The sequence below is a fragment of the Sciurus carolinensis genome, chromosome 11 (genome assembly GCF_902686445.1).
Source record: "Sciurus carolinensis chromosome 11, mSciCar1.2, whole genome shotgun sequence".
In the NCBI taxonomy this organism is placed as follows: domain Eukaryota; kingdom Metazoa; phylum Chordata; class Mammalia; order Rodentia; family Sciuridae; genus Sciurus; species Sciurus carolinensis.
The window spans coordinates 68,753,911-68,814,858 of NC_062223.1; the positions used below are offsets into that span (position 1 = coordinate 68,753,911).

Genomic DNA, 60,948 nt, shown 5'->3' on the forward strand with positions numbered 1-60,948 from the left:
TCCTTCAGGTCGGAGCTCTCTGCTGGCTCGGGGACTTGTGGCTGGCTCTGTGTAGAAAGGCTCTCACTGGGCCGTCTGCTCCTTGAAGCTAGCCTTGAAAGGCGCCTCCCACCAGAGGGAGCCGGGGTGCTTGGGGAAGTCCCTGGCTGCCCTGTCCTGGTCCCTGAAGCTGCCTGTGGGCCAGAGCTCGCCTCTGGCTCTGGGACTTGGAGTTGGTTCTGTGCAGAAAGCGATAACTCTCTCTTTGTCTTCAATATGTGAGGGCTTGTTTATGTCTAGGTGGGCTTGGCTGAGTTGAATCTGACTTGTGATCTCTGACCTTCTTATGCCTGAATTTTTGTACTCTTCTCTAGGTTTAGGGAGTTTTCTGTTATTATTGCTTTAAATAAGCTTTTGACCCCCTTGGCATTCTCCCTCTTGAAACTCATTGGACCAAATATTCTCTGTTTTGATGGTGTTCCAAAGTTCCTGTGACCTTTCTTCATTCCTCTTCATTCTTTTTTTCTTTTTTTCTCCTCCAACCTTATACTTTACAATAACCTGTCTTTGATCTCACTGCTTCTTCCTTCACTTTGATGTGTTCTGCTATTGATGCCTTCTATCACCTTGATCATTTTGTCTTCCGTTCTTTTCAGTTGAATGGTTTCTGTTTCTTTTTCATTACTTGAGTCTCTTTGTTGAATTTCTAAATGTGAAATGTATATATCCTTCCTAGAATAAATCCAACCATAAATTGGTGTATTATTCTCATAAATAGCTAATCAAGTTTGCTAATATTCTGGAATATTTATCATCTAGTTTCAGAAAAAAATTGGACTATGGTTCCTCTTGCAATAATCCTTGCTGAGTTTTAGTATCAACACATCCTAAGTGTTATTACTAAGTTGAAGTGCACACTTTTTTGTGCCAATGACTTTATAGAGCATTGGAATTATTACTTTGGTGAATGTCTTTAGTATTTAATAAAACTATTCATAAGGTATATCTGCCTGTGCTTTTCCTTTGGAGGGAGTCTTTTATACACTAATTACATTTATTTAGTGGTTAAATGATTCCCAGGTTTTCTTTTTCTGTTTGTGTTAGTTTTGGTTAGATTTATGATCTTGGAATTCTTTGTATAAATTGCCAAGAATTTTTACATAGAATTATTTACAAAGAATTTTTTATTACTACTAATATCTGCAAAATATTTTGTGATATTCTCTTTTATTTTTATATTGATTATTTCTACTTTCTCTTTTACTTTTACATGATAAGACAGACAAGAAGCAATATAAGAAAATAAATATATTTGGCTCTGCTATTTTCTTCCATTGTGAATTGATTTTCAGTTGGATTAATTTTAGCTTTTAATTTTGAAATTCTTTGCCTTCTACACCATGGTCTTTATAATCTTCTCTGCCTTACTGAAATAAATGCAAATCATTAATTTTTTAGCATTTTTCTATTAAGTGAATTTGAATTTAAAAACTACATATCTTCATCAAAAGATTTTATATGTAGAATTTTTTTTATTCAATTGATTCCTAATATCTCTTGTGATTCTCTTCTTTGATCAATGGACTATTTAATATATATTAATTTGTTTACCAGCAAATCGTGTTTTCTAGTTGTATTTTGTCTTTACTGCACTACCTTTAAAAAGGATAGTTTATATAATTGGCAACTATGAAAACAAATTTAGGTGCGCCTTTTCTCAATTCTAGGTCAATTTTCAAAAATATGCTTTGTTTAATTTAAGCTTTGCTGTGGGTTGTTGTGCTCTAAATATATTCTACATATGTCTAATGTTGTCTATTGTGGTTTATATATTCATCTTATACTACTTTAAAATAGGTGTTTTGAAAAATCAAATCATTACCTTTTTATTTGATTTTCCTGAGAGGTGAGTTTTAACTATTAATTTTTTTCCTATCAAAAGGATTAATATATGCCAATAACATTGATATAATTAGGAGAAAATTTATTTATAAAACCCATCAACATCCAAAACACCCATAATTTTTCAAACCAATATTTTATATGTAGTCTCATTAATTAATAGATATATAGTTTTGGCAAGGGATTTGAGAACTTGACCAAAGGGGGAAAAAAAACTAAAGAACTGTGAAGATTGAAGTAGTACCTTTTATAATATCTGAAAATGTCTCATAATTTCTCTGAGAATTATGTACTTGGCATACAGAGCAAGTGGTGCATTTCTCAAGTAATAACTGTGACCCATAACAGAATCCTAAACATCAAAATTGGACTGCATTTAGGATTCCCGATGACATGCACTGTATCCTTTAGGGTAAAGGGTCAAAAAAATATTTTGACTTATCTAAGACCAAATTTGATCTTAGCTGAATTTTCTATTTTCCCTATATCTTAAGAAGCTAAAATATCAACTGGTTGCAGACAACCATTATTTATAACAATAATAATTTTTTAAATATAAAATGCATTAGACTGGGAGGACATGAAATATGTTCTTTTTTATGCCATATGCCTCCATGAGTTTGATGGTTTTTATAACTATAAGCAACCCTTGCAGAGATTCTGAAACTACATCTGACATTGTTATAAGATAGATTGGTTCCAGTTGGGTCATGCGGTCATAGGATACTCCTGCTGTCATTTGGTGGTCCTATCTAGACACCATTTACCACAGGGGAACCCCTGGTATAAATTTGCTGACACAGTGAAAAGTTCAGTTCCAAAGTTCTGTATGGTTATTCTTCATACTATTTAGTAATTATTTTTGGTTTTCTGTGATTGTATTTATTCAAATAGTGTTTACCTTTATAATCAAAGTAATATTATGGTCTATGTTGATTCATCCCATATCCTAAATCTTAGTGATTTTGTTTCTCTTATCTGTTGCTTCACTGGCTCCCATTTGGCATCTTGTTTTCTTTTTTGCTGGACATCATTTTTCTCTGTGTTTGGGTTGTTTATTTGCTTATTTGCTTTACCTAAGATACCACTTGTTCCTGATCATCTTATATCCAAGTTTTGAGAGTCCTTAGACCTGTGTGGCCTGCAAATGTATTTCCCTTTATCCTGAGGTGTTTTAGTCAGTTTTTTGCTGCTGTGACAACTAAATGATCTGACCAGTACAATTATAGAGGCAGAAAGGTTTATTTTAGGGCTCATACTTTCAGAGGTCTTAGTCCATAGAAGGTCAGCTCCATTTCTTGGGGGTTGAAGTGAGGCAGAATATCGTGGTGGAAGAGTGTGGGAGAGGAAAGCAGCTCACATCATCAGGAAGCAGAGAGAGAGACTCCACTCTCCAGATACAAAATATATATATCTTAAAGCCACGCCACCTCCAGCCACACCCTACCACTTCAGTTACAACTCAGTTAATCCCTCTCAAAGGATTAACTCATTGATTGGGTTAAGACTCTCACAACCCCATCATTTCTCTTTCAAACATGGTCTCACATGTGAGTTTTTTGGGGATATCACATCTAAACCATAAATGAGGATTTATGTAAGTGTACCAATCAAGCTTCTTAGAGGGACATGCCCCTCTCATTCCAAAAGAACATGTACTCTACCATTCTGGTTGGTTACACTTTCTTCTGATTTGTCAAAATCTCTCATTACAAAAAAAATTTTTTTTTAGTGTAAGAGCTATTTCCCTGGGTTCTCACACTTCATGGTGATGGAATTCCATATTATCCTACAATCTGGAATTTGATATTTAAGATATATTTAAACATTGTATCATTTATTTTATTTGTGTTCACTATGTTATTGACTAAAATGACCAACCCTGCAACTGTTGGATCAGAAGTCTTACGGTAAATTTATGTGTGAGTAGGATATTTGACTCTCACAACTGTGCATAGGTGGTACTGTATCCAATGTAAACTGTCCTGTCTGTGAACATTACTCACAATGGGTGCTATACTCCCAATGGGACCTGCACTGACTTCTCCTACTCCCGATGCATCAGCTTGCCTTCCCTGACTTTTTTTTTTCTGCGTAGCTCTCTTCTCCTTCTCATAGTCTACATCGCTTACTTTTTAGTTTCATTGTCTGAATCCTATACTAGAAGATAAATCCCATGGAGCTGACATCTTCCAAAGTTTGTCACACATCCTCAACAGACAAGGGTAGTGCCTGATAATCACTCAATATGATTTTTGAATGTGCAAAAGAACAAGTGAAACAATGAAAAGATTAATGTCCTTGGTTCTATCAGAAAAAAGATGAAATTTGTGTCTGAAATATTAAAGAAGAGGTAAGAAAGGGAAAGAAATGTGATAGTTCTCAGCATATAAAGGTTAATAAGATCTCTCCAGAGGATACTCATAATTTCAAGGTAAGGACAACCAAGACTGCTTGAGCATTCTGAGCAGAGTGTGGGTCTGACCGTGAAGTCACTCTAAAAGTTTGCTCTTCATAGCATCACTTACATGCTAGAAGCTGGATTTTCTTGAAAATTGTTTTTGTTTCACTCGTCTTTAGGAACTTAGGAACATTTCTCATTCCAGCAGAGGAACTTACCTGCTTGAACCTGACAGAGAAGTTCACAAATTAATCAGGGGTCACTCATCGTGTTTTTCTCTGGAGACTTCATAATTAGGTGAGAAAGGCCAGGAACAGAGATCAGAATTTTATGGGTCCACAAAGTCCATTCCACCATAGATAGCCTTTCTCCAAAAACAGTTCCAGCAATTTCACTCTCTGATTGCACTTTGTCATTTCTCTTACAGTGTTCTCAATCCATATATAGTTATCATCCATATCTAGAATAAACTGATATTTTGAATGGACAGAACCAAAAGAACTGAGGCATGTTAGGTTTCTATTACTATAAATAATAGCTCAGATAATCAATGTATAAAGAAAAAAATATAGAAGAACTGCAATAGGGATCAAGGCTTTACTACAAGGACCTTTAGGGGACACTTAAGATGCAAACAATAGCAAGGTATATTGACCTTATGAAAGAACAACTTTTGAAAAAATTGTGAATACAACTTTAAAGGGGTTTTCAGCAGATTTTATGTGAACCAACTTGTGTTCTTAATCATAAATTTTATTTAGTTTTATTAAAGTAAGTCAGTATGAGCCTCAGACTTACTATGTCATCTGAAAATTGAACTCTTATGTTTACTGAAAAGTTCCACACTGGCTAATGACATATGGACAGATGTATTTCAACCACAGGTGTTCTTCTTCCTTTTTTTATTATATATATGAAATATTATTACATAAAGTCTGACAAAATAGCAGATATCACCAAGAAAATATTTTCCTACCAAGTGCTTTCTTCAGAGTCCCCTTAATCTCCTGGTTCCTCAGACTATAAATGAGAGGATTCAGCATGGGGATCACCACCGTGTAGAACACAGACACCACTTTGTTGTGGTCAGTGGAGAAACTGGACTTGGGCATCACATAGATGAAGGTGATGGTTCCATAGTAGAGAGTGACGGCAGTGAGGTGGGAGGTGCAGGTGGAGAAGGCCTTGTGGCGCCCCTTGGGGGAGCGCATCCTCAGCACTGTGGTGAGGATGGAGACGTAGGAGACGGCGATGACACACACTGTGACCACAATGATGGAGCCAGCAGAAAATGAGGAAACAAATGCAAGGACATCGACATCAGAACAGGAGAGTTCAACTAAAGGAGCAAAATCACAGAAAAAATGGTTGACTCCATTTGGTCCACAGAAGAGCAAAGAAAAGAAAGAAAGGGCAAAGATGGAACCATTGAGGAAACCACCTGTATAAGCCACGGCAAGTAACTGGAGACAGACTTGTGTGGACATCTTTGTTGAGTAAAGCAGTGGACTGCAGATTGCCACAAAGCGATCATACGCCATGACAGCCAGAAGGAAGCACTCAACTGTCCCAAAGAAAACAACTGAGCCAAGCTGGATGTCACATCCAACATAGGAGATGGTGTTTCTCTCCACCAGGAAGTTTACAAGCATATTGGGTGTGACGGAAGATGAAAAGCCTATGTCAGCAAAAGCTAAATGACTCAGAAAAAAGTACATGGGATGATGGAGCTGAGAAGAGGCTCTGATAAGGATGATGGTGCCGAGATTGCCAGAGAGGGTCACCAGGTAGATGCAGAGGACGGTCACAAAGAGGAAGACTCGGAGGACTGGATCATCTGTTAAGCCCAATAGAATGAACTCTGTCACTGCAGTGAGGTTCCTATTGACCAGGGGATCCATGGGACAGTGACTGCTGAAAAATGAACCCATGGTAAAGACATGGCATGAGAGCACTTGTAAATATGATGGTCTCATTTTCATGAAGGCAGATGGAATGTCACTATAAATAACATTATTCACTATTTATGTGCAATGATGAGTCTGACTGTAATGTTAAAATTGTTTTTAGCAGAAACTCCAGAAAAATTCTTTAATTTTGTGTCGTTTTACTTTGTATATTAGATATGTAGTTCCCCATTATATATCCAAACTGACTTTAAAACCAAATAATAAAATTACAAGACAGATGAGAATAACAAAAATGAATACGGAGTATAATGTGAAAAAAGTATACATAGGGTTTTGCAAGAAAGACCTGAATAATAGTTAACATTTATCACATACTTCCTAAATGATAAGAATAGAGCTAAGAATTACATATATATATATATATATATATATATATATATATTATATTTTCCATAGAATAACATTAATCACTTTCACTATTATGGAGAAGTTAACCAAATCTGAAAGCAGATATGTAACTTGTACAAGGTTACATATCGACTGGAATGTATGATTTTAATATAAATAATATAAAACCCTGGAAGTCTGATTGTCCATTCCTTTAGTGGTTGTGAAATAATGAAGTTAAATAATAGCTACCATGAATTCTAATGAACACAGCAATGAATGAAACAGAGGTTTCCTTAAAAGTTCTGACAGCTGATCTGAAAAAGAGTCACCTAGGTTGTTATGTACTTCATAGTGTCTATCAATTAAATATTAAGTTTTTATTAAAAAATAAGAAACAAAATTATTCTTCATAGTATAACAGGAATTCTAAATTAGTGTGATGAGTGAGGTTACTTACTATAAATTTATTGCTTATTGTCACATATTATTTTTTAACAAGCAAAATCAATGAAATATCAATGTAATTACCATGACAAAACATAGTTGATACTCAGTACATAATTAAAATAGACCCATTTGAATAAATCAAATCACTTCTTAGTGTAATAATGATTTCTAAGTGGTATTTTATAGCATGAAATAATATTATTTTCAAAATATTATATAGCTGAATCATGTATAGACTAAAAGCTATAGGCTAAAGAAGAACTAAAAAATGTATAAATTAAAGAAGAAGCATAACTGATCTAGGGACCAGGTTGATCATCTTCAAATTTTCCTTGTATATACACAAAGGTTTTTAAAGCTTTCCTTCAATCTAAAGCATTTAGATGCCTAAATAAAATGTTTTCCCACAATTTTTTTTCTTTACTTTTTAAAATCTTCAATTTAATTCTATAAATAGCAATAAATGTCCAAGGCATCTGAAAGCCAGCATTTTGACAAAGTGCCAGGTTTGGATAGCACTAAAAGACCATATGAATTATTTCTACCTAATGGGTAGATAACAAGCAATACTGGTAGCTGGGATTTTGAGTGTTTATTCATATGAAACTAATGATGAAAACAGCAAATCACCCAATATTGCCCACTAGCTGATTGCTTGATTATACCTGGCAGGTATACTATGACTTATATATGAAATGTTCTCAAATTGTAAATGAGAACCAATAAGTCAGATTCATTAACAGAAGCCAAAGACTTACCTTCTGAAATGAGAGCTCATTCATCTTTCATTAACAAATCAAAGTCATAGTGTTAATATTACTATTTTTATTTTATTTTCTCTTTGGGGGATAAATCTCTGAAGACACTACAGATTCAAATGTGAATTCAAAAGCATCGTGGAGCATCATTATGTTCTATAGTGAATATTGAGCAGCTCAATTCACACACAAAAACAACTGTCTTTCAAGATTCTTTCAATTCTCAAGTGGTCAATTTATTCTTTTGTTTCTATCTAGGTGTTCATGCATAGTTCTATAACCTTTTTTTAATAACTACTACAGAGTGTAATATAGCAAAGTAACTTACAAATGTTGATTCCATGTTTATTTTGATATTTCTGATTAAGAAATAGTATTATTAAACTCCAGGTATAAAATGCTTACCATAGTCTTAGTTATTCAATGTTTTATTGATAAGTATTTCGTATTCATGCTATATGAATATAAAGCATATAATATTAACTAAGAACTTTGGAGGAATATGGGTAGAACTTTACGTTGTAAAGTTTTTTTTATTTGTTCTTTTTAATTATACATGACAGTAGAATCTATTTTGATACATATATATATATATATATATATATATATATATATATACACACACACAAACATGGAATCTATCTTATTCTAATTTGGATCCCAGTCTTGTGGATATACATGATGTTGAGATTCACTGTGGTATATTCATGCGTGTACATGGGAAAGTTAGGTTAGATTCATTCCACTGAATTTTAAAGAACAAAATTTAAGGCTGCTATGTTAGATATTAAAGAAAAAGTAATTTAAAAATGCCTTGAAAGTAGTATAAAGAATTAGAATTAAAAAGAAGTTTGGATGACTTCCAGATGAGAAATAGTCTCAAAGTGTAGCATCTTGAATCATGCCTTAGGGTGTGGGTGGCTCATGTTGGAACACAGGAATCTTCAACCTCAAGACTCATTCTTACCCTAGTTCTCTGGGTAATCCTAATTTGAGATCTCTTATCTAAACCCTCAAAAATCTCTATTTTTATGGTTTTATTTTTTATGGTTTATTTATTTTATGGTTTACCACCTTTAAGATAATCAGAACCAATATTCATTCAGGGTTCACAATCTGTTAATAAATATACTAAACATTTTACACATATTTAATCCTCACATCAATTTAATGAGGTAGGAGCTTTGATCATCTTCATTTTTCATATGAAAGAACTGAGACTAAGGAATTCAAACAACTTTTTCTGTGAGGTTCCAACTACACTCAATTTCCTCCTTCTATTTTTATCCAGGAAAGTGTTCACTTCAACGCTTCACTTATTCTCTGAAGCCTAAGATTTTCTGGGAGGTCATTAGCAGTCTGCTCTGTCAATACAAAGACTTTCCACATGTGGAAGCAGTTAAAGTCCCTAAGCACAATTCCAAACAATGGAGACTGGAATGCAGTTCATATCATTCCCTTAACTTTAAGTTAGGGTAATTCTGGAAGTCCATTGTTGGAATTCTCACTTGTTCAAGTTGCAGTTGCTCCAGAATTGATCTCTAAAATACAACTGGGGAGATGAATATTAAGGTGATAATGTGAATCTCTTTCTTGCAGCAATGGATAAAGAAATGGTAAATACCTGGTTTAATGTGAAAATCTACTATATTCCTTTTTATTCCTTTAAGATACATAAAACTCACCAAATAAAAAGGTGTTTAATGTTGTCTTGTGGTGTTTTTATAGAGAGATGTAAGACACTCAACAACTATAACACAAAGGTAGTTTGGGGAAAAAGCATATAAGGTCAGAATCCTGATATTTTGTGTAAACTACTACATTATTAACTTTAGACAAAAAGCAAAAAATTACAAGCTTATATTGTAATCTTGAGAGCAATAATTTTAAAAGTAGTGCAAAAACACATGGCTAAAGTGTCAATAAAAAATTAAAATAGAATTTAAAAAATTAAAATAATCCAAAAGAGAGTAACAAATTAGGAGAGAAAAATTAAAACCTGAAAAACAATATCTATGAGTAATTTTCAACCAATATCATTCTTAATGATTAAATATTTTCATCTGTATTTGGGGAGAAAAGTAATGAGGTTCACCCTAATCACACTTTTATTCAACATTATCCTGGAGGACCCAGATATTAAGGTAAGCTAAACCTCAATAAGTGGGGAGAGGGAAGAATAGATATTCAGTAGATTAGACAATGGAGAATGAAGGGAAGGGAGGGGGCAGGAAAAAGAAAGACAGTGGAATGAATAAAAAATAATTTTCCTATGTACATATATAAATACACCATAGTGAATTCCACCACCATATACATTCTCAAGAATGGGGTCCTACTTAGAATAAGGTATATTCCATGCTCATATCATTATATCAAAATGAATTCTACTGTCATGTATGACTAAAAAAGAAAAAAAAAACCTATTTAAAAGATGGAACTGAACATAGTGTCACAAACCTGTAATCCCAGCTATTCAGGAGGCTGAGGCAGGAAGATTGCAAGCTCAAGACCAGACTCAGAAACATAGCAAGACCATGTCTCAAAAAAGGGAGGAGGGCCTTTCTATGTACTTCAGTGGGATAATACCCCTGGGTTCAATCCCAGTACCAGAAACAAACAAAGGCTAAAAAGATGAAACAGGAAGAAGTAAAACTCCCCAGTCATATGTAACTATTTATACAGGAAAAGAAAACATACTGGAACTAATTTAGTAAGATAGCAAGAAAAAATCATAATATATACACAAATAATTATATTTTTATATTTTAGCAACTTTTAAAACAAAAAATACATTTAAACTGTAACAAAACCATAACTATTTAGGAATAAATTTATAAACATCTATGCAAAATCTCTTTACTAAAATTTTTAAGGAGAAATTAAAACAGACATAATTAAATGGAAAGAGATATACCATGTTCATGGATTGGAAAGCTCAATAAGATATCAGTTCTCCAAAAATTGATCTATAGTTTTGATGTAAAGTGGGACAATATTCTACAAGACCTTTTTATAAAATGTTATCCTATATAGATATGAAATTTAATCAGAATAAAGTTAATCAGAATAGTAAGAGCAAAATTTTTTTTTACTGGGGATCAAACCCAAAGTTGCTTCACAACTGAGCTACAGATTCAGTTCTTTTCATTTTTAATTTTGAGATAGGGTCTCACTATAGGGTCTCAGGCTGAATTTTGAATCTGTGATCCTCCTGCCTCAACCTCTCAAGTTACTTTTATTGGGTTCACTTTTTACTAGGCAGGTGTGCACCACCACACCTGCCTAATAAAATAATTTTAAAAGACAAAGAATAAGTTTAAGGAATTTGCATTGCATGATTTCAAGACTCACCATAAACACACAATAATCACTACAGTATAAAATGTATGTTAGTTTTTTGTTGCTGTGACAAAAGTACCTGACAAAAACAACTTAGAGATGCAAAGGTTTATTTTGGTTCATGATTTCAGAGATTCAGTCCATGGCGAGCTAATTCTATTGTCCTGGGCCCAAGTGAGGTAAGACATCATTAAGGCATTTCTGCTCATGGTAGCCAGAAAGCAGAAAGAGAGAAAGGAAGATGAACCTTTATGGGACATGTTCCCTATAAACCACCTCCTCCATCTATGCCCTACCCACATTTATCTCTGAATATTTCTGCATTAACACAGGAGCATTGGGGGAACACCTCATATCCAAATCATAACATTCTACCCCTGGGCCCCCCAAAACTCATGTATATCTCATAATTCAAAATTCATTTACTCCATCTGCAAGAGTCTCCATAGTCTTAAGAGTTCCATCATTGCACAAAAGTTCAAGTCCAAAATCTCCTCTAAAACTCCAGGCAAACTCTTGGATGTGAGTCCCAGTAAAAATCAAAAGCAAGTTAAGATATGCAATATATAAAGGCACAAACTATACATTCCCAATTTCTAAAGGGAAGAATGGGGCAAAAAGGGATGGATGAGACTGAAATTCAGCTGGGCAAACATTTGGTCCTATAACTTCAGGCATAACATTGAGGGCATGTGAGATGTAATCTCCAAAGGGCCTCAGACTGTCCTGTCCTTATGGTCTTGTAGGTTGCAGCCCACATAGCCTCCCTTTTGACCTGGCTCTCCCTAAGCCAGCAGCATTCCTCAGATGTTTCATGTTACCGGCATCTTCTAATCTCAGGGATCTCAACTGCAACTTCACCTGCTTCTCAGCTTCATTAATCCTATCTCAGGGACTTCCAGCTCTGCTACACTCTTCCTGAACTCCCAGGCATTCATCTGAAATCTCAGTGGAAGACTCTGTGATCCCCTAACTCCACTATGCTGCATTCCTGCAAAAGCAGCACCATGTGGATAATGCCAAGGTCTTCTGCTAGCTTGGGCAGTAGCTGGGCCCCCTGTAACCATGGTTACAGCAGGCTCTGAGTGCCTGGATGCCTAAGCATGGTAAAATGAATCCTGGCAAAATGGTTTTCTAGGTACTTCTATGCAAGCAGAGTGCCCCCAATTCTCTTAAACAGGTTTTTAAAATTTTACACCCTTGAGTATGCCAGGGGTGTGCTCTTGCTAATTTATGAGATGCCTTCAAGACATCTTTCCTATTGTTTGTGTGCAAAGTACTTAATTTCTCTTTAGAGGCAGTAATCTCTTCAAAAACCACAACTTCTTTGGCTCCAATTTTACAGGCACTTCTCTGGTCAAACTTCAAATTTTAAAAATCTTCATTTTTTGCTTTCTGCTCCCAAACCTCACAGTTAACCGGCTAAAGATTGACAGCAATATTCATGCTGCAGCCTGAATCTGCTATTTTGAAATTTTCTCTGTCAGATTACTTAGTCCATCATCTTTAAATTCAGCTTCACACAAAGTCATAGGCAATAGGCCAAATGTAGACAATTTTTTTTTGCCAGAATATAATCCAATGACCTCTGATTCAATTCCCAGTAGAATACGCATTCCCCTCTGAAACCTCATAAGCACAGTTTTTACTATATACATTCTTATTGGCATTTGGATCTTCTGATCATCCACTAGCAATGTTATGTTCTGCTTACAACATTCTAAGGCTTCTCCATCCTGCAACTCCAAACTCCTTCCACAAACCAGTTCCAAAAGCTCATAAACCACATGGTTAGGTGAGTCCTAGCTAGCAATGATCCTACTTCTCCATACCAATTCCTTTGTTAGTCAACTTCTCATCACTATGACCAAAATACCTGACAAAAGAACTTTAGAGGAAGAAAATTTTATTTTGGATTATGGTTTCAGAGATCTTTACCCATGATCTGCTAATTCCATTGCTCTGGGCCCAAGGAGAGTCAGAACATCATGGTGAAAAGACCTGGTAAAGGAGCACTGCTCCACTCACTCATGGCAGCTAGGAAGAAGAAAAGGGAAGGGGCTGCAGGGAAGATGACCCCTCCAGAGCATGAACATTCTTGCGTCAATGCAGGATCTTTTGGGGGACACCTTATATCCAAACCATAACAAAGTTTAGACATACAGAAAAAAGGAACAGAAAGGACAATCCAAAAATTGTCTCTACACACATATATACATATAGAACCACTGATTTTGGACAAACCTTAAGAATTGAGTAGGAAAAAAGTTTTCAGCATATATTACTTGAACACCTTCATATCCATATGGAAAAAAATGAACAACCCTGAACTTATATCAAACAGAAAATTAAACCAAATTGTTTTACAGACATAAGTATAAAAGACAAAATTGTACATTTCTAAAAGTAAATATATGAGAAAATATTTGTAACTTTAGAGCATGCTAATGTTTTTGGAAGGAAGGAAATAAAAATGGCATGTAATCTTCTCTTAAAGCTTTGCTTTTTTGAAACAAAACTCCGGACTGAAAATGAAAAATGTTTTCAATACATGTATATGACAATTAGCTCATATATAGAATGTGGAAAGAACTAGAACTGTTAGGACTAAGTATTAAGATGACACAGAGCCTAAATTTTTAAATTGGGGAAACAGGTACTTTATAAGGACATATGTGAACAGGAACTCATAAGGAGATACACACATGACCAACGACACATGAGAAGATGCTTATTACAAGTCCTCAGATAAATATAAATTGATGTGAAAAGAGATATCAATATTACAATGATTAAAATTTTAAAAAAATACCAAATGTGGGATTTTGAGTAACTAAAATCTCAACATGACACCTGTGAATATAAAACTATACAGCCACTTTGGAAAACTGTTCTGCGTTTTCTTAAAAATGTAAACACTTACCAACTGGAAACCCAGCATGCCTGCTTCTTTGTACTCACCTATGACAAGGGAAGACATGCACACACTATTTAAAAGTTCATACTACCAGATTTATTAACAGAGGCCCCAAACTGGAAACAACCTCCAAGTGATCAACACGTAAATGATAAAATCATGACATATCCATTTAATGGGACCCTCCTACTGAGCAATAAAAAGAATCAAATTAATGATGCACATGATATGAATGAATCTCAAAATAATTATGCTAGTACAAGGAGTCAGACACAATAAAGCATGTGATTTTTAAGTTATAAAACTGTAGAAAAAGCAAATTAATCTATGTTGTCTTGAAGGAAATCTGCAGGCACCGGGAGCCAGGGCAGAGGGAAGCAAAGACTGCACATAAACATGATGAATATCGAGAGGGTAATGGAAATTTCTTTTAATAGAAGTTATTGAAATGAAAGATAAGGAGCATTACTATCAGAAAGGATTTTATTTCTCTTTTTTTTTTTTTTTTTTTTTTTTTTTTTGGGTGCTGGGGATCGAACCCAGGGCCTTGTGCTTGCAAGGCAAGCACTCTACCGACTGAGCTATCTCCCCAGCCCCTTTACTTCTCTTTCTAGAACATCTTCATCCTTTTACTGAATTACTTTTGCACTTCATGAAAGAAGGGACTAAAAACCAAACAAATCGTCTCTACTCTCACTTGACTCCCACTTTCTTCCCTCCACTTTTCCTATTCAGCAACTTCTTTTTAAAAATATCTGTTCCTTGTTAGAAGCTATTCAAAATAGTTTAAGTTGTTTGAAGTTACTATTGACTACTCTGCTTAAGAGGATAGTTGAATTACTTTTTCCTCTTTTAATTTTTTGGCATATTTAGTTGAAGCTAAAACATGGTTCCCTCTTTTTCTCTTAGAAGGTAAATTCCACCAGAGCAGACATCACTGCCTGTTTGACCCTCATACTTCCAGTAGCCAAGACTGTGCCTGGAATATGAGATGCACTCAATCTAAATTAACGAATGAGATAATGCATTAGACAACTAATGTTCTAGGTTACTATCTCCAGGAATATAGTCAGTGTTATTTTAGCACGTCACCTACTCACTTTTTTTTTTTTAATAATTGAGAGGAGGGGTTCTTAGGTTCCCTTTCTAGGAGGAAATGATACTGCTATTGCTATTACTCTTCCTGGAGTTGACTGACATTGCATTTGGAAGAGTAGAGGAAGAAGATAGAGCAAACAGGTAGACTGAATATTCAGGATAGGTACAGAGCAGCTGCAACATGCAGCCCTATCTGCCTTTGGCACATTGCATCACAGACCATAGAAAATAAAGAATGTGAACTTAGACTTCATGAAATGTCCTCTCCATAGAGACAAAAGGAAAAAAAAATGCCAATACTTAGTAATGAGAGCCACTTAGCAAGAAGCAGAACTCCAGCACTACAAGGAACAAATGCACATATCCCATAGACAGAAATTCAGTCTGTGTGAATATATGACTGACAGGGATGGCTGTTACAGCTGTTTCCTCAAAGAGAAGGAACAGGGTCCAGCAATTTTAACTTGATGTTTATTCTCCATTGTTTTTTAAATTTTAAGTGTGCATAATTAAGTACATCAAGTTCTTATTCCCGTGTGCATTGGCATTCTGTCTTGAACAAGTTTTCCAAAACAGAGCATTAGCAATTGTCACACAAATGATTTAATGAAGGAGCTATCTCAGGGGAAACCTATAAGGATGATAGAGAAGCAGGATAAGGCTTGAGAAGACCCTAGATGAAGATACAGAGTAGCTGAAATACAGCATCAGTCCGAGCCCACAGGTAACAGTGGATCACAAATGACACCTCAGAGTGGTCCAACTTTGCAAAAAATAGGACATTTTTGTTGTTATTGTTTTAAATCTATGTATAATTTAATTGATGGCCATGAGTCACCCTGGGTATACCGGCATGTGCTCCCAGATTTTGTCAGTCTATTATATTCCTTTATGCCAAGAGCAATTCTTGAGTATGGCTATGAATGTTAGAGTTGACTCTCAAAGAAGATTGAAGATGTGCTCTCTGCATTTGTACAAAGGGTCCAGGAAAGGTAAAAACAGATCAATCTGGTTTCAAAAAGTTCTAATTCATTGTTATGTGCAGCAACCTTGTCTTCTATACCACATCTATTAGCATTGAGGCTTTGGAACCCAGTAGAGGCCAAAAAGAGTGCCCCTCCTAATAGACTTCCTTCTTACTGACTGTGCTTTTGGCCTCTGTTATTAAATACTGTGCAAGTAAGGGGCTTTGGGGGTAAGATGGCAGTTGTGCTAAGCCTTGAAGAATGGGCAAGGTTTTGGATGGGTTAAGTCCAAAACAGAGCTTTGCAGACAGAAAGACTATAAGACAGAACAAGGATGTGCAGAATTTAAACAAGAGATAGTATGTCAATGGAATAGTAATTGGTCACAAAAAAGATGAAATGCTTTCAATAGCAACAACATGGATAGAACTGGAGATCATTAATTGAAATAAGCCAGACACAGAAAGATAAGTACTGTATGATCTTGCTCAACCATAAAATATCAAAATGTCATCCCATAAAAGTTGAGAATGAAGTGGTGGTTATGAGAGACTGGAAAGAGTAGGGGAAAGGAAAGAATGGGAATGACTGGTCAATGGATACTAATTTATAGTCAAATAGTAAGTAATTTTGCTGTGCTACTACATGATATGGGGGCTATGGATAACAATTATGTACTGTATATTTTAAAAAGCTAGAAGAAAGGACTTTGGGTGTTTCCCCATGTAAAAATGATGAATGTTTGAGCGGATGCCTATGTTTAAGCTGATATAAACAATATCAAGGTGTATAGGTTTTAGTCGGCTTTTTCACTGCTGTGACTAAAAGACCTAAAAAGAACAATTTTAGAGGAGGAAAAATTTATTTGGGGGCTTGCAGCTTCAGAGGTCTCAGTCCGACGACAGCTCCATTCCTCAGGGCTCAAAGTGAGGCAGAACATCATAGTAGAAAAGTGTGACAGAGAAGAGCAGCTCAGGATATCATCAGGAAGCAGAGACAGAGAGAGACTCCACTCACCAGGTACAGAATATATACCCAAAAGCACTCCCCCAGTAACCTACCTCTTCCAGCCACACCCTACCTGCCTTCAGTTACCTCTCAGTTAATCCCTATCACGACTCATAACCCAATCATTTCACTTCTAAGTCTTCTTGTATTGTCTCACACATGAGCTTTTCAGGAACATCTCATATCCAAATCAAACAATATATGTATCGAAAAATCACATGGTACCTCATAAGTGCGTATTAGTTTAAAAATAAAATTAATTTTAAAAATTTAAAGAAAAAAATTTAAAAAGAGTGTTGACTAGTTGGCCTTAAGATCTGAGTTTATGAGAACAAGTATTGGGAATAAGATTTGGCAGTCTATTGGTGAAAGACAGAACTGATGGTAAATAATTTGAGGGACAAGATGATGAGAAAGACAATTAGGAACCATTTGCAGATATCACTGCAATAACTGGGTATTTGGATAAAAGTGCATATTCATTTTAAGCAAAGTCTTCTATAACAGAGTCCCCTATGAGAAAGCAATAACAAGGATCACACTGTGTGTTCATTTTCTTCCCACCCACCTTTGCTTTGCTAGGGAATATTTTCATGACACTTTATTCCTTTTGCCCTGTGAATAGAGTAGAAGAAAACTGAAGGACTTGGTGAATTTTCAGAATTAGAAAATGAATGATATTATGTAAGAAGTGAATATACCCAATGAAATCACTTGTATTCAAATATTTTTTTTTTGTACTGGGGATTGAATCCAGGAGTATTTTACCACTGAGTTACATCTCTAATATTTTATTTTTTAGTTTGAGACAGGCTTTTCCTAAGTTGTTGAGGACCTCACTAAGTTTCTGAGGCTGGCCTCAAACTTGCAATCCTTCCACATCAGTCTCTCTTGTCATAGGTGTGTACCGCACACCCAGTTCAAGTATCTATTTTTAACAAGTTGATCTGCAATCATTTCCACTGTTATTCAGAAGAATAAGAACACACATATCCAAAAGTCCCTATCAGGCATATAAAAAACACTTTTGTGGACATGACATAGGATGATAGATCCACAGACACAAGACTTCTATTACCTAACAGAGTCTCAAGAGAATCATCTCAGGGCTCTGTTAGGTAATAGAAGTCTTGTGTGCAGACACTTCACAGAAGAAGATATACAGGTGATCAATAAATACATGAAAAAGTGCTCATCATCTCTAGTAATTAGAGAAATGCAAATTAAAACCACCCTAAGATTTCATCAAACTCCAATTAGAATGGCTATTATCAAGAACACAACAATAATATGTGTTGGCGTGGATGTGGGGGAAAAGGTACACTTTTACAGTGCTGCTGGAGTTGCAAATTGGTGCAACCACTCTGGAAAGCAGTATGGAGATTCCTCAGAAAACTTGGAATGAACCCACCATTTGGCCCAGCTATCCCACTCCTTGGTTTAAGGACTTAAAATCAGCTTACTATAGTAACACAGCCACATCAATTTTTATAACTGCTCAATTCACAATAGCCAGATTGTGGAACCAACCTAGATGCCCCTCAATTGATGAATGAAGAAACTGTGGTATACACACACACACACACACACACACACACACAATGGAATATTACTCAATCAAAGAACAATAAAATTATGGCATTTGCAGGCAAATGGATGAAATTGGAGAATATCATGCTAAGTGAGATAAGCCAATCTCAAAAAACCAAAGGATAAATGATCTCGCGGATAAGCAGATGATGACACATAATGGGGGGTCAGAGGGGGCAAGAATGGAGGAAGGAGGGACTCTATAGAGGGGAAAGAGGGGTGGGAGGGGTGGAGGGAAGGAAAAATAACAGAATGAATCAAACACCATTACCCTATGTATGATTACACAAATGGTATGCCTCTACTTCATGTACAACCAGAGAAACAAGTTGTACCCCATTTGTTCACAATAAAAAAATTTTTTTAATTAAAAAGAAATTTAAAAAAAGAAAAAAAATTCTGTGGTGAGTGTAGGTGGAGATCAATTTTTTTGATGAAGTTCTTTTAGCAATACTCTTATGTCCCCTAGTAGAAGAGCACTCAGGTTGATCAAGTTTCGTTTGATGCTACAGCGAACAGGGAACAGGGGGAGTATTTAGAATGTTAAACTAGTTTCTTTCACCTAGGCTGGAAGCAACCCTTGCTGGAATTTTCAGAAGTTTTATTAATCTTGTTTGTTCACCATTCACAAATTCAATTAACCTAGAATGGGGGAAGCATCTGCACATGTATTCCCAGTGCTGACAGGACCCATACGATCCATTTGGAGAACAGATAACTGTTTTTAGTATTAGCCAAAATAAAAGAAATGTTGAATCTATTAAGGAATGTATGGGGAAGGAATTACTAAATTCTCTTAAGTAATTATCAAAGAAGGATTTCTGGAGGTTATGGTTCTCCATTTTTTTTTTCCTACAGCCACTACGGTAATAATAGTAAAAAAACAACATCCACTAAGCTTACGAAGTAAGATTGGGGATACAAAACTTTTAAAACAAGTCTCTGCCCTGCCTAGTATAAAGATCAAGCTCACTCTCCAATTTTTTTTTCTTTTTTCTTTTTTTATAGATCTCATCACAATAAAATAAGTTGGGAATCTAGAAGAGGAAATGACTACCATAGGGAGGGAGGTTTATGAAGACTTCCTGGGGTAAGTGAGATTTGAATGGTTGAGACAGATTTTTTTTTTTTTTTTTTTTTTTTGGTGGTGATGGGGATTGAACCCATGCTCCTGTGCTTGCAAGGCAAGCACTCTACCAACTGAGCTATACCCCCAGTCCCTGAGACAGATTTTTATCAGACGGAAAAGGACAGCTCACACATTGTAAGTAAGAGAAACAACACATACAAAATAGAAGAAAGACTTACTATACTAGGGAAACCATAGAATGTTCTCATACAGGAAAGGCTGGCAGCAGGAAATGAGGATGGACAGAAGAGACCTTGAATCCCTGCTAGATTACTTTCACTTGGGGAGACTTAAAATCAACTAGCCATGCAAATGGTTCTCCAGACTCTCAACACCCTGCAGTAAGTATGCTCTGAAGGTGCACCTACTGCCCACATCACCTTGGCAAGTCAACCATCTCCCTAAGCCATAGTTTCCTCATTTTCAACAAGGTAATTTTAATAGCAGTTATCTCTTAGGGTAGCTATGAGCATAATAGATGATAGAACTGAAACATTCATATAAATTAGAAGTTACTAGTATTATCCATCATGTAAGCAAATGGGGTGCAAAAGATATTTGTAATGATGAGATAGAATATGACGATAGATTTGATATAGAAAAGCTCCTAGTAGGTGAAGTTTAAGAGTGAGACAGGAAAGAGAAGCTGTGTGAAAATCTGAATGAGTGATAGAAAGCATGTGCCCAACCCAAATGACACCCTAGAACAAAGGTATACTTCATACAAGCAATGAAACTTCAAAATATAGAATGCATAAAAACTGATAGAATTAAAGGAAATAGTATGAAAAGCAATGATTAACTTTTCACAAAATTTCATAACTGACAAAATAATTAAAAATTCAATTAGGATATAGAAGATTTGAAAATTCCAGTTTAATTTAATCCCATTCAAGTGTATGTAACATATAGCTTCACTATTTCCAAAGATTATGATATTCCTGACAAGAGAGGCTAAATCTTCCATATCAAGTGACCCGGGCTATCAACAGTACCATCAATTGTTTTGCCATTGAGCACATGATGCTCTCCAAGATGTTAATTTTTATGATCACATTTAAAACATATATATTACTTAACCACAGGAGTAAAAGAACCTCTTTAGTCAAAGACTCTCCAGATAATAAGCAGAGGAGAGAAAAATTGTGTTTCCCAGATATCCTAACCCTAAAATATACACATTAAAAAAAAATGAGCCCAGCAGATTTTTGTGAAAATGATATGCTTTATTTTGTCACTCTAGAAATTTATATATTAAAGTTGGCATTAATGAACACACTGGTACTGGATATTTAAGACAAGTCTTCACATAAAATAAGGCCAAGGGGCAACATACACTCGGATCACCGATGTTCTCAAAATCATTACTTCACAATTTCTCAATTCGCACTGAATTTCTTTCAAAATGAGGAATGTGTTTTTACCATCAATTTCCTCATGGCCTCTTTCACCTCCTTGTTCCTCAGACTGTAGATCAGGGGGTTCAACATGGGGATCACCACCGTATAGAACACGGACACTACTTTAACACGGTGGGGTGAATGGCTCGACGTGGGTATGACATACACAAATGTAACTGTCCCATAAAACAGAGTGACGGCCGTGAGGTGGGACGTGCACGTAGAGAAGGCCCTGTACCTTCCCTGCGTAGAGCGCATCCTTAGGACGGCATGGAGGATGTACAGGTATGAGACCGCAATGGCCAAGAGTGTGATGACAATGATCGACCCAGCGGAGATGGCAGGAGATATTTCAGCAATGTAAACATGGGTACAAGAAAGCTTCACTAGTGGTGGGAGGTCACAGAAGAAATGGTCAATTATATTCGGTCCACAGAAAGTCAGGCTCAGTAAACAACTGGAAAAGGATGAAGCATTTATGCATCCACCCAGATAGGAAGCCACCAATAAGGTGATGCAGACGGTGGGAGACATGTGGGTGGAGTACAGCAGGGGCGAGCAGATGGCCACATAGCGGTCATAGGCCATGGCGGCCAGCAGGAAGCACTCAGCTGTCCCAAAAACAACGTCAGAGCCTAGCTGGGCTATGCAGCCAGAAACAGGAATGGTGGTTCTCTCTCTCAGGAAACTGACTATCATGACAGGTGTGACTGACGTGGAGTACCCGATGTCCACAAAGGCCAAATGACTGAGGAAGAGGTACATTGGGGTGTGAAGCTGAGGGCTTCTTTGAATTAACATGATTATGCTTGTATTGCCCAATATAGTAATAATGTAGATTCCTAGGAAAACCACAAAGAGGATGGAGCAAAGTATAGGATCTTCTGTTAACCCCAAAATGACAAACTCGGTCACCATCGTATAGTTTCCAGCCTCCATTCTTTTTGGACTAGGATCTTCTAAAATAAAACACCAGCAGATATTAGAGTAACTTAATCTCGTAATTGATATATTTACCTCAATATTTAGCCTATTAAAAATAAAAATGCAGACTCGCTTTTGTCTAAAGCTTACACTTCACAAAATGTTTTCAAACATGTTACATTATGTATGATATGAAAATATTAATCTTCATTTATCTTAAGGCCACAGATACAAAGAAACCAAGGATTCAGATCAAAACACAGTTCACACTCATGGCTACAACATTTAATCAATTCAGGCTGTTGAGTGAATGCTTTCAAACGTTGAATGTTGAATGATGTTTTGAAAACCTGAATGGGTAAAGTGGTTGACCTTAATGTCAGTGTTTGGTAATATTCAGCTTGCCTCTGTTCTCAGACACACTGGAGAACATACTTCCCAGGCATCTTGCAGTCAGGGGGGTGTGAAGTGTATGTACCAAAGGGCTGTGAGAGGAAGTATGTGTGTGTTCAGGACCAAATTAACTTATCTGTGGGGAACTCTTCCTTTTCCACAGTGAAATATTTTACATGATACAGCTACAATATAGTGGTACTTCCCACTAGCCTGAGCTTCGAGTAAATCCAGGGAACAAAGAATATACTGAAAATATACTGGAAGTGTAAAATAGATCTATACTATATTAATCTTGGAAACTTTGAAATAGCCCAACATCACCTAATCTGTTTAATAAAATTACAGATTAGCTGTGAATAGAAACTCCACATAGAGTTTAATCCTGAGAGAAACGTGAGAAAAAGTCCACTTTGGGTCATTACTTGAACTTTAGGAACTGTATCAAACTAACCAAAGAATATATTTCATAATCTTATATAAATAAGGTATGTAATGGAATGGGTTAACAAAATGTCAAATGTTAGTATTCTGTCATGTGATTGCAAACAGGGCAATACATAAACAAAAAGGATAGCAAGAAGTAATTTAACAAAAAACCAGTGAATAGCTTTAACTAGGAGAAAGCAAAAAATAAATAAATTTTATTTTATTTAAGCAATATTGTTAACATTAACTATCCAGAAACATTTTCAACAAAATTCTTGTACAAACTGCTTACTTAGGTTTTAAAAAATGCTCAACATCTCTAATCATTAGGAAAATGCAAATTAAAACCAACTGAAATATCCCCTCACACATACTGAAATGACTAATATCAAAAAGATGAATGATAACAAATGCTGGCAAGAATGTGGAGAAAACAGAACCCTAGTACACTTGGCGGGAAGTTAAATTAGTGCAGCTATTTTGGAAAATAGTATGGAGGTTTCTCAAAATCCTAAAAGTAGAATTACCATATGATTTAGTAATTGCACTTCTGCATGTATATCCAAAGGAACTGAAATTGGTATGCCAGAATGATAACTTCCATGTTCATTTAAGAATTATGCACAATAACCAGGATATGAAGGCAACCTAAGAGCCCATCAATGGGTGAATGAGTAAGGAAAATGTGATGTATATACACAATGAAATATTATGATGCTGCCTTAAAAAGTAGGGGCATATTATCATTCGTAATAACATGGACAAACCTACAAGATCTTATGCTAAGTGAAATAAGTAGACATAAAGATGTACACAGCATCATCTCAGGTATAGGTGGATTGTAAAAAAGACCATCTCATAGAAACAGAGAGCAGAATGGTGTTGACCAGAAGATGGGGACAGACAGGAAGATAGAGAAAGGTGAGATGTTGGTTAAAAAAACACAAAGTTTTAGATAGAAGGAATGTATTTTAGTGACATACAGCGTGATGACTGTAATTAACAATAATGCAGTGCATATTTCAAAATTGCCAAAATAATAGATTTTAAACATTCTCACTAAAAAAAGAAAAATGACAAGGAGGCGAGGTGATGAACACACGAAGCAATTTAATTTAATATTTTATAATGTATACACACTTCAGAACATCAAGCTGTACCCCCTGAATATTTACAATTACTATTTATCAATTAATGAATTATTTTTTAAAGTTCAAAAGCAGGAGAGCAAACTTTCATGTCATAAAAGAAATCCTCACTGATCAAAAATAATATAAGGGGCAAAATAAGCTAAAACAGAACTGTCACTGTCTAGAGACATATGCCAAGTTCTGTAACCAAGGATTTGTGCTTTAATAGCTACAAAGGCATGGAAGGTAAGGGCCTGGGACAATGCAAGGTGAAGAGTTGAAAATGAGACTCCCACGTTCTCTCCCAACATATTTACTCTAAATTCAAGAATCCCCACTTTCAACCTTAGCATACGGTTTTTAAAATGTCCTCATTTTAGTTAAGGGAATTGAGAAGGAAAATTTTCTGTTTCAGCCTAGTCCCTGGGAAAGAGGGAGGAAAAAAAAAAAAACCTAAGGATCTCCTCTCCTAAGAATCTATTATATTGGTCTATCCTGATGGAAGCCTGGGGTTTGAATTTACACTTCTTATTTAGTCATAAATCCCAAGCTTTGAATTTATAATAAGTAGTCATACCCTGACAATAATATGCTGGATTACTGTGACATATTAAAAATATGATTTATTAAAGATATATTTCTGATGATTAAAGATGACTGCAAATTTTGTTCTACTGCCATTGAGGGAAGAGTCTAATTCCTTATGAACTTGGATTTAAGGGAGACTTAGTGACTTGCCTGAGATGCAGAGGTGATGTTCTGAGACTTCTGAGACTAGTTCATAAGTACTCACAGCTTTTGGAATGTTCATCCTTGGGACCATTTTTCTGGGAATGCATAAGCATACCTGGGTAGTGGATCCTATAGCCACAGCAATCCCAGCATGCCACATGAAATCATAGCCAAACCATATAAAGGACCCCTGCGTAACTTTCTGGGCCATAAAATTATGAAGAAGAAAATAAAATAATGGTTCTTTTAAACTATATTTTGATATAGTTTATTAGTAACTGATAACCAAGTATCTCCTAAAAGAGAAAATGTCAATTCTACCTGGAAAGACCTACCTTCACTACAAATCCCAAAGGATCTCACACTAATAAAGCCACACCAAAGGTGTATGCATAGTCCCACAAGAAGACATAGACTGTCATGAGTGAGCACAAATAAGAAATTAATAATTACACTGTAAGATTCCCCATGGTGGAATTATCTAAAACAGGATACAAAATTCTTACATTTAAAGTAATAAAACATGATGTTAAAAATCAGAGAAAGGATCAAGATACTATATTTTTAAAAAGCAAATATTATAAAGAATGACAATGACAATTACTAGAAATGAAAAATACTGACATTTGATTAAAACTCAAGAAATAGTTTAGCAGAACATTAAGCACAACTTAAAGAAAGAACTGTAATCTTGAAATAGGTGTAAAGATTTTGTTAAGAAAACAGTCGGGGCTGGAGTTGTGGCTCAGTGGTAGAGTACTTTCCTAGCACATGTAAGGCACTGAGTTCAAACTTCAGCACCACATAAAAAATAAATAAATAAAATGAAGGCATTTTGTCCACCTACAACTAAAAAGTATTTAAAAAGAAACAGAAGGGCAAGATAATTGAATAAATGAAAGAGACATTAAGGTAGAAGATGAAATGAGAGTCCATTTTTCACATTCAAAGTAATTTCCAGGAAAAAAAAATTAGAAAGAATAGGGGAAAAGCAATTTTTTTATATAGATAATGATGGAGAATTATTGAGAATAATGAAAAATATAAATCTTTATATATAGCAGGCACAAATAAGAATATGCTTACAGTAAAACTGAAAAATAACAAACATTAGGAAAAAATTCTTAAGTTAGCCAAAAATAATAGATATTTTCTTATGAAGACATGGCAATTAGACTAACAGAAGACTCTCCATCAGTAGTACTAGGAACCAGAAAACACTGAATAAGTTCAAAGACTTGAGAGAACATTATGACCTAATTATAACCAGCAAGATAAGTTGAAGCAAAACTACAGTTACCCAGAGACATTTTCCAATCTGTAATACAATATCTATAGGTAGTGTAAAGAGAAAAAGGACAAAGAAAAAATTGCAGTAATTACCACATTGATTCAGATTTCATTGAGTTATGCATTTTATGTTTATTTATATTTATTCACACACTTGCCACGATACTTACACGCTATTCCTTCCTGTGTGTGAAGACCTTCTTTCTGATTCATTTTCCTTCTACCTTTATTGATTTAGGAATTCTTCCAATGATGTTCTATTTTGGGTAGTTATTTGTATTAAGGAATTTTTATTAAAGAATTTTTAACTCCTAATAATAATAAATGAACAAAGCCTTGAAAAAACAGCTCACTTAAGGGCCTAAATTAAAATCACTGACAACACCGGTGGGGCTGTGGAGGAACAGGAACTCTCCGTCATTGCAGACGGGAGCACAGATTGGTACAGCCACTTCAGAAGATGGTTTGGCAGTTCCTTATAACACTAAATGTACCTTTACCATGAAATCCAGCAATTGCACTCCTTGGTATTTACCCAAAGGAACTGAAGGCTTATGCCACTCAAAAATGTATACCCAAGAGTTTATAGAAGCTTTATTCATAACTGTCAAAACTTAGAAGCAATAAAGACGTCTTTCAGTTGCATGAGTGGATGAATAAACTGTGTTCATCTGGAGAAACCTGAAATTCAAAACCACAAAGACAAAGAAAGATCCCCAAAAAAGTCCAGCTCTTTCTAGACAAAAGATTGGAAGCGGGGCAGCCTAGCAAGACAGAACTATTGTACAATAATGGATTCTACTTCACAGCTAAATGTGGAAAAATGGAGCCCCTCTCCCACCCCAGCATCAAAGGATGAGTGGGGAAGGAATAGCTATCAGTGCTTTTCTTACTAATCTTACTAATCTCAATGCAGAAAGGGTTAAGCCAATGTGATTTAATCCATTTTTCATACAAACTAAATATAATAATGTAAGAATGCTACATCTCTGGCTTCATTAACTAGTTCCAGGATTGTGTCAGAGGTTAAAAGACATGAAACTGAAATAAATAATATTTTCATAAGAAAATAAATACATGAAAGACCTAAAGGAATTTGAAATGTGATGAGTGCTAGTATGATGTGAGAGGCATCACATATAGTGCTATAATGAAAATAAGATTTCTAGGACTAAATTTCAGGTCTATCACTTACCATCTAAGTGATCTTGAGCCTCAACCCTTTTGAGTTTCAACTTCTTTTAAAAAATAATAATATTAATCTTATATGTTTGTGTTAAAGGAGAGATAATGTACGCTAAAACACCTAGCAATGAGCAGCAATCAATTAGTAATTCATAACCAAAAAACTCTTTCAAATATGTGACTACTAGCTTTCACTGTAAATGCAAAGGACATTTATATATCAATAACAAAGTAAATGTTACCTGCTGGTCAAATGTTATGATGAGGACAGACATCTGGAGTCATTTCTACATAGTAGGGCTTATTTATGTAGGACTTTAGACTATTTGGAACACTTGGTCATCAGTACCTCAGTGTCAGACATGCAGTTTTTTTTAGCATCCTATTGAAAATCCAGTGGGAGAAAATCCAAGGAGACTGAGAAAATTAGGTGTGTTTATGTATTCATACACCATGATGCTGGTAGATTTTCATTAAGATCTCAGGGGCTTCATTTATTCTCTTATTATTAGCCTACAGGCATTATAAGTGCAAATATCTAATTAGTTTTGAAACTTGATTTGGATAAACATAATTAGCATGAGCTATTCTGTGATCATCAGTGCCATTTCTGAGAAGCAGTCATAACCAGGTGCCTGTTGTCAAGCATTGTCATGAGGTTTATATTTAGTTTCACCTTATGGAACTACAGGAAGAGCTGTATGCTTTCCTTTGTGTGAAAGTGACCCACATTTTAATTGTTTTGACCTTTCTCACTATATATGTATATTTTTTGAAGATGAGTGTGCAATGTATATATGTAATATCTTCAAAATCCTGGACTCTGGAGATAGTGATCCAGTTGAAGATACTTCCTTTCCTGCCCCATTATTATCTCTATCCCAATGCTTTTAGTAGGTAAGCCAAAAATCTTTCTCATTTTTCTAATTTCCATGTGATTTTTAATAAAGGATGTTATTGTCCTAATATATTTTTCAAAAATAATTTTAGGTAATTCCATGTATGTATTAATCTCATTCATTCTTTGTAATGATTCATATGATTTCAAAGTATTTATTATTCATTTAATTATACACCTTCTAATGTTTCAGGGTAACACTATTTCTCTTTGATGTACACCAAGAAGGCAAATACTCCATCAAAAGATTGGCACAAGTTAAATTCTAATAGATACTGCCAATTTCCCCTTAAAGTCATTATTTTAGGATTGATGTTTTATGTTAATAAACTATAAGGTCAAACTTTTTGTTATTTTTTGGGCCAGTTTCTGAAAGTCTTGCATTATGATTATGGACTTTTTTTTCATTTCACCATCTTACGGTTAGTTTTGTTTCAAATACTTCAACACTGTATTGTTGGGTATATAAATGTTTATGACTGCTATAAGTTCCTGTGAATTATACCTTTTATTTTTATAAAACCTTTAAAACTATTTTTGTCAATATCTTCCCATCAGCAATATTTTAGAATACACATTTCCTTGTTTATCAAACTCGTTCAGTTTTGCAATGAATCCAACATCTATTGTGGTGGTATCTAATTTTGAATTTTATTTTTATTATGTTTTTCATCTGTTATTGTTGCTTCAGTTGTTACTTTCCTATCATTATTTACTTTAGTTAGATTGGAATACATTTTCTTTGTACTACTTTCAATCTAATAACAGAATTTATGTGCCTCATTTCTACTTTTCCTGTAGTTATGACTCTAAGTTTTTGCATTCTAGGCAAGCTTTCTACCACTAGCTACATCCCTGACCCTACAAACTCTTAATGTTTTAACACAATTTTTACTTTTTTCTATCAAAGTCTAGAATTAATTTGTTCTTAAAACCTAACTTGGAATTTGACAAGAATCTGAGTTGTCTTTTCCTCCATCTCTTCCTACTTTTACCACTCTCCCCTCGCTTGTTAAACCATCAAGAAGTTTAGCAATGAAGTATAATTTTATTTTTTTGTGGTGCTGGAGATTGAACCCAGGGCCTTGTGCATGTGAGGCAAGCTCTCTACCAACTGAGCTATATCTCCAGCCCTGAAGTATAATTTTTGCCCAATAATTATCTAGACTAACAAATGACTTTTATTTGTTCCTTTCCTTGCTCCTATCTCTCATGTTTCATGTGTCCCCATATACTCTCTCTTTGTCCAGAAAGGTGAATTGTAAAATTTCCGAGTCCTTCCATGATATAAAAATGGATTTTCCTCCATCTTGAATCATATATTATTTGGGTACAGAATTCCATATGCATGATTATTTCCTACCTCACAACTTTGAAGAGTTGCTTCTTTATCTTCCAACAGCTTTTAATGAAAAGTCTGGTGTTAGTATTTGCCTCCTCTATTGAAAATTGTTGTAATTTGTGGAAATTTAGAATAGTCTCTATAGTCCTTATTTTTAAAATTTCATTACATGACTTTGGAAGTAGTTGTTTCTTGTCATACTTAATACTTACAGAGACATTTCTATGTTTATAATTATTTCATTAGACATTGTTTTTCTATTCCCACTTTACTAGTCTCTCTCTTTGGAACTTTTACTAGATACATGTTGGACTTCTCAATCTGTTCCTTGTCTTTTACATTTAATTTTTTTACCTTTCTCTTTGGCCCTTTGTACTGTATTAGGCACTGTCAGTGCAGCTTCCCAGCTCAATAACAGAGAAGTCCCTGGGTACATTTTGATGTTTAACCCATCAATTGAGGGTTTGCATTTTTAAAAAAAATTCAGGAATGAAAGTTTTATTCGTAGTACCTGATGTTTATTTTTATTCTTTATTTTTTGAATTTTGACATTTTAATTTCTTTTGAATATATCACTTTTTCAAGCGAGGAAACAGAATCAAACTAAGGATGTAGTCCTCCAGAGATCCACGCCATTCTTGAGATCTTCTGCAGAATGACACTAGTACAAGGTGCGAGCAAGAGTGTTATAAGCTCTAAATAGTAACCACTTATCTTCAATTTTCATTAAGGAACAGTCAAAAGTCAAGCCTTTAAAAGCATGATATACAGAATATCTTGGTCTACAATGGATACAATCACCCAAATTATGTGCAGGCCAACCTATGGGGAAACTAAATCAGAGTTGGCCAAGGATTGGTTATCAAAGATGAAACCCAGGAGGGTTTTCAAGATGGCGGACTAGAGGGCGGCTGCATTTCATGTTGCTCCAGGACGCAGGATTCAAAAGAGGAGATAGTGAGAGACTTGGGACCAACTCAAAGCCACCGGGTGAGTCTCTCCCGTTGGGGAGGCGTCCCGATGGGGCGATAGCCCCGGAACGCAGGGAACTTTGTGAAGTAGAGTTGCTCAGCGAGACACCCCTCCCCCCCCGCTGGAGCGGTAAACACGGACAACTGGGATCATCGTAGAGGAGGCGGCTCAGCACAGCACTTGGACTCGGAGCAACCACGGGGACTCTGGGCGGCTGCCTGAGGAGGAGCTGTGTGGCGAGCTGTTTGGACTCAGAGCAACTGCTTCTGAACACCGGGGGGTTTCCCGGAGGAAGAGGAGAAGCACGGCGGGTCGCTTGGTCTAGGAGTGACTGCATCAGTGCATCAGAGCCACAGGCGATTGCCAGAGGAGGAGGCGAGTGGTGAGTTGTTTGGACTCAAAGCGACTGCTCCTGAACACCGGTGGCCTGCCTGGAGGAGGAGCGCGGTGGGTTGCTTGGTCTCCAAGCGACCGCTCCTGAACACCCGGGGGGCTACCCCAAGGAGGAAGAGGAACAGGGCGGGTCACTTGGACTCGGAGTGACTGCCTAGGGCTACAGGCGGTTGGCAGGAGGAGACGCGAAGTGAGTTGCTTGGACTCCTAGTGACCGCTTCGGAACACCGGGCGGCTGTCCAGAGGAAGAGGTGTGTGGCGGGTCTCTGGGTCTCCGAGCTATTGTACAGGGCTCCAGGTGGCAGCTCAGAGGAGGGGCCGCATAGCCAGGCGATTAGGTGCAGAGCAGGGCCCCAGGACAGGTTTCTTGGTGGAAGAGCCGCACAGAGACACGCCTAGGGGCGGAGCGAAGTTTCCAGGACTGCGGGCAGATTCTCTGAGGAGAGGCAGCCTAAGGAGACTCGTCTGCGAAGGGTGAGGCTCTCAGGCCCAGGAGGTAGGTCCGGGCCCCTGGGAATGTTGCAGAGGAAGACAGCCCAGCCCAGGCGGTAGTTGTAGATTGAGGGGAACCTCTAGGAGGGGAACTGACCAGTGAGACGTCCCCACCGGGTGAGTCTTCCCTGCCGGGTGAGGTTTTCCGACAAGGACAGTAAAACCAGAGACACAGGCACAAACAGGCCTTGCCTCAACCTGCAGCCTAGTTCCCCTTTGGATGACCATTGGTCAACAAGTAGAGGCACCTCTGCCCACTAGCAGGGACTATACCCCACCTGAAGACCACCACCCCTAGAGAGGCAGCTTCTTCGTGGAGCACCGCATTATCAACTTCCTCCAAGACTTCAGGCTACTGAAGGATAAGAGGGGATATACTAGCAATCTTCAGGGACATTATAAGTCAATAGAGGAAATCTGCAATATCTTAATGACCCAGTGATTCCTGAACAATATGAGAAAAAAAGGGAAGAAAATGCCCCAAACAAATCTAGATGTTACATCAATAAAATCCAACAACAGCATGGCAGAAGAAATGACAGAAAGGGAGTTCAGAATGTACATAATTAAAATGCTCAGGGAAGCAAACGATGAGATGAAAGAGCAAATGCAGGCATTGAATGATCTCACCAATCGACAGTTAAAAGAGCAAATACAGGAAGCAAAAGATCATTTCAATACAGAGTTAGAGATATTGAAAAAAAAAAAAAACAGAAATCCTTGAAATGAAGGAAAAAATAAACCAAATTAAGAACTCCATAGAAAGCATAACCAAGAGGATAGAACACCTGGAAGACAGAACCTCAGATATTGAAGACAAAATATTTAACCTCAAAAACAAAGTTGAACAAACAGAGAAGATGGTGAGAAATCATGAACAGAATCTGCAAGAACTATGGGATATCATGAAAAGGCCAAATTTGAGAATTATTGGGATTGAGGAAGGCTTAGAGAAACAAACCAAAGGAATGAACAATCTATTCAATGAAATAATATCAGAAAATTTCCCAAATCTGAAGAATGAAATGGAAAATCAAGTTCAAGAGGCTTATAGGACTCCAAATACACAAAATTACAACAGACCCACACCAAGGCACATTATAATGAATATACCTAACATACAAAATAAAGACAGAATTTTAAAGACTGTGAGAGAAAAGAACCAAATTACATTCAGGGGGAAACCAATACGGATATCAGCAGATTTTTCAATCCAGACCCTAAAACCTAGAAGGGCCTGGAACAACATTTTTCAAGCTCTGAAAGAAAATGGATGCCAACCAAGAATCTTATACCCAGCAAAACTTACCTTCAAATTTGATGATGAAATAAAACTCTTCCATGATAAACAAAAGCGAAAAGGATTTACAAAAAGAAAGCCGGCATTACAGAACATTCTCAGCAAAATATTCTATGAAGAAGAGATAAAAAATAAAGAAGCAAATCAGCAAAGGGAGGAATTATCCTAAAGGAACTGTCAAATAAAGTAGGAACCAAGGTGTGTCAAAAAAATATATAAATAAATGAATAAATAAAATTTTTAAAATGAACCAAATGACTGGGAATACAAATCATATGTCAATAATAACCCTGAATGTTAATGGCCTGAATTAATCAATCAAAAGACATAGACTGGCAGATTGGATTAAAAAGAAAGATCCAACAATATGCTGCCTGCAAGAGACTCACCTCATAGAAAGAGATACCCATAGACTAAAGGTGAAAGGATGGGGAAAAATATACCATGCACATGGACTCAGCAAAAAAGCTGGAGTATTCATCCTCATTTCAGTTAATGTGGACTTCAAGTCAAAGTTAGTCAGAAGGGATAAAGAAGGACATTTCATACTGCTTAAGGGAAGCATAAATCAGCAAGATATAACAATCATAAACATCTATGCCCCAAACAGTGGCTCATCCATGTATGTTAAACAAATCCTTCTCAATTTTAGAAATCAAATAGACCATAACACAATAATACTAGGTGATTTTAACACACCTCTCTCACCACTGGACAGATATTCCAAACAAAAATTGAACAAAGAAACCATAGATCTCAATAACACAATCAATAATTTAGATTTAACAGACATTTATAGAATATACCATCCAACCAAGAGCGAATACACTTTCTTCTCAGCAACACAGGGATCCTTCTCTAAAATAGACCATATATTATGCCACAAAGCTAATGTTAGCAAATACAAGAAGATAGAGACACTACCTTGTATTCTATCAGATCATAATGGATTGAAGTTAGAAATAAATGACAGAATAAAAAACAGAAACTACTCCAACACCTGGAGATTAAACAATATGCTATTATATGATGAATGGATAACAGAAGATATTAGGAAGGAAATAAAAAAATTCTTAGAGGTAAATGAGAACAAAGAAATATCATATCAAAATCTCTGGGACACTATGAAAGCAATACTTAGAGGAAAATTTATTTCATGGAGCGCATTCAATAAAAGAAGTAAAACTCAACAAATAAACAACCTAACACTACAGCTCAAAGTCCTACAAAAAGAAGAACAGACCAACACCAAAAGTAGTAGAAGACAGGAAATAGCTAAACTCAGAGCTGAAATCAACGAAATTGAAACAAAAGAAACAATACAAAAAAATTGACAAAATAAATAGTTGGTTCTTCGATAAAATAAACAAAATTGATAAATCTTTAGCCACACTAACAAAGAGAAGATGAGAGAAAACTCAAATCACTAAAATTCAGAATGAACAAGGAAATATCACAACAGACACGACTGAAATACAAAACAAAATTAGAAGCTATTTCGAAAATCTTACTCCAACAAAACAGAAAACCTCGAAGACATCAACAAATTTCTAGAGACATATGAATTGCCTAAGGTGAAAACGAGGAGGACATACACAATTTAAATAGACCAATTTCAAGTAATGAAATAAAAGAAGTCATCAAAAGCCTACCAACAAAGAAAAGTCCACGACCCGATGGGTTCTCAGCCGAGTTCTACAAAACCTTTAAAGAAGAGCTCATTCCAATACTTCTCAAAGTATTCCATAAAATAGAAGAGGAGGGAACCCTCCCAAACTCATTCTATGAAGCCAATATTACCCTGATACCTAAACCAGACAGAGAGACATCGAGGAAAGAAAATTTCAGACCAATATCCTTAGTGAACATCGACGCAAAAATTCTCAAAAAAATTTTAGCAAATCGCATACAAATATATATTAAAAAGATAGTGCACCATGATCAAGTGGGTTTTATCCCAGGGCTGCAAGGTTGGTTTAACATCAGGAAATCAATAAATGTAATTCACCACATCAATAGATTTAAAGTCAAGAATCACATGATTATTTCAATAGATGCAGAAAAAGCATTTGATAAAATACAGCATCCCTTCATGCTCAAAACACTAGAAAAAATAGGGATAGTGGGAACATTCCTTAACATTGTAAAGGCCATCTATGCTAAGCCCATGGCTAATGTCATTCTAAATGGTGAATAACTGAAAACATTCCCCCTAAAAACTGGAACAAGGCAGGGATGCCCTCTTTCACCACTTCTTTTCAATATCGTCCTTGAAACTCTAGCCAGAGCAATTAGACAGACCAAAGAAATTAAAGGGATATGAATAGGAAAAGAAGAACTCAAACTATCCCTATTTGCTGATGGTATGATTATATACTTAGAGGAACCAGGAAATTCCACCAGAAAACTTTTAGATCTCATAAGTGAATTCAGTAAAGTAGCAGGATATAAGATCAATGCACATAAATCTAAGGCATTTTTATACATAAGTGATGAATCTTCAGAAAGAGAAATTAGGAAAACTACCCCATTCACAATAGCATCGAAAAAAATAAAATACTTGGAAATCAATCTCACAAAAGAGGTGAAAGACCTCTACAATGAGAACTACAGAACACTAAAGAAAGAAATTAAAGAAAACCTTAGAAGATGGAAAGATCTCCCATGTTCATGGATAGGCAGAATTAATATTGTCAAAATGGCCATACTACCAAAAGTGCTATACAGATTCAATGCAATTCCAATTAAAATCCCAATGATGTACCTTGCAGAAATAGAGCAAGCAATTATGAAATTCATCTGGAAGAATAAAAAACCCAGAATAGCTAAAGCAATCCTTGGCAGGAAGAGTGAAGCAGGGGGTATCGCAATACCAGATCTTCAACTCTACTACAAAGCAATAGTAACAAAAACGGCATGGTATTGGTACCAAAATAGAAAGGTGGATCAATGGTACAGAATAGAGGACACGGACACAAACCCAAATAAATACAATTTTCTCATACTAGACAAAGGGGCCAAAAATATGCAATGGAGAAAAGATAGCCTCTTCAACAAATGGTGCTGGGAGAATTGGAAATCCATATGCAACAGAATGAAACTAAACCCATATCTCTCACCATGCACGAAACTAAACTCAAAATGGATTAAGGATCTCGGAATCAGACTAGAGACCTTGCATCTTATAGAAGAAAAAGTAGGTCCAGAGCTTCAACATGTCGGCTTAGGACCAGACTTCCTCAACAGGACTCCCATAGCACAAGAAATAAAAGCAAGAATTAATAACTGGGATAGATTCAAACTAAAAAGCTTTCTCTCAGCAAAGGAAACTATCAGCAATGTGAAGAAAGAGCCTACAGAGTGGAAGAAAATCTTTGCCAATCATACTTCAGATAGAGCGCTAATCTCCAGAATATATAAAGAACTCAAAAAACTCTACACCAAGAATGCAAATAATCCAATTGACAAATGGGCTAAGGAAATGAATAGACACTTCACAGAAGAAGATCTACAAGCAATCAACAAACTTATGGAAAAATGTTCAACATCTCTAGTAATAAGAGAAATGCAAATCAAAACCACCCTAAGATTCCATCTCACCCTAATTAGAATGGCGATTATCAAGAATACAAGCAACAACAGTTGTTGGCGAGGATGTGGGGAGAAAGGTACACTCTTACATTGCTGGTGGGGCTGCAAATTAGTGCAGCCACTCTGGAAAGCAGTGTGGAGACTCCTTAGAAAACTTGGAATGGAACCACCATTTGACCCAGCTATCCCACTCCTTGGCCTATACCCAAAGGACTTAAAATCAGCATATTACAGAGATACAGCCACATCAATGTTCATAGCTGCTCAGTTCACAATAGCCAGATTGTGGAACCAACCTAGATGTCCTTCAATTGATGAATGGATAAAGAAACTGTGGTATATATATACAATGGAATATTACTCAGCCATAAAGAATGATAAAATTATGGCATTTGCAGGCAAATGGATGAAACTGGAGAATATCATGCTAAGTGAGATAAGCCAATCTCAAAAAACCAATGGACAAATGATATCGCTAATAAGTGGATGATGACACATAATGGGGGGTGGGAGGGGTTAGTGTTAGGCTTAGGGTTAGGTTTAGGGTTAGGTTAAGGAGGGTGGCAAGAATGGAGGAAGGAAGGACTGTATAGAGGGAAAAGAGGGGTGGGAGGGGTGGAGGGAAGGGAAAAAATAACAGAATGAATCAAACAACATTACCCTATGTAAATTTATGATTACACAAATGGTATGCCTTTACTCCATGTACAGAGAAACAACATGTATCCCATTTGTTTACAATAAAAAAAATGTTTAAAAAATTAATTATTTCATAATGTTTATTAGTCTTTTCTGTTATTTGGAGTTCTCAATGAGTTAGGTCTGCTGTCTCACACATCTAATGACATACTCTTGGTTAATTTCTTCTGCCATCTGCCTTGTGTTATCATTGGCTCAGGACAAATTTTGATGTTAAGTTTTCAAGTTGGAGATTTACAGTCCAGGAAGGCAGTATGATTCAATCATAAACCCATATTTGGTGCAGACTTTGCCCTTTAAATTTTTTCCTCCAAAATATTTAATAGTTTTGTGGATGAATGCATCCCTTCTTGTAGTAACTACAATACAGTTACTATGGTCCCTAGAACTCTGGGCCTCATGGACACAGTATCACAGACTCTGGTACACTCTCCCCAAAGATAAAGATTTTGATAGCAATAAGACCAGTTTACCCCCCTCAAGAGATGAGAAGACCCAACTTTTAAGGACCAGCTTCCTGTTGTGACAAGTGCATTAATACCTACTGACAGTGAAGCTGTGTGTTGAGCGTATGGACAAAAGAGCTTGAAGCAAATGCCTTACCCTGATATAAGGAAAAAGTAAGATCTCATCATATTACTCTGAGAACCAATCAAAATACCCCATTCTTACATGACAGGAGAAAATACATCATTTTTCTCAGTGTGGAGTTCAGTTTCAGTATCCTATGTTACTAGAAACCACAGTACATCAAAAGTTCACAAGGCTTTATCTTTTAAATGAGCCTATTTGCCCATGTTATACTCAGATTTTTTGTTGTTGTGATTTAAAAAAAAAAACCTGGCAAGAACAATTTTAGAGAAGGAAAAGTTTATTTGGCTCTCACAATTTCAGAGGTCTTAGTCTATAGAAGGTTGACTCCCTTCTTTGGGGCCCAAGGGGAGGCAGAACATCATGGCAGAAGGTCATGAAGAAAGAGAGCAGCTCAGGGCATGGCACCAGGAAACACGCACAGAGAGAGAGAGAGAGAGAGAGAGAGAGAAAGAGAGAGAGAGAGAGAGAGAACCTCCCCTTACCATGGACAAAATACATATCCCAAAGGTAAGTCTCCAATGACCCACCTCCTCCAGCCACACCCCACCTGCCCACAGTTACCACCCAGTTAATTCATTAGAGTGGATTGATGCAGTGCTTGGGTTATAAGGCTCTCACAACCCAATCATTTCACCTCTAAGCTTTCTTGCATTGTTTCACACATGAGCTTTGGGGGACCCCTCAAATCCAAACCATAACAGTCCCCTTTAGATCCCAAAACATTGGTGCATCCCAGACCCATGTCTCCACTTCTGACAGTAGTAGACAAAATCTAGACAAGATACAGTGAATTTTGGAGTCAGAAGAGTCATAGTCCTATTGAAGTTATTCTGGAAAGTGATTGATAGAATTGATAGAATCGAATCTTTAAAAGCATTTGTCAAAGAAAGATTGAATTTTGATTATGGCTGAGCATTGATGATTACATACCTCTTACAATTGGTACAATCTCCAAATTAACAGCCCCAAATTGGTTTCAGGATTAAGAAGGATAAGTTGAGGATAATGCCTCAATTGTGGATTTGATTTTCTTTCTTTCCATATTTCCTAAATATGCAGCATTTACAAATTTTAGGTTTTAAATGTGTTTTGCATTTACATTATTTGTATATCTTTTCTTGATATATATTTATTTTTTCAAGTGGAAATGTTGCTACAAGAAAGTTAGGGACATTTAGTTTGACATTTGCTATTTTGAGAAGGTAATTTCTAAAAAGTTGACAGAAAAATATCATATCCTTATGTGGTCATAGATGGCATTGATCAATTCATATACATCTCTTGCACAATAATGATGTGCTAAACTCTTAGCCAGGAAAGAGGAAGACTTACAAGTAATCATAGCTCCTTTCCTGTGCCTAAACACCTACTAGTTGTGAAAGTGAAAATTTAGTGTTTACCTTCTAGAAATACAAAAATAGTGGGAGAATGCAGATTCACAAATACTCTGATGGACAGACTGTCCCAAACAACTGTCTAGTAGCATCACTTCCTGAGTGTGCTACCCAATTCTCTTTCCTCTCTTCTCCTTCTCAAACACATGGCAATAATAGCCATCTAGTTACAATTGGGAAACATAAGAAAGGAAAAAATGTTCTAATACATTCTGACACTTGTTTGCTAACAGGTATGGAAATCTACTCTCACAAAACAAGGACAATTTTGATATTCAATCCTCTTGTAGAAAGCAGTAACCTATACAAAGGAGCAAGTGATGTTTGTAAATGAAGACCTTAGACACCAGCCACTTGGTTCATCAGAAACATTTCTGGGGGAAGCAACTAATTGATGTAGGTGTAATGGATGTGTACTAGAACTTGATCAAGACTGCATCTGTGGTTAATTCTCTACATCTTGCAAGAAACCACATTGAGAAACAACGTGGTTGAATGCCTCAAGTTTTGGTTAATGAATGAACTTGTTTTAAATTGGTTTATTTCTGGTCTCCCAAGTCTTTCTACTTTTGTTCTCTTAGTGTTTCTAAAATTTCAGGGGCATTTGAGTTTCAAAATGCCTATAAGCAGGAACCAGATGATTTTGCTACTAGGAATGGTCTGTTTGGAACAAGAAACATCTGCATCTCTTTCTCTTCCCAAAGGTAAGTTCCAAATAAGTTCTATAACCTCCTTTGTCTGAAGGAACTACCTTTGCTGGCAATGGGCATCACAGCTGCACTCCACATTCCTTTGGGAAATAGAAAAGGCAAATATGTTTTAGATCTAATTGTTTCTTCAACAAATTATTTTAGATTTTGCTCCTATAATCGGCATATGAAATAGGGTGAAATGCTTATGGAATGCAACTAAGTTTTTTCACTTAGGTGTACTAAGTGAACTGGGATTATTTATTTATTTGAACATGTTTCACAGTACCATCTCTCATGGGGCAAATTCTGTACATCAGCACAGGTCTGGAAGCATTTGTAATCTTTTGGAAAATTATCTTGTGGGGAAATATGAAGCATGTCCATTGTAGTATATTGAAAATAGTCTTTTCCCTGTGATTATCATAATCTGAAAATAGTTCTTGGCAGGCTTCTTTGTGGTCAGAGTTGTGCCAGCCCAGAGAACCACCATGTTTTCTGTCTTTGCTTCAGTGAGTTCAGGAAACAATGAATTTCTGTCCTTGCTTCAGTAAGTTCAGGAAATAATAAATTTTGTGTCTAAAGTATTTATGACTCATTTAGCTGCTGCAGTTAGAAAATAAACTTTTGATCCAACATCATACTCCCACTGGCTTCAGAATAAAAAGCAGAGTGTTTTATTCATGCACTGCCATTATTTAGCTGAGCATCTCTTTGATTCTTTATTTCTTCATCTGTTATGCATGGATAACAGTGCTTGATCCATAGGCATGGAATGGGGATTAAACAGGAAGTCACATGAAAGAGGTTTTTATATTTTAGCCTATTGATCTAAATATCTGTGCTGTTAGAGATGTATTCTAAAGAAAAACCATTTTGATCACTCGCTTAACTTCCAAGTGCCTATTGTATGCTGGGAATTATGCTAAAGGTAATACAGAGATGAATAAGACATAGATAGGTCTTTTCCTAAATAGTTCATGGTCTGGTGGTGGAGCAAACAAGACAATTATAGCACGGCAAGAACTATTAAGGGATGGGCTAGGGTAGAAAGGGTGCCACGTAACCCGGGGAGAGACCCTTGACCCAGTTTGAGGAAATCAAGGAAGACTTTTCACCCCGAGGTGATTTCCAAGCTCAGAAGTAAAGATGAGAGGATTTATCTAGACAAAGAAGTGGGTAGATTATGAGGCAGGGCTTTATAAACCATCCTAAAAACATGTGGAAAGAATGACCTGCAGGAAGCACATGTGATATGCCATCCCTGAATTACCTGGTGGAGGTCAGTATCTTTAACCTATCTTTTATCTGAGGAGTCAAAAAGCCCATTGAGAGCAAATAATGCAAATTTTTAGGGGTAAAGTCTTTTCTACAAAGAGGGAAGATTTCTTTTATTACCTGGTAAACTCCTATCCTAAACACTGTTATGTGAATCAAGACACTGTCTTCACTCCACACTCCTTGAATAACCTGTCACTTTCCATCCCAGCAGAGAAATAAATCCAGTAAGATTTATTAATATCTGACTGTGTGACTGGCACCACAGACTATGGTCTCAGACTCAGTCTCATGGGTAGAGCAGAGGAGAAGTATGCACACAACTGAAATATAAAGCATATGATAATATCCTTGACAATTAGTTGAGCAATTTATTCTTCAGGAACTGTGATAGATGTTGTGGATGTATTTCTCAGACTTAAGTTCCTCTATTTGAGGATCCCACAGTATAGTTGGGTTGAAAGACAGAATAATGTCTCTAATGGTGCATGATAGATGTCATAGGAGAATACAGAGTGCTGTGAGATACCTCTCAGGGGCTAGAGAGCTCAGAATCAAAAGAGATCTGCATTCCTAATAACCCACTGGAGATCTTCTCCTGAGGCCTTAACCCATACATCAGAAAAGTAGATCCCTTTATGATATACCTGCCCTACATGTCTATCAAAACTGAGCAGGTATATACAGGTATATACAAAAACTGAGCAACTTACTGCTAATTATGGCAAATCCCAGCAACTAACTTAGAAGCACTTTGTGATCTTTCTGCAGGCTCCCTGTCTTGCAGATTTTTCTGGCTCAGAATACTTTTCTGGAAAAAAAAAAAAAAAAGAAGAGTTTTCTATGTTGCTCAGTACTAGAAACTATTTAATCACTCAATATTTGTCTTATTTTTTTTCCAGTTAACAAATGTGGGCAGAATCTGACTAAGGTAGGGCCTTGGAATTACTTTAACATTTTCAGTCGCATTGTTGGGGGAAGTCAAGCGAAAAAGGGTTCTTACCCCTGGCAGGTGAGTCTCAAAGAGCAGTCTCTGGTATGTGGGCTGTGAGATGTCTCATAACTGGATCTCCCTGAGTAATTGGGTCATCAATGCTCCCCTGTCTAGTTCTTAACTAATAATCTTACAAGTGCACACAAAAATCCAAGTCCCTCATGATTTACATCAATTGAGTTCCAGAAAAAGTTTGTTTGGAACAGTTACATGCACTATTGACTTCAGTCACAAACTATTAAAAGTAATGAAACCCAAAACTTTCAGTCCCTAAGACAAAAATCCCATTTCAAGAAGCTAAAAAAATTTTGAATTTACTATTTTAAAAAAAAAAGTATATTTTAAATAAGTATTGATTCAGCAAGTATATTTTAAAATATACTTGACTTGCTAAAGACCGGAGAATTCACTGTGTGTTTGGGTTATAAAGTTTTCACCTATATCATAGGACCCTTCAGAGAATAGTTAAGAATACTGCCTCCTTAGTAGCTAATGTCATAGGAATTCTACCTCTGTTTAATTTCTTGATTGTCCTAAGACATGAAAATGGATTTATGCTTTTACCCCAGTCCATGGGGTTTGCATTCATTGTCTTTGAAAATCTCCCAATTTTCCTTACCCTCAGGGTCATGTTATCTTCTTGCTTCTTAAATTTCCATCTAGAGAATCCTTCTTTATTTTCACTTCTCATGAATCAGTCATAAACTTTTAGGCCAATAAACAAATATTAATGGTTGGTTGACTGAGTTTGTGTTCAGTGGGTTGACTGAATAATTAAATCATTGTCATTTAATTAACTGGTTAAATACTTGATAGAATAGTTAGATTGATCAGTTAGTTACATGGTCAGGTGTTTTTCTAGTCAATTTAGAAGTCCATGTTCAAATCCTAATAAGAGTGATTCACTGACTTTTACTTACTTGATCTTTTCTATTTTTGGCCTCTTCTGTGTATTACCTCTCTCTCTGTCTCTCTCTGCCCCTCTCTCTCTCTCTCTCTCTCTCTCTCTCTCTCTCTCTCTCTCTCTCTCTCTCATGCTGGGGATCAAACCCAGGACTTCACCAATGGTAAGCATGCCTGAGCTCTATCCCTGCCCCCTCTGCATTGCTTTTCCTTTGATTGCTCAAAAGTGGAAAATTCTAATAAATTGCTTTTCTTCTAATTCTAAAAATGTACTTACTTGTACTTTGTAAATCATTTTAGAATCAAATAAAATATCATGAATAGGATAAACCAAAGATAGAAAGTATGCTTGAGAGTCAGAATCAGAATGACCTTGTAAAAGATAAAGGGTTCAAAGAGTTCATTAAAAGCGTGAGAGAATTGGGCAGGGGATATAACTCGGTAGAGGGCTTGCCTTGTAAGCACAAGGCCCTGGGTTCAATTCCCAGGACTGCAACAAAAAAGATTATGAGAAAATTACAGGTCCAAACTATTTCTCTAAGAGACTTGGGGGAACTGGAGCGTGTGTTGAAAGGCTCCTTAGTCTGCAACTGCCTTTTTCCCAAAGCTCTTCAGCCGCATTCTGCTATATTTTCTATTCCTTTTTCTTATTTCACAGATACCTTTCATATTGTCAGAGCCACAGATCTGGGTCAACAGTATTATAAAAATAAATAAATAAATAGTAATATTTCTAACTGCCAACTCCACTAAAACCCTTATAGTCAATCATCTCCAATTAACTACTTCTTATCTAGACCAAAGTTGGGAATGTTCTGGTTTCAGCACTGCCCTACTTTCATAACTACAGTGTATGCACTTTACCCCTTAAGAAATTATGAGCAAGATATCTGGGTCTATTTTTTAGACTATATTTAGTTGTCAGATTTGGGGAATTGGGGAATCCTAAGGCATGAACTTGTACCCATTTAAGGTCTTTGCTCTTCAGGTATCTCTGAAACAAAGGCAGAAGCATATCTGTGGAGGAACCATCATCTCTCCACAATGGGTGATCACAGCTGCTCACTGTGTGGCAAACAGGTAGGGATGGACTCACTCAAGGAAGATCAGATTGCCCTCTTCCTCTCCCCTGAAATCAGCTGTGAGGACTCTATTAAAATATGGGGGGAAACCCCAACTCCATAAAACAAATGGGGCTTGGTGACCTTGTCAGATGCTACTCAACTAGGTTGAAAATACACATTCTTCACAGAGGGAAAATACTTTATTTACTTAAAATGGAGTTAATAAAGAATAATACCCTAGTGAGAAAAAAAAAACAAAACTAAAATTGATTTATGGAAGTTTTCTTAAGTTTCAGTGAAAAGAAAAATTTCCAGTGCATTTAACATCTCGAGAAATGGATAAAAGAAAACAAAAGGAGACCAGCAAAACCTAAAGTAGACTCCAAGTCTTCCTTCCTATTGGTTCTATGTCTTCCAAGTCTCAACCCAACAACATCCATTCTTTATTGACTTTTTGTGTGATGCAAATGTTTCATTATTCTCAGTGCTCTTGGTACTACCCTGTAATCAAGATCTTGTCTCCATTTTGGTCCTCTTTCATTTCAAGTCTGCAAAATTTCCCTGGATGCTCACTTGGTGCTAAACACCAGGGAGTGCCAACATGCAAAAATGACTGAGACACAATCTCTACCCCCAGAGAGTTAATAGGCTAAAGAATAGTCAAATGATAATTTATTTGTGGGTGGTAGGCTAGTGAGATGCTCTATGTTAGGTTATGTATTCAATATAGTCAAAATTCAGAAGAGTATATCAAGAGAAAATGATGCCCTTTCCAATTTTGTAAAAAAAGTATCAATCCTGGAGATGAAGGATTCCAAAAGGTGGTAAGCTCAAAGTTCTTAATCTATCTCAACAATCCTACCAAGCTCCTTTATGATTACCCAGGAAGATGGATAATCATGTCATGCGAGGTCTTTAAATCACAAATATAAGGAAGGCAAGAAGATTCCAACTTTCCATTGTTGTAATTAGTTCTAAATCCCTGATTGTGTGTGCTCTCTGGGACATTAGAATTATGATGTCATTCTTCATACTATACACTCTGCATGAGATCTTTGACATTGAAGCAACATACTTACTGGGAATCCCAAATCATTCTCAAAGGATTTCACTGGTATTAAAGTTGGATCAATATCCTAGGATAACTGAATAAAGTTTCCTAGATTTTAGAGGGCTGGATTACAATATATATGCATCTCTAGATAATTAGCATTGCAAAATGTTAAGTTTATCATGTCTTTGGCTCCATATGAGATCACTCTTTATTAGTTCTGCACTGACACTGGGGATCTCTGCATGTTTTTTTTCTAATAGCATTGGAATCATTCTCATTTGCTCAGCAACCCCACCACCCACATTACCTTTCCTTAAAATTTTGAAGAGACCAGTTTGTCAACAGCTGTACTGTGAATTTCATTGAAATCTACCATTTTACTGCTCATTCTTCATAGAAACTTTGCATCAAATTTGAATGTTACTGCTGGAGAATATGACTTGAGTCAGGAAGAGCCAGGAGAGCAAACCCTCACCATTGAAACCATCATTATACACCCACGATTCTCCATCAAGAAACCAATGGACTATGATATTGCCATTTTGAGGATGGCTGGGACCTTCCAATTTGGTAAACGTTTGAGGTGCACTTTGATCTGCATGCTGTATGTTCCCATGACCTGACTCATCGTATATCCCCTGTGGTTCATGTTATGTAGCATATGTCCAACTGTTTTGAGTCATGTGCTTTGAGATAGGGAATTAGGCTGGAGGGTTCCCTACCTGAAACTCTTTGCTAGTAGTTCTGGATATAGGATTATATGGAGTCAGGAGAGGAGAGGATCTTTGACTCTAGTAGGTGCCAGGCAGAGATATCACAACTCTCGCCAAGGTCTTTGGGGACTACCTAGATGCAAAGGTGAGTGGCTAATGGTGTCCTCTCCTCTGCGAATGAAATGAGTGTTGCCTTGATCTGTTTTTTTAGGCCAGTCGGTGGGACCTGTGTGTCTTCCAGAACCAGGGGAGCGATTTGAGGCTGGATTTATTTGTACAACTGCAGGCTGGGGCCGCTTGACTGAAGGTAAGAATCCCTATGCCACTCTTCCTAATCAAAAGTTAGAACTTTCTGGTGGGCAATCAGAAAATAGAAATTTATTTTTTTTTCAAAACAGTTGTGTAAACATTTTGAAAGATTAAATGTCACATTGTACTTAGAAATTTAGATTTTTCCAAAGAACACAAACCTGAATCCAGTTGATGAGGTGAATGGGGTATCTTCAACTCAGGAAGCGTCAGTGTGCCTTGCTGGGACTCCTGTCCTGTGTTACAGATGGCATCCTCTCACAAGTCTTGCAGGAGGTGAACCTGCCTATTTTATCCCAGAAGGAGTGTGTGGCAGCTCTGTTAACCCTAAAGAAGCCCTTCAATGGGAAGACCTTTCTCTGCACAGGCTCCCCTGATGGAGGGAGAGATGCATGTCAGGTGAGTGGCAGTGGCTGGGCTAACAGGCTCCACCCAGGTAGGTCTCTGCTCAGCTTTTTTAGCAGGTGAGGGACTGCAGGAAGGCTGATTCTAGCTAAAACTGGAATCTGGAAAGAAGAGCCAGAAGTAAAAAAGGAAAGATGAAGTCATCTACATAAATGGAAAGTTTAAACATTCTGTTTTGAGCAGGGATATTCAGAGGAGGTTATCTGCTTTTTCCAAAAAGACCAAATAATAGAAATGGTGCCAAGAATAAGCTCAGGGTTCATCCCTGCAGGATGGCTGGCTCTTTCTTATTTGGAGCTTTCCAATTTGTAGATGTGTGGAAATTTACTTTTCTTCTGTTCTCCTGTTGATCAAGAGCTGAGGTCAATTACTTATCACTAAGCAAGACTTCTCTGAGTTTATAGCATGAAACAGGAGAGGGAAGAAGGTCTGCTGCCTTGATGAAAGCCTAGAATGGGGAGAAGGAGGTAGAATTTGATGGGCTTCAATGATATTGAGGATCATGTGGAAACTGTGCTTGGCTTGTCTCCCAAGGCTCTGAGTCTAAATCATTAAGCATCCTTGTAGGTAAAAAATGGGCACTGTAGGGCATAGACACAACGATTGTAAAAGAAACCTCTTTCTTCTTCAGGGAGATTCAGGAGGTTCACTCATGTGCCGGAATAAGAAAGGAGCCTGGACTCTGGCTGGCGTGACTTCCTGGGGTTTGGGCTGTGGTCGAGGCTGGAGAAACAACGGGCAGAGGAATGAGCAAGGGTCCCCTGGGATCTTCACAGATCTTAGCAAAGTGCTTCCCTGGATCCATGCACACATCCAAACTGGTAATAAAGCCATTATGCGAGGTTGAGAAGTTGGTGTTCTGCTAGGGCAGAGAGAGCATCAGCTGTCTAGCCAAGTCAGGACCACAGCATAAAGAGGTCTACTTCTGTTCTCAAAGAAAGACTGAAATTAACTGTCAAAAACAAAAGTCGAATATGGTATGTAATACAGTAGAAAATGTTCAATGAAATATGAATTCATCTGCTTTAGATTTTGTCAAGTTTGCCTTTAATTGAAACTCTCTCAGCTTGAAGATATATTTCCCCCCCTTATTTCTCAACTTCTAGCAAGACTCAGCAAGTTATAGTACAAACAGTAGTAATTTTGCCACCCAAGGATCTATTTTCAGAGAGATTTGTGTTGTCACAATTAGAGAGGAGGCACTGGCACTTATTGGCTAAGGGTGATGGATGCTGTTAAGTATACTACAGTGCACAGCATAGTGCCCCACAATGAAGAATAGTCCCACTCCAAATGTTAGTAGTGCAAAGGTGGAGAAGCCCTGGCACAGAACCAAGTTCAGTAAGTCAGAAAAGGCCAGGGTCTACATACACAGGGGGTGAATTGCAGCCTCATTTCTACCTCCAAACTCAACTGAATTGTTTTCTTAACTCGTTTCTAACAGTCTCAAAGGGGCTTCCGTCCTTTCCTGAAGCAGTTCATTCAAATTAGTTCAATAGAAAACTACTTGCTGTCAAGCACATGGCACCACATCAGATATCTGAGCCCTCAGTTCAAGTTGTAGATATTCTAGAAGCTCTTTTGTGCATGTAAGAAGTTTATTTCAATCTCTAGCCTCCATTTTGCTCTGTATAAGTGCCATGTTAATCACTGTTTCTTAATTAGGCTACTCAATAAACTAAGTAAAATCATTTCCCTACAACATGAGGAGCCCTTTCATACTTTGCCATTTATCCCTTCTGTTCTTTCCACAGAGTAGATTTTCATACTAGTATATTGACTTAAAAATCTCTACACTTTTGAGTCAACTTCTTGAAATAATGTTTGTGCTACCACAAGCTTTGAGTTGAATTTTTCTTTTTCTTTCCCAGGGCTTCAAAGAAAGAGCTCCAGAGGTGGGTATTCCTTGCTGCCTGCTCCACCAGGAGCATGAATAACATTTAGCATTCCTGAATATCAGTTTCCTCTGTAATCAAAATTTCCCCTCAGCAAGAGTTTCCATATTTGCTAGGTATAAAACTACCAAGTACACCTGCAGCCCTGCTGGTCTGGGCAATCGCATGCTCACAGGAGCTCAGGATTCCTTCTCGTTTCTTTCCTTATCTATCCAGTGCTCCATCTAATTCAGCAAACATTTGACAAACCCTATCTTTGAATCAGAGTCTCAGGAAAGAGAAGAGGTGGTACAGATGTGGTCAATAAGCTATACACACCTCCCTGAAAGTGTCCCTATTTACTGTCATCCCTGTATTACATTGTAACTCGTCAATTGATTCACCTTGCGATTTTGTGCAAGCTCTTTTCTATCTCTGGACCTCAGTTATTTCATCCATAAAGAATAGAGGTTGAACCAGATGGTCTTTAAGGCCACTGTATCTCGGATCGTCAATAGTTCTTTGAACCCTAGAACTACCTACAAAATGCAATATGAAAAGTAGCACCCTCAGAGCTCAGAGGAGTGAGAGGCTGCTTCTAGCTGGAAACAAATAAACAAACAAACAATAAATATGGACTTTGTAGCACAGACATCTTTAAAGCTGAAACTTGAATGATGAAGTGGGATATAGTAAAGAAAAATATTCTAGTTCAAGGAATTATCCTTATCCAAGGCTGGGGATTGAAGGATGGAGGTAGGTAGAGTAAATGTAGAGTATAAGAGACCAGTAAGTCAGCCAAGCAGTTTAAATTGAGGATGTGTAATGGGGTTTCATGAGAGAAAAGAAGGAAAACTTGATATCAAATTATGAAAATATCCAACATCAGTCAAAAAAGTTTGGAATTTATTGAACAATAAGAATATGATTAATTAGATAAGTAGATTAGAACTAGACTTCTCTGATAAAAGAATGGCATGTAGGTGAAGATTATGGGGAGAATAATGTAAGGTGGATTAATGAGATTATGTATTAGTTTAAGAGATAAGAAATGAAAGCTTGAAGCAAAATGATGTCCAAGAAAAGAAAAGGATGAAATAGAAAAGAGTAACAGGGGAGAGGAAAGAATCAAATTTGATTTTTTGATAGTTTTGAGCATTAAAGACTAAGGATACTTGAAAGTAATGAAGTCAGAGGTAGGTGCAGATTTGCTGACCCAGAGGGATTCCATCAGCAGCATGCTGAGTTTCAGGGGCGATAGCAAAATCTGTCTGAGGTTCAGAAAAGCAGAGATACTAAGTGAAACTGAGGCTATGACTGAGAATGGTCAGAGGGCTGCTATAGAGAGAGAAGATGAATGCTGAGATAGAACCTGGGAAACATCTGTATCCATAGAATGATGTTATGGGGTCAGAGGAAAGAGTTAAGGAGAAAAACAAATCATAGAATCTCAAGGCAAGCAGGATCTAAAAGGAACAAAAAAGAATATGGCACCTCGGAAGCCCTGACAGGAAAATATTTCATAAAGAGTGAAGAGAACATAAAGAAGAACCAAGAGGCTCCAGAGTCCTCAGTTTCTGGAAGGAGGGGCTATTATAGCCAGCCATCATTGTCGACCCTGATTCCCTGGCTTCCCTCCCAGCATCATGCAGTGAGCAGGATGGCGTAGTCAGCGGGTCTGATGGGGAGCTGCACTTCCCAGCAAGCCTCCAGCTGCACTCTGACAGTCAGCAGTGAGTAGCCCCCTCTGTCACCCTCCCTGGAACTCCCACCTTCAGTCTGACTGCACCCATTAACTGGACTGTGATTGTCACTTTCTGCCTAGAAATAACATCCTCTCCGTGTGTCTGTCTGCAGACAGTGTGTCTGGACCCTGTTGGTACCAGAAGGAATGGATGTGTTGCTCAGTTTTTCCCACATGGATGCAGAGTCTTGTCACCACAATTACCTGGCAATGTATTCTCTAGAAGACAGACTCTTTGGTGAGTGGATTTTCACACTGTCAAGTGGAAAGCAGTGCTAAGTGGCTTAAAGAGGCCTAATTACAGTATGTTTGGTGTTGAGTCATCTGTAAACGCCACATTTCCTGTCTCCCATCTTGAGACTCAGATTAGGAGTGGGGAGAAACTCAACCTGAGTCTGCAGGGTTACAGGGCATTACACTTCCACATCATTTTCACTTGCTTTCCTCAGACTAGGCCTCCTAGATCTGGAAACCATTAAGAGTGAAATCTAGACATGTTGCAGGGCCCCTCAGGGCAGAAAGCTGCTTTCCTAGGAATGAAAATGATCTTTACTTGCTTCATCAAGATAAGAAGAAAGATAACCATGAAGAGGAGACAATAGTTATGTAAGAAACAGGAATGGGGTGAGGCATGGTGGCACATGCCTGTAATCCCAGCCTTTTGGGAGGCTAAGGCAGGAGGATCACGAATTCAAGGCAGCCTCAGTAACGGTGAGGCACTAAGCAACTCAGTGAGACCCTGTATCTAAATAAAATACAAAATAGGGCTAGGATGTGGCTCAGTGGTTGAGTGCCCCTGGTTCTATCCTGGGTACCAAAAAAAAAAAAAAAAAAAAAGAAGAAGAAAGAAAAAAGAAACAGGAATGGAGTTGATCCTAAACTGGACATGTTTTAGTCCCTCAGGAAATGTTTGGCAATGTCTTAGAGACTTTGTGGGATGTTACAACTGGAGAGTATTACTGAAATCCATTTAGGTTATCAAAACTGGAGGGAGTTTTACTGGTGGAAGCCAGGATGCTATTAAACTTGTTATAAAAGGCATAAGACACCCAAAAATGCTGAGATTGAGATAGCCTGTTTTAGAAATATCATGGCAAGTTTGGTTCTCTCTAAGTCATTTAAAGGATGTTGTTTTCTAGATTCTGAGCCAAGAATCTTCTTTCTCCTTACAGAAAAATTCTGTGGAGAAAACCTCCCTTCATCCGTTCTTGTTGGCTCCAATTCTGTAAAGCTGAAGTTCATCTCTGATGCCACAGATCTTGCCACTGGGTTTAATCTCACCTATAAAGCTGTTAAACCAAACTACTTTCCTGGTAAAACAATTTACATTTATCAGATACCATCTAGACCCTTTGAAGAAGTTTGGGCATCATAGGGATTAACCCCCTGGCAAGGCCCACTAGTTCCACAGTGGAGTGGACCACTTGGCCAGCTTGAGAGCAGGGTGCAGTCTCTCCCTTCATGGCCTTCATAATTCATATTTATCACCTACCCAAGTAAACTGAGAAGGCCTGAGAGTTCTGTAAGATCTGTGCACAGGCCTCTTCCTTCTCGCTGGCTTAGTCTAAAGATTTGGTTCCTGCATCACCTGTGAGAGATGGGAGGGAGAACAATGAGAATGCCTCTTTCTGAGGTGCTTCCATTTGTTTAGAGTTTCTTTATGTATTTCAGATTCAGGTTGCAATTCCTTAACTATCCTTTTTAAAGAAGGCATCATTCAGAGTCTTCACTATCCTGAAGACTACAGTGACATGGCCAACTGTAATTGGATTTTTCAAGCCCCCAAACATCACATAATTAAGGTATTGATTTGGCTTACTCTTACTTAGCCATGGTATATACACAGAACAGCTATCAGAAGCACCGTGCAGCAGAGGTTTTTATCTGAGTTATTCATTGCTATGTTTTATTCCTCAGTACCTGCTATACAATACATCAGGCTCGAATTGAATAATGAGCCAGCTAAGTTTCCCCTGCAACTAACTACCCACTTTTACCACTAGATAGCACTTGCACTCCAGTTTTGTTAAAAACCAAACCAAACCCAAAAAACAGTGTTGTCTTAACCTTTGTACCTGGTGACTTTTATCAGTCTCTAGTTCCTTCTAAGAAACAAGCATTTCTTCCTTATAATTCAACTTCTGACAAAACACTGTGTACATAATGGCAAGGTAGAAGTCAATAACAAGCAGGCCAAAATCATTAAGCCTTCCAAGCAGAGGAGAGAGAGAAAAGTAGAAATAGTGCAGAACAGGTACAGGGGATGGCTAACTTAAGAGAGTCACAAGGTGTACTTGGAGGGGCTGGTGGGAGGTGAGACTGAGACCAAAATATAGAGATCCTTGAATATCAGGATATGGAGTTTATTCCACATTTGTCTATTAGTATTAGTGGCTATTCATTGATTTGTTTTCCCATTAAACACTAGTGGACCCTCTGCAGAGCGATGTCACTAGGTAGCTGAAGGTCAGGTTACAGTCAGGATGAGATTGGACCAAGGCATTTATTTACAAGTATTTCTCTTAAAATAATAATTAAAAGCAGGGGATATATGAATGAAAGCAGAGAGGTAAGGGTAGACAAGATCTCAAGTTTCTCCCTCATGGGAGTATATTTCTTAATAATGGGTTCACATCCTGAGAATAGGATGGTCCTTAGGTGTTTTATCATTGTGTGACTGTTACAGAGTGTTCTCACACAAACCAAGACAGTTCCAATGTCACCAGATGATACAATCTTGTGAGACCACTGTCCATTGTTGACCAAAACATTGTTTTACTGGGCATGACCATATTTGTGGAGAAAAGAGGTCTGAGATGCAGAATGAAAACTGAATTGGTGAAGTCTCCCCAGAGAATGGGTCCTTTCATTTAAAACACAATACAAGACAAATGAACAAAAATATGTGGTCAATTGTTTGAGCTTATCACATAGAGTTTAAAGAGAATAAGAATTAAGGATTAATTGTTCAGACCCCACACACACCCCTCAATAAGGCAGAATAATTGAATTGGACAATTGAACATTTGAAAAAAGTTGGAATTGGCAGTGTCTGAAAGGTAAGTCAGAAATTAGGAGCAGAAACAAGATCATGCAAGTTTTATGAATAGTGAGAAAAGAGAGTTCAGAGGAGGTGAGTATAGATCTTATTTATCTAAAGGTTTTTGAAACCCAAACAGAGTCAAGGCAAAATTTTCAGCATAATTAAGGAAAGACTTTTTGTTCACAGTGAAAGATAAGAATTTAAATATAAAAATACTTTTAGGAGGAGTAAGAAGAGGAAATCTAGTTGAAAACCTTCTCTTCTAAAGTCTTACTCCAGAGCAAGTTGGGCAATCTAGATTTCTTTGCTTAATCAAAATAAGGTTATTAAAAAAATAATAAGGTTATTCATCCATATTCTCAGCTGTCATTTCAGAGTCTGGAAATAGAAGAAAGTGGAGACTGCACTTCTGACTATGTGACAGTGCACAGTGACGTAGAGAGGAAGAAGGAAATAGGTTGGTGTTCCTCAAAGACTCAGCTTCTCCTGGTTTGCATGTGGACCCAATCTTGAGAAGGAATTAAGAAGGATATGGCTCAGTTTTCCTTAATACCCCTGCACCACCACTCCTTCTTCTATATCAAGGGCAGGAGGAGAGAGACAGGACCAAAGAACCATTTGAACAGGAAATGCAAAAGGCCCACAATGAAGTAGGAGCCAGATGGGTCAAGTACCATCGATATAAGCCCTGCAACCAAGTCCCTTGGCAGCATTTTAGTGGGAGTGTCTGGCAGATGAAACAGAATTGAAGCACTGATAGGGTTAAATGCCTATTTAAAAAAGCAAACTGCCTTTTTATTTTGAAAATGCAATGTGACATTTGTCTGAAAAGCTTCCTTCTCAAAAATTACCTAAAGGGCACATTATTTTCTCCTATCCATGCCGTGTTTATCTACCTGGCACTTGACATGCCTTGCCTGGGTTGGTCTTCAACCAGCTCGCTTGTGTGGCTATGATGTGCCTGCCCCTGTGCTGAGCTCCTCCACCATCATGCTCATCAACTTCCAGTCGGATGAAAACGGGACCTTCAGAGGCTTCCAGGCTGCAGTCTCCTTCATTCCCATAGCAGGTAAGAAGATGGAGGCAATGACCCTTCAGTTTCGAATTTTAATCCTCGTAGAGTGGTAATAAAAGGAAGACTTTAGAGTCCAACATAGAGCCAAGAGATTTTCATTATTTGTGGTAATTATAGCCTATAAAGTCACTATGAACACTGAATAAATGGATACGGAACCATTGCTCTTAAGAAAATACAAAATTATTTTCCTGTGAGCACCATGCATTTTTTTATCAACTGATCATGACATAAACTTATTTTAAATGTTTCTGCTTAAAGACACATTATTTCATATGTGTTACTGATTTATTAGCATTAAATTCAGAGCAAATAGCACTGCAGCTCATATCTGACCAAAACTTTTCTAATACACGTATTTTCTCTATAAGGTACATCGCAGTCTTCTTGCACTTAGGAACACTAGAGGGCACTTCAGCATTAAGCTTGGAAACCATACTAAACAGAAATCACGAACAAAAGGCACACACACAAATGTGGTACTAAATGTACCACAAAAAGGACATTTGTTTATAGAATGAGAGCTGAAACAAGAAGGCAGGGAATTGACTTATTTCACTTCAGCTGGGAACCTGAGTGTCAAATGTTTGTGAAAGCACCATAAATATTGCTTTTGAGATTGCAAATATATTTTAGTGAGTAGGTATATTCACATATATGGAATCCATAAAAAAATAGATGGTGTGTCTGATCTTGGCCTATCCTTACCAGATGTGTGATCTTAAGAAAGAGTCATCTCAGTGTCATCGTTTTCAACCTTACAATGGGAGAATAATCATGTCTAGGAAGGAATGGAGTGAGGATTAAATCAGATAAGATCCCCTTGGCCATAAGCAAGGGCTCATATAATAGAGAAACAGACCTTGAAGTATCTCCACCAATCCCAGACCCTAGAGACTCGCACTACACACCTTTCTTCCAAGTCTTCACCCTGACCCCTCTTCCTTATGGGAGATCCCACAAAGTAAATATCTGCTTCCCAAGTTGTTCGTTCTTGTTAAGAAACTGCTGTTGGGAGAGCAAAGTCAGTTTATAGTTGCAATACTTCACTTCTCAGTGAAAATACTCAGAATGCAGCTGAGGTACCCCAGAATTCTAACTTTATCTCATATATCATTTTCTGATCTCCCCAACCCTTTTTTTTGTGTGAACTAAGTAGTTATATTATGTTTATACCCAGATTTAAATAGCTCAGTATTAGAGGATGAACCAGTGTTTCTGGAGACATGGAATGTGCCACCTGAAGAAATTAATGCTTCTGGTAAGCTGTTTGGGGAATGTGACTACTCAGTGTGTGTGTGTGTTTGTGTATGTGTGTGTGTGTACACATATACACACATAAATATACATATATATACACAGAACATATTATCCAGCATTTAGTCAGAGAAGCAGATATGATGGGTTGAATATACTTTCCCCAAACAATGTGTTGGAATCCTTCAATACCCCAGAATGTGATTTAATTTGGAAATAGAGTCTTTACAGAGATAATTGAGTCAAAATGAGGTCATTGGAGTAGGCCCTAATCCTATATGAATAGTATTCTTAATAGGGGAAATTTGGATGCAGAGAGATACACATACAGAGGAAGAATGTGATAGGAAGAGGAAGGCAGAAAACCAGTAACGTGTCATCTACAAGCCAAGGGTTTTTGTCAGCTTTGCATCACTGTGACCAAAACACCTGACAAGAACAGCTTAGAGAAGGGAAAATCTATTTGGGGCTCATGGTTTCAGAATTTCTCAGTCCATAGATACCTGAGTCCATTGTCCAAGGTGAGGCAGGATATCATGATGGAGAGACGCAGTGGACAAAAACAGCTTACCTCATGGGGTCAGAAAGCAGAGAGAGGGAAAGAGAAAGGGGCCAAAAGAAAGATGCACTTTTCCGAGGTACAACTCCAGTGACCCACCTCCTCTACAGTTACCACCCAGGCTATCCATTCAAACTAGGATGAACTGACTAGGTTATAGCTTTCACAATCTAATCATTTAACCTCTGAATATTCCTGCATTAACACAGAAACTTTTGGGAGACACCTCATGCCCAAGTCATAATACCAAGGAACACCAAGAGTTGCCAGTGAACCACCAGAAGCTAGGGGGTGCCGTGGAACTGATCTTCCATCCCAGTCCTCAGAAAGAAAAAATCCTGCTGACTCATTGATCCAGACCTCTAGAACTGTGAGACAATAAATTCCTGTTGTTCCAAGCCACCTTGTTTGTGGTACTTTGTTATAGCAGCCCAGCAATGAGTGCATCAGAATTTGCTTGCACAATTTGTAAGAGCTGACCAAGCAAGTACATCCTTAAGGTGGACAGTCAGAAAGGGAAAATCACTAGAATACAGGAACTGAAGTTGTTCTCTGTAGGTAGCATCTCTTCTCTTTTCTCAGGAAGCTTCAGTCCTGCTCTTAAGACATTCCAACTCATCAAGCCAGTCCCACCCAGATTGTCCAGGATGATCTTCCTTACCTACAGGCAATGGGTTAGGGAGGGATATTAGTTGCCTCTCCAAAACCCCTTCACAACAGCACAGTGTTCGACTGAATAACTACAGGCGCAAGTCCAATCAAGTTGACACATCAAAAAGGTCACTGTCCCTTTAGCTCCAACAACACGGAAATATTTCCAGTTCAAGAATAAAAATTCCCTTCTTACATGACTCATTTGGTGGGGATGACTCAATTATGTGCCAACTTGTGGTCTGACTCACAAGATCCTTCGCTGAATAACAAGGATCCCGCTATGTATTAACACTGATGAATTTTGAAGAGAGCTGGGCTTTCCCATTTCCTTGTTTTCTCCATGACGTCCACTGACATAGACATGTGATATCCTGTTCCATATAGATGATACGGTGGTGAGGGGACCAGGCAGAGGATGGAAGTGGGAAACTTTCATACTTTGGCATTTTAATAGTTTGTCAAGAGAAAAGTGAAGCACATTATTTTTTTACTTATTTCTATTTTTTACAAATTTCTAACACGTAGAACACATAGAGTGGAGTGGAGAGTGAATTTTGCTGGTCATGAGAAGGGATGGGAGCAACCTGAATCTTTTCATTCTGGCTTCCTTGACAAGGACTTCATGATGCACAGAGTTCCCAAGGGTGGCTGCAGTAGTTCCTGGTCTTTACCACCAGGGGGCACATTCAGCACAGTCATTTTCTTTCACTGGCCTAAACCAGTGTTTTCCAAGGAGTTTGGTTACAACACTCCACGATTTTTATTCCTAGCACCTACTACTGCTGCCCAGAACAAAGCAGGTGCCAAATAAATATTTGGTGAATAAGATTAAGTCATTCACAATATCTCCTGAAGGACAGCGTCCTAATTTGTAAGATATATTGTGGATATTGGATCTAAAATGTTTGAAGACAGGATAGAGCACAAGAGGGGGTCAAAGCTGAGCTTGATATTGTGCTCCTGGGTGAGATATCTACTTCAGGTGATGTATGCTCCTTATTTCTGTAGAATAGAACAAATATTTCTCATCATTATTTCCCATTGTCTCTCCATTAGTAATAAATATGTATCTCCTTGGCCCCAACTCAGGGCCTCTGCAAAATCCTTCCTTCCTCTCCATTCAGCCTCACCCCTCTGCCAATTTCTTTCTGGATTATGAGAAGTAAGAAGGCCATAGCCAGCTCCTGGCCATGGCTGGCCTGCCTGCAGATTGCCACTGAGTTATCTCTATAGAGGCACTATCATTCAAAAGACCACCACTCACTGCTTAACCAGTAAGAAAGTACATCTGGGCAGTGGAAAGTGGTGAGGGATGATGGTTTAAATGTTTGATCACTAACCCTTCAGCTACCATCTCTGATACCCATCAAGGTCTGCTGTGAGTTACCACTGGCTCCCCTTTTCATTACCATCTCCTAAGTGCACCAGAAAGCTCTGCCATGTCGCATTGTGTTTTAGCATATTCTAATTAAGTGTGAGATGGACTGTTGAATACAGATATTTGTTTTATCCATTTTCTTTCCTAGGATTTTTAAATCAAAAATTAATATTGAATTTTGTGAAATACTTTTTAGCAGGTATTAAAATGATTGAATGATCAACATATTAAATCCATACTAAACAGATTTCCTAATATTCATTTGCTCCTGAAATGAATTCCACTTGGATATGGTAACTCATCTTTTGGTGTACTTCTAGGTTCTATTTACTAATATTTCTCTGAAATTTTAGTATTCACATGTATAATTTAAATTTAGTTATACTAGAGATTCCTAAGTATGGTCTGGAGACACTTGGGGATCTATAAGATCCTTTTACAGGATCTGCAAGGTCAAAACTACCTTCCTACTAAAACTAAGGTATTGTTCTCCCTTTTTATTCTCATTCTCTGTGGAGTGTATGATAGGGTTTTCCAGAGGCTACATAACATATGCTGTCTCAATGGATTGAATGTAAAAAGCAGATAAGAAAATCCACCTATGCTTTATTTAGCCAGACACTAAAATAGTTTTACAAAAATGTAAAACAAGGCCAGTCTTATTACATTTTTTTTGTTTTGGAAATGTTATTTGCATGAACTTATCACAGTGAATACCTAATGTTTTTCTGTAATTGTCCAAATAAATTAACAAGTGAATTTTCAAATGTTTACCTAAATTTCTAAAGTGAAAAATATTGACAAATAGTGCTCACATAAACAATGCTCTTTAGGACACTCAATGATTTTTTTGAAGTGTAAAGGTGACCTAACCAAAATGTTTGAGAGTTGCTGACCTCTAGTTTTCTTATTAGCATCTGCATTTCTCTGAAACTGTTGTCAGTTTTTTGAAAAGAACTGGGGATTATTCTATACTTTGCATACAATTTACAAGACAAGAATAATGAATAATATCTTGTATTATTGGGATATAGAAGAATAATATACAATATATAAAGAATAATAAATGATGTCATGTAAGTAAACATGCTAAACATCTTTTCCTTGAAGTCTTGAAGATAAACTTTCTCAATTTCCTTCACAGTTATTGATTTTTAGGTCTAAATTTTTCTTCTTCAGACAATTTACATAACAGAATCATCTCCTAGTAATAGTTATACCATTCATATTTTCCCACTCATTGCCTTGAGTTGAACAAAACATTCCCTGATGATTAATCCTTTTTGTTTTGGAGATAACTTTCTACTTCGTTCATGATTTTGTACTTTTTTGAAATCTTTTTTTAAAAAATTACACTAGGTAGTGTTTTGTCCTTCTATAGACATTTTTTGTCCTTGGAAAACAGTTACATTTTGACTGGGCATGGTGGCACACACTTGTAACTCAGTGGTTTGGGAGTCTGAGACAGGAGGATTATGTGTTCAAAGCCAACCTCAGCAACTTAGCAAGGCCCTAAGCAACTCAACAAGATCCTGTCTCTAAATAAAATATTTTTAAAAAATGGGCTGGGGATGTGGTTCAGTAGTTAAGTGCCCTTGGGTTCAATCCCAGTACCAAAAAAGAAAAGAAAAAGAAAAAATAGCTACATTCTTTAGTGAACCTATTTCCTCTGAGTGTGCTACTGAATAGTTTCAACTGATCTGATCAGGTTGGCCGAACAAGGGTGGACCCTGTGGCTCAGCTATTTCCTGCAGAGGACTGATAGATGGGCACAGTTAGTGTGAGAAAGAAGTTTCAAGAATTGACTGTTTCCATTCGAGATCTTAACTATACATACAATGTCAGACAGATGGCTCCATGTTTCTGAGTCAAGTATCTTCCTTGCACAGCGCTGTGGCTTGATTGTCCCCTCCAAAACTCATGTTGAAATATAGCTACTACTGTAAGTGTGAAGAGGCAAGAGCTTTCGGAGGTGTTCGGGTCGGAAGGCTCTGCTCTCCTGAGGGGGTGTGGTTTAGTGGAGAGTTTCTATGTGTTCTGCCCAGAGCCATGAGCCAAATGAATTCTGCTTTTACGTCACCAGAATACCAGCCTTAGAAACTGTCAGAGCAGTAGAAAACAGACTAAAATGGCTTGGGACATGGTTCAATGATAGAGCACATATGAGGCCCTGGGTTCAATCCCTAGTACTGCAAAAAAAAAAAAAAAAAAGAAAAGAAAAGAAAAGAAAAAGAAATAGAACGAAAACAAAGACACGCACAGAAGACAAGATAGCAGAACATTGCCTGGAACCTACCTGACCACTAGATGGAATGGCGCTGCTTTCATTATGAGGGTCAACTAGCAGCCTTGCTTACCCCCTGCCCCCAGAGTTTCTGAGACAGTCACTTTCTTTCTCCACATATTTCAAGGAGATCATAACTGAAATTTCTCTTCCTCTCACTTTCTTGGGAACTGAAAGCATTTGCCTGGGTGGTGAATCCAGGATTCATGATTTGGCTAACTGTGCTCTCAGGTCCGAAGCCGCAGAGCTTCCTTTCTTGCCAGCCAGTGCTGGCCATAGCACTTCCCTGTGACTGCCGCAGCCCCACTAGCATGTGTGACTCCAGTGCTGACCAGGACCGGGCCACAGATGTTTCAGGGTGAAGTGCAGAACTGAGACTGAATGCTCTTTCCCTTTACAATAGTAGAGAAACAGGGAAGTATTCAAGAGCCAATGCCAAGTTTATCAATTGGTCTGCGCTGCACAACAGGGACCCTCTTCCTTCTGACACCTGCCAGTGAAGATTTACCTGCAGGCCAGCTTTGCCTACTTTCCAGTCCCCTCATTACTACAAAACTAGCAACAGTCACTTAAGAAGCCCTCTCTGAGGCCCGCCCTCACCTGAAGCTAGCTGGGGCACTTGCAACAGGTGGCACCAGGTAGTCTGCACCGGGAATTACTTCCTGCCTTAAGGGAAT

General features: G+C 37.4%; 3 protein-coding genes across 3 annotated transcripts; 1 reads left to right on the plus strand and 2 right to left on the minus strand.

Moving 5' to 3' along the window:
• Nucleotides 1–5,235: 5,235 nt before the first annotated feature.
• On the minus strand, nt 5,236–6,183 carry LOC124958996 (olfactory receptor 502-like). The gene has a single exon (XM_047517635.1). It carries the CDS (start codon nt 6,181–6,183, stop codon nt 5,236–5,238), a length of 948 nt encoding a protein of 315 aa, XP_047373591.1.
• A 15,053-nt stretch (nt 6,184–21,236) lies between these two features.
• On the minus strand, nt 21,237–22,175 carry LOC124958885 (olfactory receptor 481-like). The gene has a single exon (XM_047517430.1). The coding sequence runs from the start codon at nt 22,173–22,175 to the stop codon at nt 21,237–21,239; it is 939 nt and encodes a 312-aa protein (XP_047373386.1).
• Nucleotides 22,176–39,610: 17,435 nt separating this feature from the next.
• On the plus strand, nt 39,611–60,633 carry Ovch2 (ovochymase 2). Its single transcript, XM_047517933.1, has 16 exons — nt 39,611–39,698; nt 41,864–41,973; nt 43,847–43,938; nt 45,374–45,546; nt 45,901–45,996; nt 46,246–46,397; nt 47,035–47,224; nt 48,275–48,298; nt 49,920–50,010; nt 50,135–50,259; nt 51,194–51,334; nt 51,693–51,823; nt 53,428–53,521; nt 54,002–54,133; nt 55,320–55,400; nt 60,503–60,633. Exons 1-16 carry the CDS (start codon nt 39,611–39,613, stop codon nt 60,631–60,633), a joined length of 1,851 nt encoding a protein of 616 aa, XP_047373889.1.
• The last annotated feature ends 315 nt before the right edge of the window (nt 60,634–60,948 follow it).

What these genes read in the sequence shown, in the direction of transcription:
- LOC124958996 (XM_047517635.1), bottom strand. Translation starts at nt 6,183, where the DNA reads ATGGATCCCCTGGTCAATAGGAACCTCACTGCAGTGACAGAGTTCATT.
- LOC124958885 (XM_047517430.1), bottom strand. Translation starts at nt 22,175, where the DNA reads ATGGAGGCTGGAAACTATACGATGGTGACCGAGTTTGTCATTTTGGGG.
- Ovch2 (XM_047517933.1), top strand. Translation starts at nt 39,611, where the DNA reads ATGCCTATAAGCAGGAACCAGATGATTTTGCTACTAGGAATGGTCTGT. An exon ending in GCTCACTGTGTGGCAAACAG is followed by an intron (nt 43,939 to 45,373) that starts GTAGGGATGGAC and finishes CATTCTTCATAG; the next exon opens with AAACTTTGCATCAAATTTGA. An exon ending in GGCTGGGACCTTCCAATTTG is followed by an intron (nt 45,547 to 45,900) that starts GTAAACGTTTGA and finishes CTGTTTTTTTAG; the next exon opens with GCCAGTCGGTGGGACCTGTG.